This window comes from Arachis ipaensis, chromosome B6 (assembly GCF_059453495.1).
Source record: "Arachis ipaensis isolate K30076 ecotype BB chromosome B6, ASM5945349v1, whole genome shotgun sequence".
In the NCBI taxonomy this organism is placed as follows: Eukaryota; Viridiplantae; Streptophyta; class Magnoliopsida; order Fabales; family Fabaceae; genus Arachis; species Arachis ipaensis.
The window spans coordinates 41,431,013-41,503,101 of NC_142441.1; the positions used below are offsets into that span (position 1 = coordinate 41,431,013).

General features: G+C 38.6%; 1 protein-coding gene and 4 non-coding genes across 5 annotated transcripts; all 5 read left to right on the forward strand.

The window, feature by feature from the left end:
* Positions 1–10,761: 10,761 nt before the first annotated feature.
* On the forward strand, positions 10,762–10,869 carry LOC148555284 (small nucleolar RNA R71). The gene has a single exon (XR_015886643.1). It is a non-coding gene; the product is annotated as a small nucleolar RNA R71 (small nucleolar RNA).
* Positions 10,870–20,095: 9,226 nt separating this feature from the next.
* LOC148555285 (small nucleolar RNA R71) lies at positions 20,096–20,199 on the forward strand. The gene has a single exon (XR_015887137.1). It is a non-coding gene; the product is annotated as a small nucleolar RNA R71 (small nucleolar RNA).
* A 2,385-nt stretch (positions 20,200–22,584) lies between these two features.
* Positions 22,585–22,692, forward strand: LOC148555286 (small nucleolar RNA R71). Its single transcript, XR_015887971.1, has one exon. It is a non-coding gene; the product is annotated as a small nucleolar RNA R71 (small nucleolar RNA).
* Positions 22,693–41,333: 18,641 nt separating this feature from the next.
* Positions 41,334–42,087, forward strand: LOC107648618 (fructose-1,6-bisphosphatase, chloroplastic-like). Its single transcript, XM_088489915.1, has 4 exons — positions 41,334–41,348; positions 41,580–41,712; positions 41,802–41,890; positions 42,028–42,087. The coding sequence occupies exons 1-4, from the start codon at positions 41,334–41,336 to the stop codon at positions 42,085–42,087; spliced, it is 297 nt and encodes a 98-aa protein (XP_088346041.1).
* A 29,205-nt stretch (positions 42,088–71,292) lies between these two features.
* On the forward strand, positions 71,293–71,399 carry LOC148555287 (small nucleolar RNA R71). The gene has a single exon (XR_015888150.1). It is a non-coding gene; the product is annotated as a small nucleolar RNA R71 (small nucleolar RNA).
* Positions 71,400–72,089: the final 690 nt, after the last annotated feature.

Genomic DNA, 72,089 nt, shown 5'->3' on the forward strand with positions numbered 1-72,089 from the left:
ACTCATAGTAAAGTCTAGAAATGTGATTTTTATTTAAAAACTAATAAAAATATACTAAAAACTAACTAAATCATACTAAAAATAATGCCAAAAAGCGTATAAATTATCCGCTCATCACAACACCAAACTTAAATTGTTGCTTGTCCCCAAGCAACTGAAAATCAAATAGGATAAAAGAAGAGAATATACTATAAATTCCAAAATATCAATGAAACTTAGCTCCAATCAGATGAGCGGGACTAGTAGCTTTTTGCCTCTTGAATAGTTTTGGCATCTCACTTTATCCATTGAAGTTTAGAATGATTGGCATCTATAGGAACTTAGAATTTAGATAGTGTTATTGATTCTCCTAGTGCAGTATATTGATTCTTGAACACAGCTACTTTATGAGTCTTGGCCGTGACCCTAAGCACTTTGTTTTCCAGTATTACCACCGGATACATACATGCCATAGACACATAATTGGGTGAACCTTTTCAGATTGTGACTCAGCTTTGCTAAGGTCCCCAATTAGAGGTGTCCAGGGTTCTTAAGCACACTCTTTTTTTTTCGCTTTGGACCTCGACTTTAACCGCTCAGTCTCAAGTTTTCACTTGACACCTTCACGCCACAAGCACATGGTTAGGGACAGCTTGGTTTAGCCACTTAGGCCAGGATTTTATTCCTTTAGGCCCTCCTATCCACTGATGCTCAAAGCCTTGGATCCTTTTTATTACCCTTGCCTTTTGGTTTTAAGGGCTATTGGCTTTTTGCTCTTGCCTTTTGGTTTAAAGAGCTTTTAACTTTTTCTGCTTGCTTTTTCTTTTTCTTTCTCTCTTTTTTGTTTGCCATTTTTCTTTTCTCTTTTTTTTTTCGCAAGCTTTTGTATTCACTGCTTTTTCTTGCTTTAAGAATCAATTTTATGATTTTTCAGATTATCAATAACATTTCTCCTTTTCATCATTCTTTCAAGAGCCAACATATTTAACATTCGTAAATCACAATATCAAAAGGCATATGCACTGTTCAAGCATTCATTCAGAAAACAAAAAGTATTGTCACCACATCAAAATGATTAAACTAATTTCAAGGATGAATTCAAAACCATGTACTTCTTGTTCTTTTGTTTTTAGTACAGTTTTCTTTTAAGAGAGGTGATGGATTCATAGGATATTCATAACTTTAAGGCATAGACACTTAGACACTAACGATCACATAGTAAAGACACAAACATAAACAAACATGATAAGCATAAAAACCGAAAATAGAAAATAAATAGACAAGGAGATTAAGGAATGAGTCCACCTTAGTGAGGGTGGCGTCTTCCTCTTCTTGAAGAACCAATGGTGCTCTTGAGCTCCTCTATATCTCTTCCTTGTCTTTGTTGCTCCTCCCTCATACCTCTTTGATCTTCTCTAATTTCATGGAGGATGATGGAGTGCTCTTGGTGCTCCATCCTTAGTTGTCCCATGTTGGAGCTTAATTCTCCTAGGGAGGTGTTGATTCGCTCCCAATAGTTTTATGGAGGAAAGTGCATCCCCTGAGGCATCTCAGAGATTTCATGGTGAGGAATTTCCTCATGCTCTTGTTGAGGTCCATGATCTCTTGTTTGCTCTATCCTTTTCTTAGTGATGGGCTTATCCTCATCAATGGGGATGTCTCTCTCTATGTCAATTCCAGCCGAATTGCAGAGGTGACAGATGAGGTGAGGAAAGGCTAACCTTGCCAAAGTGGAGGACTTGTCAGCCACCTTGTAGAGTTCTTGAGGTATAATCTCATGAACTTCCACCTCCTCTCCAATCATGATACTATGGATCATGATGGCCCGGTCTATAGTAACTTCAGACCGGTTGCTAGTAGGAATGATTGAGCGTTGAATGAATTCTAACCATCCTCTAGCCACTGGTTTGAGGTCAAGCCTTCTTAGTTGAACAGGCTTGCCTCTTGAGTCAATTTTCCATTGAGCTCCTTCCTCACATATGTCCATGAGGACTTGGTCCAACCTTTAATCAAAGTTGACCCTTCTAGTGTAGGGCGTGCGTTTTCTTCCATCATTGGTAAGTTGAACGCCAGCCTCACATTTTCCGGACTGAAATCTAAGTATTTCCCCCGAACCATGGTGAGCCAATGCTTTGGATTCGGGTTCACACTTTGATCATGGTTCCTAGTGATCCAAGCGTTTGCATAGAACTCCTGAACCATTAGGTTCCCGACTTGTTGAATGGGGTTGGTGAGAACTTCCCAACCTCTTCTTTAGATCTCAAGTCGGATCTCCGGATACTTATTTTTTTTTTAGCTTGAAAGGAACCTCAGGGATCACTTTCTTCTTGGCCACAACTTCATAGAAGTGGTCTTGATGGACCTTTGAGATGATTCTCTCCATCTCCCATGACTCAGAGGTGGAAGCAATTGCCTTCCCTTTCCTCTTTCTAGAGGTTTCTTTGGCCTTGGGTTCCATTAATGGTTATGGAAAAACAAAAAGCAATGCTTTTACCACACCAAACTTAAAATGTTTGCTTGTCCCCGAGCAAAAGAAGAAAGAAAGAAGGAGAAGAAGAAGAGAAATGGAGGAGAGGGAGAGAGGGGTGTATTCGGCCAAGGGGAAGAAGAGAGGGTTGTGTTGTGTGAAAATAAAGAAGGAATGAGGGGTTTATATAGGAGTGGGGGAAGGTTTAGGGTTCGGCCATTAGGGTTAGGTTTGGGAGGGAAAATATTTTGAATTTGAAGGTAGGTGGGGTTTTTGGGGAAGAGAGGATAGATGTGAGTGGTGAAGAGGTGATGGGGAAGAGTGATTGAATTGATTGGTGAAAGGTATTTGGGGAAGAGAGTTATGAAAAGGTGTGAAGAAGAAAAGGTGGGGATCATGTGGGGTCCACAGATCCTGTGGTGATCCTGTGGGATCCACAGATCCAGTGGCGTCAAGGTCTTAACATTCCTGTTCCAATTAGGCGTGTAAAACGCCCTTAGCATGCATGCCTGGCGTTAAACGCTAGCTTGCTGCTTGTTTTTGGCGTTAAACGCCCAAATGTAGCCTGTTTCTGGCGTTTAACGCCACTTCCATGCTCTGTTCTGGCATTAAACGCCAGTCTGGTGCTTGTTTCTGGCGTTTAACGCCAGCTTGATGCTTCTTTCTGGCGTTAAACGCTACTTTGATGCTTCTTACTGGCATTTAAACGCCAGTAAGTTCTTCCTCCAGGGTGAGCTATTTTTAATGCTGCTTTTCATTCTGTTTTTTGATTTTTCAGTAGTTTTTGTGACTCTACATGATTATCAACCTAATAAAACACAAAATAACAAAAAGAAAATAACTTAGATATAATTAAATAACATTGGGTTGTCTCCCAACAAGCACTTCTTTAATGTCAATAGCTTGACCGTGAGCTCTCTGATGCACAGAAAACTTGTCTCGTAACAAATCTCCCTTCGGCAAGTGTACCGAATTTGTCGTCAAGTAAAAACTCACAATAGAGTGAGGTCGAATCCCACAGATATTAACGGATTAAGCAATCAATGGTTAATTGATTATCCTAGTTAGACGATTCAGATTTGGATGATGAGCAACAAGGAAATGTAAATTGACAGAAAAATAAAGAAAGCAATAAAGTGCAGAAAAGTAAAATGGCAAGGAAAGTAAATGTAAGAACTAAAAATAAAATGAACATTGGGATCAAGAGATATTGCAATCCTCCGGATCAAGTTCATTATCATCTCTTCCTCAATCAATGTACTCATTGATCTCCTTGGCAATCTTAATTGATCGAATTACAATTCCTTGTAATTCAATCTCTCAAATCTTGATCAACAACCAATTCCTTGGTCAATTGCTCATGAGAAGAGATGAAGTATGGTCACTGATTATACCACATGCATTTCCCAAATCAAGTGTTGGAAGGATTATAGTCACATATCCACCCACACCCAATTTGGTCCAGCATGAGAAAGCATTTCTAGCTTGATCTCTTCATTCCTCTTTCAAGGTTCAGAAGAGATCCAAGTATGAATAGTTTCTTTTCCAAGATAACTACTCAATTGGATGAAGATCGAAAGCTTTCAAGTAAAATCAAGAGAAAAGATAGAAGAAGAATAATAAGAACTACACTTAATCCATTGAATCACAATAGAGCTCTCTAACCCAATGTAAAGAGTTAGTTGATCATTGCTCTACAAAAATAGAAAAGAAAGAAAGTGCAGAAAGTAAAGATGAAGATAAAAACTGAAAATAAAACTTCAAATTCATAAATGAAAATTACAACTAAAAGAAAGAGAAGGAAAAGTGTGTGAGGGGAGGGAGTCCGAAGACCCCTCTTCAATCCCCCATTCCAGGATTTCCAGCCTCCTCTTTCCGGGCCCCCTTTGGTCCTGAAATCAAGCAACAGAGTGCATCAAAGTTCTAGTCCAAGTCATGGGTAATGCAGCATACAATTTGTCACTAAATTCATGCAAAATCCTCATGAAATAATGTAAAATGCACAATGTATGCTTGAATCAAGGTGTAGGTGAATATCTACCCAAAACTAGCTTATTTCCTAAAGAAATGCATGAAACTACCCTAAAAACAGTAAAGAAAAGGTCAGTGAAACTGGCCAAGATGCCCTGGCATCACAACACCAAACTTAAAGCTTGCTTATCCCTAAGCAAGTACTGGAACAAGAGAATGATGAATGGAATATCCAGAGGAATGAGTCATTCTTATGGAAGTCATGTTACTAATTTTATGGTGGTTTCATGCATAACAACTTAGGTTCATTCCATTACTGGCTTTCAGACTTTTATCATATCCCTAAACACTTACTTTGTTTATATCCCATGAGACTTTTATTCATTGATCCCTTTATTGTCATTTCAGAGCTTATTGGTGTTCTTAGGCTAAGTGCTCTGTAAGGGGGCAACTCTTTAAAATAAGCTTTCAGCCAACACTCCCGAACCAGTTGGTTCAAGGTGCTAGGTGTTGAAGCACCCCTAAGGACTTACTCCCTCAAGTTTCTCCCTCATACATACACACCACAGGCATATAGTTTATTTATTTTCTTTTCTTGAGACCTTGGTGTCCAGCACCTCTTTGGGTTACTAAATGCTCTGTAGAGAGGGTTACTGGTGCACGAAATTGTGACCTCTGGTAATGGCTCCAAAAACTTGGTGCTCTAATCTCAATTCATAATTTGTCACAACTTCGATACAACTAACCAGCAAGTGCACTGGGTCGTCCAAGTAATAAACCTTACGTGAGTAAGGGTCGATCCCACGGAGATTGTTGGTATGAAGCAAGCTATGGTCACCTTGTAAATCTCAGTCAGGCGGATATAAAATAGTTATGGAGTTTTCGAAAATAAATAATAAACTAAGGATAGAAATACTTATGTAAATCATTGGTGAGAATTTCAGATAAGCGCATAGAGATACTTTCGTTCCTCTGAACCTCTGCTTTCCTGCTGTCTTCATCCAATCAGTTTTACTCCTTTCTATGGCTGGCTTTTTGTAAGGATGTCACCGGTGCCAATGGCTACTTTCAATCCTCTCGGGAAAATGGTCCAAAAGCTCTGTCACAGCACGGCTAATCGTCTGGAGGCATCACCCTTGTCGATGGCTACATCCTATTCCTCTCTGTGAAAATAGTCCGATGCGCTGTCACTGCATGGCTAATCATCTTGGAGGTTCTCGATCATACTGGAATAGAATTTACTATCCTTTTGCGTCTGTCACTATGCCCAGCAATCGCGAGTTTGGAGTTCGTCACAGTCATTCAATCCCTGAATCCTACTCGGAATACCACAGACAAGGTTTAGACTTTCCGGATTCTCATGAATGCCACCATCAATCTAGCTTACACCACGAAGATTCTGATTAAGAGATCTAAGAGATACTCATTCAATCAAAGGTAGAACGGAAGTGGTTGTCAGGCACGCGTTCATAAGGAATGAATGATGATTGTCACGTTCATCACATTCAGGTTGAAGTGCGAATGAATATCTTAGAAGCGGAACAAGTTGAATTTAATAGAAAAATAGTAGTACTTTGCATTAATCTTTGAGGAACAGTAGAGCTCCATACCTTAATCTATGGAGTACAGAAACTCTACCGTTGAAAATACATAAGTGAAAGGTCCAGGCATGGCCGAGATGGCCAGCCCCCAAAACGAGATCACAGGATCAAAATACAATCCAGGATGTCAAATACAATAGTAAAAAGTCCTATTTATAATAAACTAGCTACTAGGGTATACAAAAGTAAGTAATTGATGCATAAATCCACTTCCAGGGTCCACTTGGTGTGTGCTTGGGCTGAGCTTGAGTGTTGCACGTGTAGAGGTCCTTCTTGGAGTTGAACGCCAGCTTTTGTGCCATTTTGGGCGTTGAACTCCACTTTGTAACTTGTTTCTGGCGCTGGACGCCAGAATTGGGCAGAGAGCTGGCGTTGAACGCCAGTTTGTGTCGTCTAAACTTGGGCAAAGTATGGACTATTATATATTTCTGGAAAGCCCTGGATGTCTACTTTCCAACGCAATTAGAAGCGAGCCATTTTGAGTTCTGTAGCTCCAGAAAATCCATTTTGAGTGCAGGGAGGTCAGAATCCAACAGCATCAGCAGTCCTTCTTCAACCTCTGAATCTGATTTTTGCTCAAGTCCCTCAATTTCAGCCAGAAAATACCTGAAATCATAGAAAAACACACAAACTCATAGTAAAGTCCAGAAATGTGAATTTAACATAAAAACTAATGAAAACATCCCTAAAAGTAACTAGATTCTACTAAAACATACTAAAAACAATGCCAAAAAGCGTATAAATTATCCGCTCATCACAACACCAAACTTAAATTGTTGCTTGTCCCCAAGCAACTGAAAATCAAATAGGATAAAAAGAAGAGAATATACTATAAATTCCAAACTATCAATGAAACATAGCTCCAATCAAATGAGCGGGACTTGTAGCTTTTTGTCTCTTGAATAGTTTTGGCATCTCACTTTATCCATTGAAGTTCAGAATGATTGGCATCTATAGGAACTCAGAGTTCAGATAGTGTTATTGATTCTCCTAGTTCAGTATGATGATTCTTGAACACAGCTATTTTATGAGTCTTGGCCGTGGCCCTAAGCACTTTGTTTTCCAGCATTACCACCGGAAACATAAATGCCACAGACACATAATTGGGTGAACCTTTTCAGATTCTGACTCAGCTTTGCTAAAGTCCCCAATTAAAGGTGTCCAGGGTTCTTAAGCACACTCTTCTTTTGCTTTGGACCTTGACTTTAACCGCTCAGTCTCAAGTTTTCACTTGACACCTTCACGCCACAAGCACATGGTTAAGGACAGCTTGGTTTAGCCGCTTAGGCCAGGATTTTATTCCTTTAGGCCCTCCTATCCACTGATGCTCAAAGCCTTGGGATCCTTTTTATTGCCCTTGCCTTTTGGTTTTAAGGGTTACTGGCTTTTTGCTCTTGCCTCTTGGTTTTAAGAGCTTTTGGCTTTTTCTGCTTGCTTTTTCTCTCTATTTTTTTTTTTTGCCTTTTTTCTTTCTGCAAGCTTTGTTCTTTGCTGCTTTTTCTTGCTTCAAGAATCATTTTTATGATTTTTCAGATTATCAAATAACATGTCTCCTAGTCATCATTCTTTTAAGAGCCAACATATTTAACATTCTTAAACAACAACTTCAAAAGACATATGCACTGTTCAAGCATACATTTAGAAAACAAGAAGCATTGTCACCACATCAATATAATTAAGCTAAGTTCAAGGATAAATTCGAAACTCATGTACTTCTTGTTCTTTTGAATTAAAACATTTTTCATTTAAGAGAGGTGATGGATTCATAGGACATTCATAACTTTAAGACATAGTTACTAACTACTAATGATCATGTAATGAAGACACAAACATAGATAAGCACTTAACATAGAGAAAACGAAAAACAGAAAGTGAGAACAAGGAATGAGTCCACCTTAGTGATGGTGGCATTTTCTTCTTGAGGAACCAATGATGTCCTTGAGCTCTTCTATGTCTCTTCCTTGTCTTTGTTGCTCCTCCCTCATTGCTTTTTGATCTTCTCTGATTTCATGAAGAATGATGGAGTGCTCTTGATGTTCCACCCTTAGTTGTCCCATGTTGGAACTTAATTCTCCTAGGGAGGTGTTGATTTGCTCCCAATAGTTTTGTGGAGGAAAATGCATTTGAGGCATCTCCGGGATCTCATGGTGATGAGCTTCCTGTGCCTCTTATTTGCTCCATCCTTTTCTTAGTGATGGGCTTTAGAGATGAATCTTTCCATCTCCCATGGCTCAGAGGTGACAGCACTTACCTTCCCTTTCCTCTTTGAGGTTTCTCTGGCCTTAGGTGCCATTAATGGTTATGGAAAAACAAAAAGCTTATGCTTTTACCACACCAAACTTAGAATGTTGCTCGCCCTCGAGCAAAAGAAAAAAGAATAGAAGAAGAAGAAGAAGATATAGAGGAGATGGAGGGATGTGTGTATGGATGTGAGTGGTGAATGGAAAACAGAAGGGATGACCATGAATAGAGAGAGAGAGGGTGAGGTGGGTAGGGATCCTGTGGGATTCACAGATCCTGAGATGATCCTGTGGTGTCCACAGATCTTGAGGTGATCCTGTGGTGTCCACAGATCCGGAGGTGTCAAGGATTTACATCCCTGCACCCATTAGGCATGTAAAATGCCCTTGCACACAACTCTGGGCGTTCAACGCCAGATTGCTGCTTCTTTTGGGCGTTGAACGCCCATTTGTTGCCCATTTCTGGCGTTGAACGCCAGAACCATGCTTGTTCTGGGCGTTCAGCGCCAACTCTTCTCCAGGGTGCAGTTCTGGCGTTCAACGCCCAGATGCTGCCCATTTTGGGCGTTCAGCGCCAGAACCATGCTCTGTTCTGGCGTTGAACGCCAGACAGATGCTTCCTCCAGGGTGTGATTTTTCTTCTGCTGTTTTTATTCTATTTTTTATTTTTCTGTTTATTTTGTGACTCCACATGATTATGAACCTAAGAAAACATGAAAAACAATAAAAATAAAATTAGATAAATAAAAATTGGGTTGCCTCCCAACAAGCGCTTCTTTAATGTCAATAGCTTGACAATGGGCTCTCATGGAGCCTCACAGATGTTCAGAGCATTGTTGAGACTCCCCAACACCAAACTTAGAGTTTAGATATGGGAGTTCAACACCAAACTTAGAGTTTGGTTGTGGCCTCCCAACACCAAACTTAGAGTTTGACTGTGGGGCTCTAGTTGACTCTGTTTTGAGAGAAGCTTACTGTGCTTCCTCTCCATGTTTACAGAAGGATGACCTTGAGTTGCAAACACAAGGGAGTCCTCATTCAATTGAAGGACTAATTCACCTCTGTCAACATCAATCACAGCTCTTGCTGTGGCTAGGAAGGGTCTTCCAAGGATGATGGATTCATCCTTATTCTTCCCAGTATCCAGGACTATAAAATCAGCAGGGATGTAAAGGCCTTCAACCTTTACTAACACGTCCTCTACTTGTCCATAAGCCTATTTTCTTGAATTGTCTGCCATCTCTAATGAGATTTTCGCAGCTTGCACCCCATAGATTCCCAGTTTCTCTATTACAGAGAGGGGCATGAGGTTTATTCCTGAACCAAGGTCACACAGAGCCTTTTCAAAGATCATGGTGTTTATGGTACAAGGTATGAGAAACTTTCCAGGATCCTCTTTTTTCTGAGGCAATCTCAGTAAATCCAATGCGTTTAGTTCATTGGTGAACAGGGGAGGTTCATCTCCCCAAGTCTTTTTACCAAATAAGTTGGCATTCAGCTTCATGATTGCACCGAGGAACTTGGCAACTTGCTCTTCACTGACATCCTCATTCTCTTCAGAAGAGGAATACTCATCAGAGCTCATGAATGGCATAAGGAGGTTCAATGGAATCTCTGTGGTCTCTAGATGAGCCTCAGGGTCCTTTGGTTCCTCAATGAGAAACTCCTTATTGATCACTGGACGTCCCAGGAGGTCTTCCTCACTGGGATTCACGTTCTCCTCTCCTTCTTTGGGTTCGGCCATGGTGATCAATTCAATGGCCTTGCACTCTCCTTTTGGGTTTTCTTCTGTATTGCTTGGGAGAGTACTGGGAGGGATTTCAGTGATCTTCTTACTCAGCTGGCCCACTTGTGCCTCCAAATTTCTAATGGAGGACCTTGTTTCATTCATGAAACTCACAGTGGCCTTAGATAGATCAGAGACTAAGTTTGCTAAGCTAGATGGATTCTGCTCAGAATTCTCTGTCTGTTGCTGAGTGGATGACGGAAAAGGTTTACTATTGTTAAACCTGTATCTTCCACCATTATTAAAGCCTTATTGAGGCTTTTGATCCTTCCATGAGAGATTTGGATGATTTCTCCATGATGGATTATAGGTGTTTCCATAAGGTTCACCTATGTAATTTACCTCTGCTATTGCAGGGTTCTCAGGATCATAAGCTTCTTCTTTAGAAGATGCCTCTTGAGTACTGTTGGATGCAGCTTGCATTCCTTTCAGACTCTGAGAAATCATATTGACTTGCTGAGTCAATATTTTATTCTGAGCCAATATGGCATTCAGAGTATCAATTTCAAGAACTCCCTTCTTCATAGGCGTCCCATTGCTCACAGGATTCCTCTCAGAAGTGTACATGAACTGGTTATTAGCAACCATGTCAATGAGTTCTTGAGCTTCTGCAGGCATTTTCTTTAGGTGAATGGATCCACCTGCAGAAGTATCCAATGAAATTTTAGCTAATTCCGACAGACCATCATAGAATATATCCAGGATGATCCATTCTGAAAGCATGTCAGAAGGACACTTTTTGGTCAGTCCTTTGTATCTCTCCCAAGCTTCATAGAGGGATTCACCTTCTTTCTGTCTGAAGGTCTGAACATCTACTCTAAGCTTACTCAGCTTTTGAGGAGGAAAGAACTTGGCTAAGAAAGCCTTGACCAGCTTATCCCAAGAGTTCAGGCTATCCTTAGGTTGAGAGTCCAACCATACTCTAGCTCTGTCTCTTACAGCAAAAGGGAAAAGCATGAGCCTGTAGACTTCAGGATCTACTCCATTAGTCTTAACAGTATCACATATCTGCAAGAATTCAGTTAAGAACTGAAAAGGATCTTCAGATGGAAGTCCATGAAACTTGCAGTTCTGCTGCATCAGAGAAACTAATTGAGGTTTCAGCTCAAAATTGTTTACTCCAATGGCAGGAATGAAGATGCTTCTTCCATGTAAATTGGAATTAGGTGTTGTAAAGTCACCAAGCATTCTCCTTGCATTATCCTTATTTTTGGCTGCCATCTCCTCTTCTTGTTCGAAAATTTCTGAAAGGTTGTCTCTGGAATGTTGTATTTTAGCTTCTCTTAGTTTCCTTTTCAGAGTCCTTTTAGGTTCTGGATCTGCTTCAACAAGAATGTTCTTGTCCTTGCTCCTGCTCATATGAAAAAGGAGGGAACAGAAAAAATAATAATAATAGGGATCCTTTTTACCACAGTATAGAGGTTCCCAGTGTGAGTAGAAGAAAGAATAAAAAAAAATATCTGAACTCAGAAAGAGAGAGGGGGTTCGGATTTTTGGTGAGTGAGGGAGAGATGTTAGTAGATGAATAAATAAATAAAATAAGATGAGGGAGAAGGAGAATTTTCGAAAATAATTTTTGAAAAAGAGTTAGTGATTTTTGAAAATAGTTTTTGAAAAAGGTTAGTAATTTTCGAAAATTTAAAAAAAAAATTTAAAATAATTAGTTAATTAAAAAGATTTTTTTTTTTGAAAAAGGGGGAGATATTTTCGAAAATTAGAGAGAGAAAATTAGTTAGGTAGTTTTGAAAAAGATAAGAAACAAACAAAAAGTTAGTTAGTTAGTTGAAACAAATTTTGAAAATCAATTTTGAAAAGATAAGAAGATAAGAGGTTAGAAAAGATATTTTTAAAATCAAATTTTTTTTTGAAAAAAAGATAAGATATGAAGATATTTTTGAAAAGATATGATTGAAATTAGTTTTGAAAAAGATTTGATTTTTAAAATCACAATTAATGACTTGATTCACAAGAAATCACAAGATATGATTCTAGAACTTAAAGTTTGAATCTTTCTTAACAAGCAAGTAACAAACTTGAAAATTTTTGAATCAAAACATTAATTGATGATATGATTTTCAAAAATTATGTGATAAAGATAAGAAAAAGATTTTTGAAAAATATTTTTATAATTTTCGAAAATAACTAAAAAAATGAAAAAGGTTTGATTTTTGAAAAAGATTTTGAAAAAGATAAGATTTTTAAATTGAAAATTTGATTTGACTCATAAGAAACAACTGAATTTTAAAAATTTTGAAAAAGTCAATTCAAATTTTCGAATTTGATGAGAAGGAAAAGGGAAAGATATTTTTTTATTTTTGAAATTTTTTTATGATGAGAGAGAAAAACATGAAAAAGATGCAATGCATGAAAATTTTAGATCAAAACTATGAATGTATGCAAGAATGCTATGAATGTCAAGATGAACACCAAGAACACCGTGAATATCATGATGAACATCAAGAACATATTTTTGAAAAATTTTATATGCAAAGAAAACATGCAAGACATCAAACTTAGAAATCTTTCATGTTTAGACTCTAATAAACGAAAAATGCACATGTAAAACAAGAAAAGACACAAAACAAGAAAACATCAAGATCAAACAAGAAGACTGACCAAGAACAACTTGAAGATCATGAAGAACACTATGAATGCATGAATTTTCGAAAAATGCAAGATGAATATGCAATTGACACCAAACTTAAAATATGACTCAAGACTCAAACAAGAAACACAAAAATATTTTTGATTTTTATGATTTTCTAATTTTTTTGTATTTTCTTTTAATTTTTTCGAAAATCATTTTGAAAAAGAAAAATAAGGATTCCAAAATTTTTAATATGAATTCCAGGAATCTTATGCTCTTTAGTCTAAAGCTCCAATCAAAGGGTTAGGCATGGCTTAATAGCCAGCCAAGCTTTAGTATGTAACTCAGACATGACACGCCTGACATTCCCTACAGGCATGGCTTTACAGCCAGCTAGGCTTCAACATGCTTCATGAAACACTAGGATTCATTCTTAAAAATTCTGAAGAAAAATATATTTTTGAAAATATTTTTTTTTTTCGAAAACAAAGGAGAAATTTTTGAAAGATTTTTTTGAAAAATTTTTGAAAACTTTTTTGAAAAGAAAACGAAAAGAAAGTTACCCAATCTGAGCAACAAGATGAACCGTCAGTTGTCCAAACTCGAACAATCCCCGGCAACAGCGCCAAAAACTTGGTGCACGAAATTGTGATCTCTGGTAATGGCTCCAAAAACTTGGTGCTCTAATCTCAATTCATAATTTGTCACAACTTCGATACAACTAACCAGCAAGTGCACTGGGTGGTCCAAGTAATAAGCCTTACGTAAGTAAGGGTCGATCCCATGGAGATTGTTGGTATGAAGCAAGCTATGGTCACCTTGTAAATCTCAGTCAGGCGGATATAAAATAGTTATGGAGTTTTCGAAAATAAATAATAAACTAAGGATAGAAATACTTATGTAAATCATTGGTAAGAATTTCAGATAAGCGCATAGAGATGCTTTCGTTCCTCTGAACCTCTGCTTTCCTGCTGTCTTCATCCAATCAGTTTTACTCCTTTCTATGGCTGGCTTTTTGTAAGGATGTCACCGGTGCCAATGGCTACTTTCAATCCTCTCGGGAAAATGGTCCAAATGCTCTGTCACAGCACGGCTAATCGTCTGGAGGCATCACCCTTGTCGATGGCTACATCCTATTCCTCTCTGTGAAAATGGTCCGATGTGCTGTCACTGCATGGCTAATCATCTTGGAGGTTCTCGATCATACTGGAATAGAATTTACTATCCTTTTGCGTCTGTCACTACGCCCAGCAATCGCGAGTTTGGAGTTCGTCACAGTCATTCAATCCCTGAATCCTACTCGGAATACCACAGACAAGGTTTAGACTTTCCAGATTCTCATGAATGCCGCCATTAATCTAGCTTACACCACGAAGATTCTGATTAAGAGATCTAAGAGATACTCATTCAATCAAAGGTAGAACGTAAGTGGTTGTCAGGCACGCGTTCATAAGGAATGATGATGATTGTCACGTTCATCACATTCAGATTGAAGTGCGAATGAATATCTTAGTAGCGGAACAAGTTGAATTGAATAGAAAAACAGTAGTACTTTGCATTAATCTTTGAGGAACAGCAGAGCTCCACACCTTAATCTATGGAGTGCAGAAACTCTATCGTTGAAAATACATAAGTGAAAGGTCCAGGCATGGCCGAGATGGCCAGCCCCCAAAACGAGATCACAGGATCAAAATACAATCCAGGATGTCAAATACAATAGTAAAAAGTCCTATTTATAATAAACTAGCTACTAGGGTTTACAGAAGTAAGTAATTGATGCATAAATCCACTTCCGGGACCCACTTGGTGTGTGCTTGGGCTGAGCTTGAGTGTTGCACGTGTAGAGGTCCTTCTTGGAGTTGAACGCCAGCTTTTGTGCCATTTTGGGCGTTGAACTCCACTTTGCAACTTGTTTCTGGTGCTGGACGCCAGAATTGGGCAGAGAGCTGACGTTGAACGCCAGTTTGCATCGTCTAAACTTGGGCAAAATATGAACTATTATATATTGCTGGAAAGCCCTGGATGTCTACTTTCCAACGCAATTAGAAGCGAGCCATTTTGAGTTCTGTAGCTCCAGAAAATCCATTTTGAGTGCAGGGAGGTCAGAATCCAACAGCATCAGCAGTCCTTCTTCAACCTCTGAATCTGATTTTTGCTCAAGTCCCTCAATTTCAGCCAGAAAATACCTGAAATCACAGAAAAATACACAAACTCATAGTAAAGTCCAGAAATGTGAATTTAACATAAAAACTAATGAAAACATCCCTAAAAGTAACTAGATTCTACTAAAAACATATTAAAAACAATGCCAAAAAGCGTATAAATTATCTGCTCATCAGTTACTCTTGATAGTGGATTTTCAGCTGATAATCCTGGGTTAGTTAACCCAAGTTACCAAGTGATGAAGCACCCCTGAGAGCTTATTCATCCAAGTAGATCCCTCACACAGGAGCACCACAGACACTTGTCTCAAGGTCCAAACCATTGGTGCCTAGCCTTATTGCTTACTCTTTTTCTTTTGTTTTTCACTTCCATTGTTCTTTCCCTTTTCTCTTATTAGGATCTTGTTATTAACTTAGTCTCATGGGTATATTTAAAGTCAAGTATTCAGGATAGATAGTTGTCCTCCTAGCCTTGTGGTTGAACCAACTTAGCTAACTTATGACTACCCCAAAGATTCATGAATGTACTTCCACATTATGAACTCTACTCTGGTCTTTTAAAAACATAAACATTCTCTTCTTCATTTGATTTAAAATGGACAAGCTTACAAGTAAATAAGGGAAAGATGCAGTAACATAAAGACCAGCACACAGAGACCTCTTCAACACATAAGATAAAAAAACAGAATTCAAGAAGGTTTAAACTAACATGGAAGCAAGTTCTATTTTATACAAGATCTTCCTTATTTAAAGCATAGAAGAAAAATGGACCAAAGAAGGAACTCCACCACCTTTTACTCTTGTGGAGGTCCATGCTCTCCTTTTTTATTGCTTTCTTTGTGTCCTCTTGCATTCCTTCTCATCCGTGCCAATTTTGCTTGCTTCCAATCCTCAAGTGCCTTTCTTACTGATTCATGACTCTCTTCCACCCTTTGTCTTTCCTCTCGTACTAATTCATCCTTCATTTCTTCATACCGGGCTATTCCTGGATGCAATATTGGCAGTTGTCCTACTAAGTAGCCGAGCCTGGCTTGAGTGTTTATGTGATGTCCTGTCTCGCTCATGTAAACTCCTTCTGCGAATGCCCTTTGCTCGTCCAATAATTCTGCCCCTTGATGTGCTTGGATGTTGATTAGCTTCTGGATGGATTCTTGTTGCTCATTTTGCCTTTGTTCTACCTTGTTGAATGTATCTCCCCATTGTTGTCCTTGACTCAGTTGTTGTTCCATCATTTGCTTTTGCCACTCACCTTGTTGAGTCATCCATCTTGAGAGTGACTCCTCTTGCTACCCCATCATCTGTAGTTGAAGTTCTCTCTGTGCTCCTTGGCTCTCCAAGTATTGTTGAGATAGTCCACTAATGGCCTCCTGCAATTGATGCATATTCAAGGTGGTTGGTGTTTGCCCTTCTATGGCTTGTCCTTCTACTACTTGAGGGGTTGTCCTCTTCCTTTGCTTCCGTTGAGGTAGGGGAGATGCAGTGGCATTCATCCTTCGTACAGTTATTGGAATGCCTTCCTTTATCCACACGGGGTCCTCATCTTCAAAAACCACCCCAGCTTTCTTGCAAATTCGGTAAATAGTGCTGGGGTAACCTATCGTTCCTCTTGAGTCGCTTTTCTCCGCCATCTTTCTAATGCCTTCAGCTATGAGTTCATGGACCTTGATTTCTCCTCCCTTCAGTATACAGTGCACAATTGTGGCTCTCTTGACATTCACCTCCGAGTTGTTTGCAGCTGGGAGAATAGACCTTCTCACTAGCTCAAACCACCCCTTGGCTTCAGGAGTGAGCTCTGTTCTCTTGATGAACTTTAGTTTATTTCCCGCACCCCTTTCCCAGTTAGCTCCTGGTACACAGATATCTTGTAGAATCTGGTCATAATTGGGGTTGTCCAATCTTGAGTGATAGCTTTCTTCTTCAAACTGTATAGACCGTAGCTTCAATGCCCTCATGACACTCATGGGACCAAAGTCCACCATCTTTCCTCTCACAAAGCTTGTATAGGACTCATCCTTCTTATCATATCAAACCGCATTTGCATAAAATTCTCTTATGAGGTTTGCATTTACCTTAATGACTGGGTCAGTGAGGAGCTCCCATCTTCTCCTTTCTATCTTCTCTGTAATTTCGAGACACTCAGTCTTTTTAACTTGAAATCCCAGCTCATAAATGATTTCCTTATTAACCATCCACCCGTATTGCAATGCATGATGCAAGCTTCTAAATCTCTTTTCATCATAAGGGTGTTCTTCCATTGGTTCCTTTCCCTTCCTTCTTTTAGAACCCGAAGACGCCATGAATGATAGTTAATATGTGAAGGTGGTAAGGTTGTGGAGACTTTTGGTTGTTTAGGGTTTTATGGCAATGAAGAGAGTGAGGGGAGGAATGTTTATAATCGGATAGAGGGTGTTTTGTACTGAAATGAGGAGTGGTGAAGGGTGTGTGATGACAATGAAGGGTGGTACGGACAAGGGTCGTTTATATAGAGAAGTTGTGAGAGAATGGAGGGTGTAGATTGATGAAGTGGTCACTTGATGGACGGTTGGGGTTATGCATGGCTAGAAGACAAGGATCATCACTTTATGATGGGGATTGCTCGGTCTTCTAGGGGTCCCATTTTTTCAATGTTGCATGGCAACATTTTTCGATGTATTCCCTTTTTAGAACAAGTGTGTAGCCCCTCCTTTTGTGGTGTCTGATCCTTCTTTGTTTGGTTGTCCAATCTATCCCTTTTAATGCTCCTTTTCTTTTCCTATAAGGACAAACTAAGAAAAGTAAGAAAGGATATTAAAATGACCATATGAACTTTACGGCTAATATTAATAAAAGGGAAGAAAAGATTTGATTGTTTATTTATGAATTCTAACTAACTAACTAACTATTGGTGGGTCCTTATATGCATTTTGGTGGCACCATGGGGTGACACCAAACTTAGTTTGAAGCAATGTGATGAAAAGTTTTGTTCAATGCTCCCAAGATTAGCATGCATCTTGGTTTGCTTTGAACACCAAACTTGTTCTTCACTATATACTGCATGATAAAGATTTCACCAAGTGTTTGTCAAGTTTGGGTTGAAATTCATAAACATTGATTTATTCATTATTTTAAAAACATATAAAACATGGGTTGCCTCCCATGAAGTGCTTCTTTACCGTCATTAGCTTGACGTTTTTCCCTCATCAGGGTGGTTGGTAGTGCTTAAAGTCCTCCCCTCTTGCTATGGACTTATATCCATTGGTTGGATCAATGATCTCCACATGTTCCAGGGAAAGAACTCTATTGATAGTGAAGACTTTAGGTAATTGAGATGGTACAGTAGGGAGATTAGGGGGAATATCTGGGAAGTAAGCTGAGACAACTCTATCCCCTGGAGAGAAGTCTTCCGTAGGGATCTTCTTGTTCCTCCACCTCCTTGGTACCTTCTTCTTTGTTTCTTTTGAGGTTGCCTTCCCCTTGGTGACCTCTTTTTCTGCAGGGGTTGTGATGCTGTCTTTACCTGCCTCTAGAGGTTTAGGTTCCTCCAATTTTTTCTTGAGCTGTGGCAATTGCTGTGTTCCTTGTTTATCAATTAAGGGAATCTCAGAATGATCTGGCTGTGCTTCAGTGCTTGTCTCCTCCTTCAGTGTCTCATTATCATTTGTGCTTCATTCCTTGTCCTCTTGATCTGTTTCTTGTGAGAGTTTGAAAACATTGAAGCTGAGTCGTTCATCATGGATTCTCAATATTAGCTCCCCTTTCTCTACATCGATAAGTGCTCTGGCCGTAGCTAGGAATGGTCTTCCCAATATGATTGGATGAGAGTGACTCTCTTCCATGTCCAGGATGACAAAGTCTGTTGGGAGAAAGTATTTTCCAACCTTTAGCAACACATTTTCCACCACTCCTATTGCTTGTTTTTGAGTTTTGTCAGCCAATCTGATGATTACATCTGTGGGCATTATCTCATTGATCTACAGCCTCTTTGCCAGGGATAAAGGCAGTAAGTTGATGCTGGCCCCCAAATCACATAGTGCTCTATCGAACATAGTTTCACCTATGGCACAAGGGATGTGAAAACTCGCTGGGTCTCTTCTTTTTGTAGGCAACTCAGGTTGAATAAGGGCACTACATTCCTTGTTTATCACTATAGTCTGGCCTCCTTTGAGTGAGCTTTTCCTGGGCAGAAGTTCTTTCATATACTTGATGAATGCAAGCATTTGCTGAATTGCCTTGATGAATGGTATGTTTACATGCAAAGATGCAAACAAGTCTAGGAACCTTGAGTAATTCTCTTTCCCACAGCACCATTGAGCAGTTGAGGAAAGGGTGCATAGAGCTTCAGCAGCTCTTGTTGTGAGATTTCTGGTTCTTGGTGGTCTTTATCCTCCTCCTTTGTTGAGTTGTCTTCAGGATGTTCGAGAAGTTTGCCTTGCTTGTCTTCAGTCTCTTGATCACTTGTAGTGACCATTTTGCAATCTTCCCATCTTACTTTCTTTGCTTCAGCTTTGGGATTTTTCTCCGTGTCACTTGGGAAGCTATCAGTAGGTTTGGGGATCTTCTCAGCTAAATATCCCACTTGGAATTCCAGCTTCCTAATGGTCTCTCCCTGGTTCTTAATATGGCTCGCACCTCCTCTTTGAACACCTTATTTTCTTGAATCTCTTGGCATATTCCTTCAAGTAAGGCTTCAATCTTAGAGAGCTTGTCATCAATTGACGAGTGATTTGGAGCAGATGTGCTGTTTTGGCTTTGATAAGCGTGTGGAGAAGTATTGTTGTGGGGGTGTTGAGATGTCCTCTGTGTGAACTGCTGGTGAGCTGCATTGTTGTTGGAGTTGTAACATCTCTGGTCTTGGTTTTGATCTTGCTCACTTCCCCACCCAAAGTTTGGGTGGTTTCTCCATCCAGGGTTGTAGGTCTTGGAGTATGGATCATAGTTTTTCCTTGGTGAATTCCCAATGTAGTTGGCTTGCTCCTGACTACCCTCTGCTTCTTCATTCACTCCTTCTTGGGTTGTTGATGAAGTTGAGATTGCTGCTACTTGGTTCCTCTCCATCTTCTTGGTGAGGTCAGCCAGCTGCTGGATAATGAGCTTGTTTTGGGCCAACAGAGCATCTACATTGTTTAGCTCCATTACTCCTCTTGTGTTCCCTCTTTCGGAAGCATAGAAGTAGTCGTTCTCTGCTATTGTTTCAATAACATCTATGGCTTCCTCAATAGTCTTCTTCTTGTTCAAAGATCCCCCGGATGAATGGTCTACGGCCTTCTTTGACTCATAAGAGAGCCCTTCATAGAAAATGTGCAGCTGCACCCATTCGTTGAACATGTCAGGTGGACACCTCCTTGTTAAGTCCTTAAACCTCTCCCATGCTTCATATAGAGTCTCGCCATCTTGTTGCCTGAAAGTTTGGACTTCAGCTCTCAGCCTATTGATTCGTTGAGGAGGGTAAAATCTTGCTAAGAATTTGTTTACCACGTCTTCCCAAGTTGTCAAACTTTCCCTTGGGAAAGATTTCAGCCACTTGGCTGCTTTGTCCCTAAGTGAGAATGGAAATAAGAGCAGTCTATAGGTGTCAGGATGAACACCATTAGACTTTACTGTGTCACATATCCTCAGGAAGGTGGTTAAATGTTGATTGGGGTCTTCTTGAACACCTCCTCCAAACGAGCAATTGTTCTGAACAAGGGTGATGAGCTGTGGTTTGAGTTCAAAGTTGTTGGCATGGATTGTTGGCTTTTGGATGCTACTTTCACAATTGCCTAGGTTTGGATTGATGTAAGAGCCCAAAACCTTTCTATCCTCCCCAGCATGATTTGCTCTACCTCTTCCCCCATGGTTGTGATCTTCTTCTTCATGATAGTTTTCCATGTTGTCTTCCATGTTTGGTTCAAAGAATTTCTCTTCTTCCTCAGCACCAATCACTTTTTTTCCTCTTGCCTCCCTCCTTAATCTAAGGAAGGTCCTCTCAGGTTCAGAATCGAAGGAAGTTGAAGTCCCAATTCTTCTCCCTGTCATACAACCATCAAGTGCAAGCAAGAAAAGCTAGGTGCAGAAAGTATTTGTGTCATAATTACTGTTAGTTGTGGGTGATGCAATATATCAAACAGTTAGTGGGTTAGCAAAGAGAATTGAAAATAACAAAGAAAAACAAAAGAGTAGAGGGGGAAGGGAAGAAGTTTAACTAAAACAAAAAGTAAATCACTCAAACAGAAAATGAAATTCACAAAATAAAAATGCTCAATCTAGTGATCTTCCAATTTAATCATTGTTGATGCACAATCAATCCCCGGCAACGGTGCCATAAACTTGATGCACGGAAAACTTGTCTCGCAACAAATCTCCCTTCGGCAAGTGTACCGAATTTGTCGTCAAGTAAAAACTCACAATAGAGTGAGGTCGAATCCCACAGAGATTAACGGATTAAGAAATCAATGGTTAATTGATTATCCTAGTTAGACGATTCAGATTTGGATGATGAGCAACAAGGAAATGTAAATTCACAGAAAAATAAAGAAAGCAATAAAGTGCAGAAAAGTAAAATGGAAAGTAAATGTAAGAACTAAAAATAAAATGAACATTGAGATCAAGAGATATTGCAATCCTCCGGATCAAGTTCATTCTCATCTCTTCCTCAATCAATGCACTCATTGATCTCCTTGGCAATCTTAATTGATCGAATTACAATTCCTTGTAATTCAATCTCTCAAATCTTGATCAACAGCCAATTCCTTGGTCAATTGCTCATGAGAAGAGATGAAGTATGGTCACTGATTATACCACATGCATTTCCCAAATCAAGTGTTGGAAGGATTATAGTCACATATTCATCCACACCCAATTTGGTCCAGCATGAGAAAGCATTTCTAGCTTGATCTCTTCATTCCTCTTTCAAGGTTCAGAAGAGATCCAAGTATGAATAGTTTCTTTTCCAAGATAACTACTCAATTGGATGAAGATCGAAAGCTTTCAATTAAAATCAAGAGAAAAGATAGAAGAAGAATAATAAGAACTATACTTAATCCATTGAATCATAATAGAGCTCTCTAACCCAATGTAAAGAGTTAGTTGATCATTGCTCTACAAAAATAGAAAAGAAAGAAAGTGCAGAAAAGTAAAGATGAAGATAAAAACTGAAAATAAAACTTCAAATTCATAAATGAAAATTACAACTAAAAGAAAGAGAAGGAAAAGTGTGTGAGGGGAGGGAGTCCGAAGACCCCTCTTCAATCCCCCATTCCAGGATTTCCAGCCTCCTCTTTCCGGGCCCCCTTTGGTCCTGAAATCAAGCAACAGAGTGCATCAAAGTTCTAGTCCAAGTCATGGGTAATGCAGCATACAATTTGTCACTAAATTCATGCAAAATCCTCATGAAATAATGTAAAATGCACAATGTATGCTTGAATCAAGGTGTAGGTGAATATCTACCCAAAACTAGCTTATTTCCTAAAGAAATGCATGAAACAACCCTAAAAACAGTAAAGAAAATGCCTCTTGAGTACTGTTGGATGCAGCTTGCATTCCATTTAGACTCTGAGAAATCATATTGACTTGCTGAGTCAATATTTTGTTCTGAGCCAATATGGCATTCAGAGTATCAATTTCAAGAACTCCCTTCCTCTGAGGCGTCCCATTACTCACAGGATTCCTTTCAGAAGTATACATGAACTAGTTATTTGCAACCATGTCAATGAGTTCTTGAGCTTCTGCAGGCATTTTCTTTAGGTGAATAGATCCACCTGTAGAATGGTCTAATGACATCTTTGATAATTCAGACAGACCATCATAGAATATATCCAGGATGGTCCATTCTGAAAGCATGTCAGAAGGAAAATTTTTGGTCAGTTTCTTGTATCTCTCCCAAGCTTCATAGAGGGATTCACCTTCTTTCTATTTGAAGGTTTGAACATCCACTCTAAGCTTGCTAAGCTTTTGAGGAGGAAAGAACTTGTCTAAAAAAGTCGTGACCAGCTTATCCCAAGAGTTCAGACTATCTTTAGGTTGAGAGTCCAACCATACTCTAGCTCTATCTCTTACAGCAAACGGGAAAAGCATAAGCCTGTATACCTCGGGATCAACCCCATTGGTCTTAACAGTATCACAGATCTGCAAGAATTCAGTTAAGAACTGAAAAGGATCTTCTGATGGAAGTCCATGGAACTTGCAGTTCTGTTGCATCAGAGAAACTGATTGAGGCTTTAGCTCAAAATTTTTTGCTCCAATGGCAGGGATTGAGATGTTTCTTCCATGTAAATTGGAATTTGGTGTAGTAAAGTCACCAAGAATCTTCCTTGCATTGTTATTATTTTCGGCCATGTCTCCTTCTTTTTCGAAAATTTCTGTCAGATTTTCTCCAGAGAGTTGTGCTTTAGCTTCCCTTAGCTTCCTCTTCAGAGTCCTTTCAGGTTCAGGATCAACATCAACAAGAATGTTCTTATCCTTGTTCCTGCTCATATGAAAAAGAAGAAAACAGAAAAGAAGAGGAATCCTCTATGTCACAGTATAGAGATTCCTTTATGTGAGTAGAAGACGAAAAGAATAGAAGAAGAGAAATTTGAACACCAAGAGGAAGAGAGGGTTCGAATTTTGAGATAAAGAGAAGTGTTAGTAAATAAATAAATAATTAGATGGAGGTGAAAGAGAAGAATTTACGAAAATAATTGAAAAGAAAAAAAAATATTTTTGTTTTTAATTTAAAATTAAAGTTATAATTCGAAAAATTTTTAAAAAAAAGGAAAATTGAAATTAAATTAAAATTTAATTCAATTAGTTAATTAAAAAGGAATTTTGAAAAAGAGGAAGGTGATTTTCGAAAATTAGAGAGAGAATTAGTTAGGTAGTTTTGAAAAAGATATGATTGAAACAAAAAGATAGGATTGATTTGAAGAAGATTTGAAAACCAATTTAAAAAGATAAGAAGTTAGAAAAGAAGTTAGAAAAGATTTTGAAATTGATTTTGAAAAAGATGTGATTGAAAGATATTTTGAAAAAGATTTGAAAAAGAAATTTAAAAAGATTTGATTTTTGAAATTAAAGTTGATTACTTGACTAACAAGAAACTAAAAAGATATGATTCTAGAGTTTAAAGATTGAACCTTTCTTACTAGGCAAGTAACAAACTAAAAATTTTTTGAATCAATCACATTAATTGTTAGTAAAGATTTTGAAATTGTGAAATGAAATTAAGAAAAAGATTTTGAAAATCAATTTTAAAAGTTTTCGAAAATCATAAAAGAAAAATGAAAAAGATTTGATTTTTGAAAAAGTTTTGAAAAGATAGGATTTTTTTTTTGAAATTGAAATCTTGACTTGACTAACAAGAAACAACTAATTTTAAAAAATTTTGGAAAAGTCAATCCAAAGATTTCGAAATTTATGAGAAGAAAAAGGGAAAGATATTTTTTTTATTTTTGAATTTTTAATGAAGAAAGAGAAAAACAACAAAAAGACTCAAAACATGAAAATTATGAATCAAAATAAATGATGCATGCAAGAACACTATGAATGTCAAGATGAACACCAAGAACACTTTGAAGATCATGATGAACATCAAGAACTTATTTTTGAAAAATTTTCAAGAAAAGAAAACATGCAAGACACCAAACTTAGAAATTTTTTATTTTTAGACACTATGAATGCAAGAATGCATATGAAAAATAACAAAAGACACAAAACAAGAAAATATGAAGATCAAACAAGGAGACTTACCAAGAACAACTTGAAGATCATGAAGAATGCAATGCATGAATTTTCGAAAAAAAATGCACAAATTTTAAAAACATGCAATTGATACCAAACTTAAAAATTGACACTAGACTCAAACAAGAAACATCAAATTATTTTTTTGGTTCTTTTTTTCAAAAATTATTTGAAAAAAGAAAAATAAGGATTTCAAAATTTTTAATAAGAATTCCAGGAATCGTGTACTGTTAGTCTAAAGCTCCGGTCCAGAATTTAGACATGGCTTACTAGCCAGCCAAGCTTTCAGTGAAAGCTCCGGTCCAAAATACTAGACATGGCCAATGGCCAGCCAAGCTTTAACAGATACAAATCAGGCATCGAACAGCTGATACTTCGTTCAACTTGCTTCTATGCTGATGAGTAGAAGCCTCGGTCCAAAAGAATTAGACATGGCTTTACAGCTAGCCAGGTTTCAACATGTTTCATGAAACTCTAGAATTCATTCTTAAAAATTCTGAAGCCATAGAATAATTTATTTTTTTGAAAATTTTTTCGAAAAAATAAAAAGAATGAAAACAAAAACTTAAAATTAAAATAAAATTACCTAATCTGAGCAACAAGATGAACCGTCAGTTGTCCAAACTCGAACAATCCCCGGCAACGGCGCCAAAAACTTGGTGCACAAAATTGTGATCTCAATGGCGCCAACAACTTGGTACGCACAATCGTAATCTTGCTTCTTTGTCACAACTTCGCACAACTAACCAGCAAGTGCACTGGGTCGTCCAAGTAATAAACCTTACGTGAATAAGGGTCGATCCCACGGAGATTGTCGGCTTGAAGCAAGCTATGGTCACCTTGTAAATCTCAGTCAAGGCGGATTCAAATAGTTATGGTGAATTGATAATTAAAATATAAATAAACATAAAATACGGATAGAGGTACTTATGTAATTCATTGGTGAGAATTTCAGATAAGCGAATGGAGATGCTTTTGTCCCTTCTGATCCTCTACTTTCCTACTGTCTTCATCCAATTCTTCATACTCCTTTCCATGGCAAGCTTATGTTGGGTTTCACCGTTGTCAATGGCTACATCCCATCCTCTCAGTGAAAATGGTCCAAAATGCGCTGTCACCGCACAGCTAATCATCTGTCGGTTCTCGATCATACTGGAATAAGATTCAGTAATCCTTTTGCGTCTATCACTACGCACAGCACTCGCGAGTTTGAAGCTCGTCACAGCCATCCCTTCCCAGATCCTACTCGGAATACCACAGACAAGGTTTAAAATTTCCGGATCTCAAGAATGACCGCCAATAATTCTAGCCTATACCACAAAGACTCTGATCTCATGGAATGGAAGGCTCGGTTGTCAGGCGAGGCAACCATGCGTCATGAATCAGGAGGCTAAGAGATACACATTCAAACTTGTTTGCATGTAGAACAAAAGTGTTTGTCAGGCACGCGTTCATAAGTAAGAATGATGATAAGCGTCACATAATCATCACATTCATCATGTTCTTGTGTGTGAATGGATATCTTAGAGAAGAAATAGGCTTGAATTGAATAGAAAAACAATAATACTTTGCATTAATTCATGAGGAACAGCAGAGCTCCACACCTTAATCTATGGTGTGTAGAAACTCTACCGTTGAAAATACATAAGAACAAGGTCTAGACATGGCCAAATGGCCAGCCTCCCAAAGAGGGTTCAATCATCAAAACATGATCATAAGATCTCTCCCAAGATGAAAATACAATAGTAAAAAGTTCTATTTATACTAAACTAGTTACTAGGGTTATAGAAATAAGTAAATGATGCAGAAATCCACTTCCGGAGCCCACTTGGTGTGTGCTTGGGCTGAGCATTGAGCTTTCATGTGTAGAGACTTCTTTTGGAGTTAAACACCAGGTTGTAACCTGTTTCTGGCGTTTAACTATGCTTTGCAACCTGTTTCTGGCGTTTAACTCCATAATAGAGCAGAGAACTGGCATTGAACGCCAGTTTGCATCGTCTAAACTCGATCAAAGTATGAGCTATTATATATTTCTGGAAAGCCCTAGATGTCTACTTTCCAACGCAATTAAGAACATGCTATTTGGAGCTTTGTAGCTCCAGAAAATTCACTTTGAGTGCAGGGAGGTCAGAATCCAACAGCATCTGCAGTCCTTCTTCAGCCTCTGAATCTGATTTTTGCTCAAGTCCCTCAATTTCAGCCAGAAATTACCTGAAATCACAGAAAAACACACAAAATCATAGTAAAGTCCAGAAATGTGATTTTTATTTAAACACTAATAAAAATATACTAAAAACTAACTAAATCTTACTAAAAACATACTAAAAACAATGCCAAAAAGCGTATAAATTATCCGCTTATCAGATACCAAGAGGTTTAAATCTCAGTTTCATGAATCAAGGTATCATAGGCTCATGGAATCAAAGCACGTCATTTTGGAGATGGGCTTTAGACTAAGGGGTGGAGAGTATCCTATCATGAGAAGAATTACCAAGGAAAGGAGGTGGGAACTTTGTGTGAACCTTTAACAGACATCAGTGCAGTCATGATAAGAGAATTCTACGTAAATACTGTGAAGACAAGCCAGGACAGCCCTCCTTATAAGAGATATGTCAGGGGTGTTGAGGTATATTTTAGTCCACCATCAGTCATGAGGGCCCTACAGTTGAGAGTGATAACCTATGGAAAGCTTAGCTTTGAGGAAAGATTACAGGGTGAGAATGACCCTGACGAGATATTACATGGGTTATGCTTTGAAGACAGAGACTAGGAAAGGGACTCAGAGGGAGCTCCAAGCCATTTGAAAAGAATAGATCTCATACCAGAGGCCAAAGGGTGGTACGAGATAGTGAGGAAGTCTATACTGCCTACTGCAAACACCTCAGAAGTCACAATCCAGCGAGCTATCCTGACATATTGCATCTTAAAGGGAGGAGAAATCAACCTCTCACAGCTCATAGCAGGCAGCATTCAGGAGATGGCCGAGAGCACAAGCAAATCAAGTAGGCTTGGTCACCTAAGCACTATTCTGAGGCTGTGCAACAGGGCTGGGGTGCTCTTTGAAGATGAAGATACAGAGAAGGTAAAAGGAGGCAGGGGAATCACAAGGAGAAGCATGAAAGGTGCTACTGATGATGACAATCAAGAGGAAAGAAGATCCCAAGGAAGAAGAAGACCACAAGAAGAGGGAGAGCAAGCTTCTGGTGCACTGGATTTGAGTCAAATGTAGAGAACCATTGAAGAAATGTCTCAACAATTCGCAAAAGCACAGGAGCAATATCAAGAACAATATTTGAGGCAACAAGAGCAGTATCTGAAGGATCGAGAGCAACAAGAGAACTGGCAGCGCCAAAAAATGGAACAATAAGAGAAATGGCAGCAACAAATGATGGCTCAACAACAAGAATTTTAAACAAAGATTCTTGATGGGCAAAGGGAACAATCAGCAGATTTTTGAGAATCATATGATAGATTGTCTTTGCGACAAGCCAAGTATGGGGAATACACTCAGAATCTGTATCAGTGGAAGAACATATATCATACCATTGGGGAGCATAGACACATGGATAGAATGGAGTATGATATAGAAACCCAATCAAAGTTGGATTATGTAGTCCACAGCATGCCAGCATTGAAACCACAGATCAAGTCATTTGAGCAATGCCAAGAGTTAGTAGACCATCAGAGAGTAAGAACCAAGAAGCATGTAGCACACATGCGGCATGGGTTGGAGGAGGCTGGACTCTCAGGTCTGATAGACCCTATTTGAGATCGAAGGTGCCCTGTTGAAGAACCTCAAGATGCAACCAAGAAGAGGAAGAAGAAAGGAGAATCAAGCAGGAGCAATGAGCACGACAATTAGGAGGTGATGGAGTTTCTTTCATGTTTTTCAATTAAATAGGGATGATACATACCTGAAACATGATATGCCTCCAAATGCTTAATGTTTTGCACATTCATATTCTAAGTAGTTTTCTTACAAGTGATCTGTATTGTGCTTGTTATCAATCATTTGCTTAAATTCTGTTTTGTTCTCTTCTGCATAAATAAAAGAAAAATGTTTGAAACAAGAAAGTAATTGTTCAATGTTGTAGAAATTAGAATGAGAATTCAGTGGTGGTACTTGTTTGATTTAATGATTATCTCAATAATAAAAGCTGCATAATAAAATGTTTCTTGAAGTATGAATTAGGTTGCTATTATAAAGCCTTTTTATTAATGAATACCCCTTGAGAAGGAAGCAAAATAAGAAAGAAAAAGAAAAAGAAAAGCCAAGAATTGGCAGAGAAACAAACAATAAGGCTAGACACCAATAGCTTGGACCTTAGGACATATGCCTGTGGTGTTTTTGTACTAAGATATGCTTGGACAATTAGGTTCTGAGGAGTATTTTAAAACTTGGCCACTTGGATTAACTAATCTGGGATTGCCAACCGAAAGTCCATTATCAAGAGCAACCTAGTTACAAAATATTTAGTAATCCAAAGAGATTCTGGGCATAATGTTCCTAGGAAGAAATTGTGAGCCAAGTGTCTATGGTGAAGAAGTGTTGAGCAAAAACTAAGCCAAAAGGCTGCTGCAACACTTGTCCACCAAGCTTTCATTAATAAATAAGCTTTCTAAGCAAAAGAAAGAAAGAAAAAGCTAACAGGGATCAATCAAAAAGCAAGGAAGCATAACAACAACTCTAGTGAACCTTTAAGGAAACATTTCATATCAGATAGCTAAGAATAATTGAGCTACATTTGTCTGCATAAAACCCTATGAACCAAGTTCAATTATCTGCTAAATAAGGACATGTATGCTTCTCTGTTTGATTTCATTTCTTCTTATGTTGAGTGCTTGCTTGGAGACAAGCAAGATTTAAGTTTGCTGTTGTGATGACAAGTCATCTTATGCTAGCTTTTCAAGCATTTTTCACTTGTTTCATTAGATTTTATGCACTTTCTTGCATTATAAGTAAGTGATTTGGAGTGGATTTGCATGGTTATGTCAATTCAATCAACCATCAATTATTTGCCACAAAATCATGAGGTTTAAGCTAGAATTAGTTGGTTTTTGAATGATTTAGAAATCTTGTGAATTTGGTGATGCTTTGATTGGTTGTTTTGATTACTTGTAGGTGAAGAAATAATAAAAAAAAGGAAAAAGGAATCTTAAAGCATGCTTTGGACCTTAGGCCATGCTTTGAAAAGCGTGACCCAAGACATTAAAGCATTGCACATCAAAAGGGGCAAGGGCCAGCGCTTGAATAATGAGCGCAGCGCTCTCTAATTGAGCGCTAGAGGAAGAAGCACCAAAGCAAAGGTAAAGGCGCTACGTTAAGTTTCCAAACGAAGCGCTACAAGGATGCCAAATTAACAAGCCCAGTGCTCAATTGGAGAAAGCGCTACGTTAACTTTTTTCACTTTATCGTGGCCCATCAAAAATAAAAGCAAGGCGCGATATCAAGAAGTAAAGCCAGCCAAGTTCGAAATGGGAACCAAGAGAAGTGCACACAAGGCATAGAAAGGGTGCTACGTTAATTCAGTTAACTAAGCGCTACTTTACTACACGAAATTTGGCACAAAGGGGACAGCCAGGGATCAAAAGTGGGAGCCTCAATCCAAAGCATGTAGCGCTACGTTGAAGCTCTTAACCGAGCACTAGCAAATGAAGCCAGCAAGATTCGAAGAGGGAGCCTCACTCCAAGGCAAGGGGCGCTACGTTCAATTCACTAACTGAGCGCTACAACCAAAGGCTTGGCACGAGCCTGGGACAAGGCAAGAGAGCGCTACGTTTCCTTTCTTAACCGAGCGCTCCACTGGAAGGTGGCCCTTGGTCTAATTTCAATTAAAAAGCCATCTTGGATTCACTTCTTTACCAATTTGAAAAGCCCACTCCAAATTCTAAAAATCAAAAAAAGAAAGTGTATAAATAGGAGTTAGTTTGATTTGTAAAAGGGGTTTCTTCTAATTTTTAGCTGATTTTTCATTTTCTTTAACTTTAGTTTTCATTGAGAGCTCTGAAACTGAGATTGGATCTGAGTCTTGCTCTCTAGTTTTCTATTTACTTTCTTCTGCAACCTCTACTTTCTGTTTTGAATTTTGGGATTGAGATTGAAGAAATTCTATTTCAATTCTTAATCTGAAATTCATCTTTGCTCTTCTGTTGCATAATTCTGAGAATTGAGGAATTGAATTTGAGTTTCATTTGCTGTTTCATTTACATTTCTTCTGCAATTTCTTTTCTGTTGGATCAAGGGGGTAATTGAGATCTAGATCTACTTTCTAATCTCATTGCTCCTCTTCAATCCTCAATTTCTCTTTTAGATTTCATAATTGAGCTAAGTTTTCTATCTGTTTTGCTTCTTCAAGCAATTTTCCATTTCTGCTTAGATCTTCTGCAACTCATTTCATCTTCTACTTCTCTGAATGATTACATTTTGCATTTTCTTGTTAAATTCTGAATGCCAGCTTCCAAATCCCTTTAATCTTCAAGCAATTTAAGTTTCTCAGTAATTTAGATTCAGTCATTTATTTTTCTTGCACTTTAAGCTTCAGCCTTTTACATTTCTTGCAATCTAAGTTTCAGTCATTTACATTACTTGCACTTTAAGTTTCAGCTCAATTTACATTTTCTGCACTTTAGATTCTGTCAATTTCCCCTCTCCCTTTTATTTTCATGCAATTTAGCTTCTGTTGATTACAATTCACTCAAATCATCAACTGTTTGCTTAACTAAATTCATCACCTAACTAAAATTGCTCAATCCATCAATCCATGTGGGATCGACCTCACTCATATGACTAATTACTACTTGATGCGACCCGGTACACTTGCCGGTGAGTTTTGGTGTGGAATCTGATTTCCACACATCATTACGTGTCACTTACGCGTATGCGTCCCTTGCAGCGTTCACAAAACAAATGTAGCGTTCATGCAATGAACGCTCCTCCCATGCGTACGCATCATTCGCGCGTACGCGTGGGTTGCAAAATGTCAAATCCACGCTGCGCTCAATTCACGCATTCGCACGCCTTCTAACAAAAATCACATCCACGCGTATGTGTCAAGCATGCGTACGCGTCGATAGCAAATCTTCGAATCCAAACTTCGCACTTTGTCTCAGGCGTTCTCTGATAACGAACGTAGCGTTCTCACTGAGTGAACGCTGATCACATCCACACGTACGCGTCATGCACGCGTACGCGTGGGTCTTCAAGATTTGTATTTCGCGCCAAGAGTTTCTCCTTGTTTAAATCATGGGCCACGCTTTTAAAAGCGTGGCCTAAGGCTCCAAAGCGTGCTCAAACTTCAAAAGTATGTCCAAAATTCTTCCTTTGAGCTTATTTTGTGCTTTCTGCTTCTTTTCCTTCATCTTTTCACCTATCATCAACCAAACAAATACATCAAAGCCTTGGCATAATTATCAAATCTTGTATCATTCATATTATCAACTAAATCTTGTAAGAAATCTAATGAAAATGCATAAAATTACCAATGTTTGATTGAATTAAGACAAGCATGAAATTATCACTCAAACACTTACTTATTGCCTAAAAATGCATGAACACCAAATAAAAACTAATAAAAAAGGCTTGTGAAACTAGCCTAAGATGACTTGTCATCAACCTCTAGGAGCAAAACTCTTCCCTCGGTTCTGTGGGAATGATCCCCTTTGGCTTCCCCTCTCTGTAGCTTCCTTCTTCACATATTCCTCGGTAACTCTGCTCTTATTTACCAACTCAGAGAAAGTCCTGATCTCCATAGGCCCTACTGAGCTGTAGATGTCGCTTCGGAGCCCTCCTTCATACTTGATGCATTTTCACTCTTCGAAGTCTCCTGGAGCTCCTTGACACATGCGGGAGAACCTGAACAGCTCCTCAAACTTATCTGTATACTCAGATACAGACATAGTACCCTGCTTCAGCTGCAGTAGCTCCAGTTCCTTGGCTGTCATTACAGAATTCGGAAAGTACTTCTTGTAGAATTCTACCTGGAAGGCATCCCAGGTGATAGGATCATCACCCTACTGCAGGAGACATCGGGTTCCCTGCCACCAATGTGATGCTTCTCCGGTGAGCAAGTAAGTATCAAACTCGATGCATTGTTCCTCAGGTACCAACTACGCTTGTAGTGCTCGCTCCATAGCTTGAAACCAAGTGTCGGCTTCAGTCAGATTGGTGGTTCCCTTGAACTTTGGCGGATCAACCTTTAGGAAGGTCGCCAACGTCATCTGACCTTGAGTCCCATTTTCGCCATTTCTCCCATTATGATTGTTGTTCATCTGCTACCCGAGTACCTTAGCAGTGGCCTACATAGCAGCAGCCATGTTCTGCAATGCAGCCATGAAGTTCACAGGGTCATTCGGGTTGGTTTTCGACCCTTGAGTACTGATAAACCCCAATTGCGTGGTTTATCTTGTGCTTATTTTGGGGGATTTTATCACCTTTTCCCACATTTATTTAATGAAATAGCATGGTTTTGTAATTCTCCCTTGATTTGTGCTTAAATGTGAAAACATGCTTTTTAGGCAAAAAAATTGGTGATTTTAATTCACTTTAATTCCATTCGATGCCTTGATGTGTTTGTTGAGTAATTTCATAAGGCAAGTATCGGATGGAAGAAATGAGAAGAAAAGCATGCAAAGTGGGAGAACTCATGAAGAAATGAAGGAACCGTAAAGCTGTCAAGTCTGACCTCTTCGCACTCAATCGACCATAACTTGAGCTACAGAGGTCCAAATGAGGCGGTTTCATTTGCGTTGGAAAGCTAACATCCGGGGCTTCGAAATGATATAAATTTTGCTATATGTTGCTTCGCGTTCAGGGGCGCACACTCGCACTTTGCGCGCGCGCGCCGATGCTGTCCGTGGCCCACTTTAATGAAATCGCCCCCAGCGATTTTGCAGCTCACTTTGGGCCCAACCCAACTCATTTCTGATGCTATTCAAGCCAAGGATTGAAGGAGAGTCAACACACTTAGTCATAGTCTAGTTTCATTATGCTTTAGCTTAGTTTCTAGAGAGAGAAGCTCTCACTTCTCTCTAGAATTTAGGGTAGTTTAGGTTTAATTTTCTTAAATCCAATTTTCAATTCTTGTTTTGATTTAGTCTTCCCTTTTAATTTCTTGTTACTACATCTTTGTTCTTCTAGTTTTACTTGTCATTTCTTATTTTGCTCTCTTTAATGTTGATGAACAATTGTTGGATCTTAATTTTCGTTAATGCAATTTTATGTTTCCATGTTCTTTTATGTTGATCTTGCTTTATATTATTGATTAATTGCTATTGATAGTTATGGGTTTCCTTTAATGTTTGCATTTTATGATGTTTACTTTTCTTGTACACTAAGTGTTTGATAAAATGTTTTCTCTAGTTTTTGAGTAGTTTTCTTTGCTCTTGGCCTAGGCTAAGGGAATTGAGTGACCTTGAGTCATTTGGGTCTCATTGAATTGGTGATTTGAGAACCCTGTGTGATCAATTTGAAGCTCATTGACGCTAACCCACTACTAAGCTAATTAGTAGATAGGTTAGGACTTATGGGTGGATGTGATCAAGCCTATTTAACGTACTTCAAGCCTAGGAGTAGATATTACATACTTAAGGCTTTGGAAGTAGATTTAATGGGTTGGCCTCTCATAATTATCAATATTTGGTATGTAGACAAGGATGGTGATCTCAATTACCTATGTCTAGCCAATAGTTCTTACTATTTCTTTTATTAGTTCTTGTTGTTTTACTTTCTTATCATTTATATATTCTTGTCAAATATCAAATCAACCCCCCCTTTGCATTTTCATAGCCAATAATTAAACACTTCATTGCAACTCTTCGTGAGACGACCCGGAGTCTTAATACTTCGGTTAATTCTCATTGGGGTTTGTACATGTGACAAAACCATAAATTTAATTTGATATGAGAGTTGTTTGTTGGTTTGGAGCTATGCTTACAACGAAATTCTTATTTCTACAAGAGAAATTTCTTACCGACAACGATTCCAACTTATCAAATTAATGGCGCCGTTGCCGGGGAGTTGCAATGGTGTTATGTTTTTGGCTATTGTACATATGTGAATAGTGTGAATAGCTTGATTTTTGGATTACTTGCTTTTTTTTACTAGTTTTAGGATTTGGTTTTCTTTGTTTCTTATTTGATTTTATTTTTCCTTTTCTCTTGCTATCATGAATTCTCACCTTGGCTATGAGTTTGGTTCTAATTGTGTTGTAGAAAATGTGAACTTCAATGATGACACTCATTATGGATGGAACCAACAAAGATGGGAGGAGCCTCAAGGAATTAATCACTCCTATTGGCAACAACCTCCGGATACTTATAGGTATAATTACCATTCTAATACATGTCAATTCAATGGCTATGGTGACTCCTTTTGTGATAATCAAGCACCACCACCATATGCTTATGATTCTTATCCTCAACATGAACCTCAACCCTACTCACAAGCCCCTTTTCACCAAACACCTCCATATGACCCCAACCCATATCCACCATACCAACCGCCTTATGATCCATATGAACCATATGAAGAACCACCCCAATTCCACCACCAATACCCTCAAGAACCACCACCTCACTACCTTTACCAAGATGAATCACCTCCCATGTATGATAACTTTCAACCACATAATAAATTTCCCTTTCCACCACAACCCTCCAAGGAAGAACACCCACATCCATCCATCCAAGAGTCAATGGATCGTCTCAAGGAAGAAATGGATCAGCTTCAAGCAATAATCCGTCAAAAGGAGCAAGAGGAAGTCCAAAGGAGGAATTATGAAGCTATTGAGGCTAACCTTGCCAAAATTAAAGCCAACTTAGACTCATGGGACTCATGCAACAAGCAAAGCATCTCCACAGATGAGTGTGAGAAATCAACCGAAGAAAGGAGCATGAAGGAGATTTTAGAATCTCAACATGAGGACAAGGAGATGGGGTATGTCTTACAACAAGTGGAGGAGGGAGAGATTGTTAAAGAAGAAGAAGAAGTGGTTGAAGAGTTAGAGGAAGTTGAACAAGAGGTGGATTCCAAGTTTGAGAACACTTCCACACCAAGTAACATTGTTGAGGAATTTGTGGAAGTTGTTGAACCCTCTTCCATTGAGCTTGAAGGCGATGTTAAGGAGGGTGCGCAACCTCCTAAGCATATAATGAATGATGAAGAATTGGAAGAAGGTGAGCAAGCAACAAATCTTCCTCTTAAAGATGAGCCCACACCAACACATGATCCTTTGGTATTTAAAAAATCTTCTCCTCTTGAAATTGAGGTGGATGTTGAGACAAGTTCTACATTACCTCCAAGTTGTGATATGAAAAATGGAGGAGAGCTAGAAGAGGTTGGTGAGGAAGTAATTGGACATGAAGAGCCTTGTCAATAGGTGAACATGGAAGAAGCTTGCCAAGAGGTGGAGGTATTCAAAGAAGAGCACAAGGGAATGGAACTTACAGGACCATTGGAGACGTCCCTTCCTAAGTTACCATCCAACACAACATTCAAGTGGGTAAAACTCTTATCCCTAAGCTTTAATTTCTCACTTGAATATGGTTTGCTTGAGACGGATGGGCAACTTAGAGCTCTTTGTGGGGTTAAGAACAAAAGAAAATTGAGTAGTGGGTGGAAATGTCAATCAAGGTTCTTTATGGTTGGAAATTCAAAGTTCAAGTGCAATGATTGGTATAATTCTCAACTAAAAGGGTCTAGGAAGATGCTTTGGTGTTCACTTGAGAATTCGGATCACTTTCCACCCAATTGGAATTGTGATGATCAACTTGAAGATGGGTGTAGAAACAAGATTTGGGATCCAGGAATAGATGAAAATCAATTTTGGAAGCCCTTAGCTTGTGTGCAACTTCATCAAAGCTTGGTGCTATTAGTTTTGAATTTTGGAGCACAATGGAAAACCAAGCATTGGTGGAGGTTCCAAGATGAATTCAAGCACAAGCCACCATAACAAGGAGCTTCCCAAATGTCCAACTTAAGGACTTAAACTAAAAGTGCTAGGTGGGAGACACCCCACCATGGTAAACTCTTTCCACTCTCTTTTAGATTTGGTTAATAAGTGATTTGAGTTACCATTGTTAGGTAGTTTTCTTCTTTGCAAACTTTTGTTTTAATATTTTGGTTGTTGGTTTGTTTCATTAGATTTGTGTCTTAAGTTTGTAGCTTAATTGTTGAGTTTATTCAGTAGTTTAGCATGTTGAACAAGGCTTTTATGGTGTTTGGATAGCTGTTTGGAGGTTTGGAATGCTTGGATTGGTGCAAGAACATGAAAAAATTTTGAAAAACAGAGCACCATCCACGCGTACGTGCACTGCGCGCGTACGCGCGCCTCAAGCATTTTCGATCATCCACGCGGACGCGCCATGTACGCGTACGCGTGGATGCAAAGATTTCACCTCCAAGCCAAATTTCAGAGAGCTGTGCCTAACTTGCGCCTACTTTGTGCGCGAGGCACAAACCAACTCGCGCGTGCGCGCACGCACGCCATGCGTGTGCGCGCCGATAGCGCCATTTGCACTCCTGGTACATTTTCCAGAGAGTTGTGCCACTTTTGTGCCTATTCTGTGCCTACCACCCGCGCGTGCGCGCACTTTGCGCGTCCGCGCCGGTAAAAAAAAAAGGAGTTTTTTATTTTAATAATGGTGTTGAATTTTCTTATTCAATTGTTGAGAATTTCTTGGTTTATCTTGGTGCTTCTTGACTTGTTTGATATTGATGGGTAATGAAACTTTTGAATCAATGCTTAATCTTGTATGACTCTTGTATCCTTTGTGCATTGATATGAGCTTACATGTTTTTTTTTTCATTACCCATTCTTTCTAGTTGAACTTGATGCTTTTGAGTGCTCTTCATGCTTTGACTTTACTCTTGCATCAAGTGTTAGTCAATATGCCTTAGCTTACATTGTCTTCTCACTCACATGTTGTAGCTACCATGTAGTGAGGACCCTATTCTTATTTGGCATTAGCCCCTGCCTATATTATATTTGCTTTAATATCGTTGATATAGGCTTAATTCTCTTTCTTTTTCTCTCCTTTGAGGTTGGCCACCAAAAGAGGGAAAGGATAAGCTTCAAATGGGGCAACAAACAAGTCCATCTGCACAACCTTTTGAAGGATCTCATCAATTGCAGCAACCCACCCACCTTGTTCTTCTTTGCATGCACCGAGGACGGTGCAAATTTCTAAGTGTGGGGAGGTCGTCCGACCGATTTCCATGGGTAAAAATTTCTTTCCTTCAACACCAATTTCTTTGTTAGTTAGTTGTTGCATTGCATGATAGGTTGCATGTTAGTTATAATTTGTATATATTCTGTCATTTCTTTTTATGTTAGGACTACTTGGTTAGGGTGATGATTTCTTTTCCAAGAAAAAATTATTTTAGGGCACCCTACCAATTTGAAAAAAAAAAATTTTGTGACAAACTTTCTTGAAAGAATTTATTTTGGAACATGGTTTTTGAGCTAAGAACACAAGCTTGTGAGATTTGAGCCTAACTGCGTGGTTACATTTTATAACCACTTATTCTTCCTTCTTGTGTGTAGTATTCTCTTTCTATGATTGTAATCTTTGATTTGTTTGATTCTCTATGTCCATTATTTTGTGTATTCATGCATTTATATGATTGAGGCCATTGTTTCATTAGCTCACTTACCCAAATAGCCCTACCTCTTCATTGTTAGCCAATTTGAGCCTACGATTAACCCACTTTGTTCTTAATTTTAGCACATTACAAGCCTTAAAGCGAAAAACAATAAATGTCCTTTATTTGGATCTTTGATTAGCTTAGGCTAGTGTGTGTGTATCATTCAAGTATGGAAAAACTTGGGACATTGGTTGAGAAAAAGGGTAGTTTTGTATTTTGTTGTAAATATTAGGAATTGGGTAGATACTCATGTATTGATAAAATATATAGACCTTATGCATTGATGTTCATGTATATAGTTTGAAAAAAAAAAGAAGAAAAAAAATTATAGAAAGAAAAGAAAAAGAAAAGAAAAGAAATAAAAAGGGGACAAAATGCCCCGAAGCAAAGTGAAGCTCAATAAAGATCAATGCATATGAGTTGTAATCAAAAAGAAAATGCATGAGTATGTGAAAAAGTGAAAAATGGGTAGTTAGGATAGTCTAAATTGTATAGGTTGCTATACAGGTTAGGTGGGAAGTTTAAGGTAATCAAAGATTCAAATTTCAAGTCCACTTGACCAAATATGCATCCTTACCTTAACCCTAGCGCCATTACAACCTATGAAAAGTCCTCATGATAATTGTGTGCATGCATGAAATCAATGTTGATTATTAGATGAAAAACAAATCTTGGAAAGCATGATTAGGAGAGCATTGAGAGAGTCGACCCTATACACTTGAGCGATTAGAGTGCAAACACTTTCGGTGAGGGTTCGATGCTCAACTCCATGATTCCCGGCTTTCATGAGCGTTCTTCTTGCAAGTCTACTTGAACTTCATTTTTATACTTGAATTGGTAGGATTCATGAGTCATCATACGACCTTAGCCCTACCCGTTTATACATGCTCTTGGAGGATTGATTTATTTTTAACCAAGTAGGTAGAATCATTTTGCATTTAGTTGCATTCATATAGTTTAGGTTGCATATAGTTTATTTACATTGAATAAATGTTGATACCCTTTGTTCTCTCTTGATTTTAGCATGAGGACATGCTTAGTTTAAGTGTGGGGAGATTTGATAAACCCCGATTGCGTGGTTTATCTTGTGCTTATTTTGGGGGATTTTATCACCTTTTCCCACATTTATTCAATGAAATAGCATGGTTTTGTAATTCTCCCTTGATTTGTGCTTAAATGTGAAAACATGCTTTTTAGGCAAAAAAATTGGTGATTTTAATTCACTTTAATTCCATTCGATGCCTTGATGTGTTTGTTGAGTAATTTCAGGTTCATAAGGCAAGTATCGGATGGAAGAAATGAGGAGAAAATCATGCAAAGTGGGAGAACTCATGAAGAAATGAAGGAACCGTAAAGCTGTCAAGTCCGACCTCTTCGCACTCAATCGACCATAACTTGAGCTACAGAGGTCCAAATGAGGCGTTTCCAGTTGCGTTGGAAAGCTAACATCCGGGGCTTCGAAATGATATAAATTTTGCTATATGTTGCTTCGCGTTCAGGGGCGCACACTCGCACTTTGCGCGCGCGCGCCGATGCTGTCCGTGGCCCACACTACAAAAAAAAACTGATTAAAACGTCATTAATATTAAGGCAGTTTTTTGAAAACGCCACAATATTCATGGATTAAGGCAGTTTATGTCACTGCCATAATATATTTGTAAATCAAGGATATTTTAAGTGATTTTGGCAGTACTAATCGCTGTAGAAGAAAGCCCAACCTAAACCTAATTGCAAGTAGAAGAGTAGAGCGTGAGCAACGAGCTTCTCCTCCAGTGGCTTCTTCTCCTCCATTGATGCGAGCTTCTCCTCTATTCTTGTGAGCTTCTCTGCCATTGATGCGAGCTTCTCCTCCATCGAGCTTCGGCGTTCTATCTTGTGCGAGCTTCTTACCCTAACTCGTATTTTCCGTGTCCGTTCTCCCTTCTAGGTTTTTATACAAAACTCTTATCCTCTTCTTCTTCATCTTCTTTTGATTCATGATTTGTTACTTCCTCTCTTTTTATTACTATTCTTTCGATTCCTTGTTTTATGTGTGTGAGAGTTGCGTTGGTGTGGCAGAATTCGAAATCTTCATCACTGCTGCTCTGCGAGCTTCTCCTCCATCAATGATTCTTCTCCTCCATCGATGTCATGTCCATCAATGCTTCTCCTCTGATGGTACATTTGCTTCCGTGGATGCGATTTGCGAGGTATTCTATTAGTTTCTGTTCTTCGAGCTTCTCATCTCCTCATCTACCTTATTTCGTTTGATTTTAGGTTTTGATTGTTCTATGCCAACTGCTACTTATTTTATTTAATTCCAGGTTTTGATTTTCTTCCTTGTTCAATTTATTTTTAGGTCAAAAATTGGGGATTGTTAGAAGAAATTGAGTAAGGTCTTCACTGAATTTCTTCATAATTATAGGATTGATTAGAATCATGTGAATACTTGTTTTCTCCTGGTATTACGTGCACTGTGAACTGCATAGATGTTCTTCTTCATGTTTTCTATTGGCAAAAAAGCTTTTAAGGAATTTACTTGAGTTGTTATACTTTTTTTTAAAATTTGAAAGCTTTTAAGAAATTCCTCAATGTTTTCATCCAATCAGGCAACCACTGTCTTCGATAAAAGAATATCTCAAGACATTGCAATTCAGGAGGCGCTTCCATTGCATTAAGTACACCTTAATCGTGGTTAATCTCTGACTCTACAGAAGAAAAGCACAGTTCCAAATTTTAACTACTTAGGTACATGAAGCAAAATATGCATTTGAATGAAGCTGTAAAATTTTCCATTTTGTCTTTTTTTTTCCTGCCTCTTCCTTCAACCCCAAGGCCTTCTAATGCCTTTACATGCTTCATAAATTGCACAACTTAATTGGTTCTTTTACATATATGAGTTAGGACATGACAGCTATAATAATTGGTTTAATTCCAGCTTGCACCTGTCTCAACAATTGTGTTCTGCACACCCGACAGGAAAACATTGGATGTAATAGTTAGCATTGAATACCATCGCTCCTCTCACTCTCTCTGTAACATTACAGATAGATCTTAGTACTCTTATCTGTTGTATTTTTTATCATCCTGTTATTAATGTGATCAAATTCCATTTTTGTTTTAAATCAATCAACTCTTATGACTGATATATGATTTTTTTAAATCAATAGGATGGTATCCTTTTTGCCATAAATATGTTGAATCAACAGCCGCTTCCATTTAGGCAAAGCTCAAGAGATGATTTATGGATGGTGTTTGGGTAAGAGATTTTTTCTTCTCTCATTTATTTATTTTTTAACTGATGTATGTGTAAGATATATTGGAGTCAATATTCAGTTACGGTGCAGATGAAACAAATGAATAAATTTTTAACTTGGAACAACAGTAATTCTTAATCTATATATTTTCTTTTATAAAACATTGATTAATTATAGCTTTTAGCATTATAAAGAGTTAAGAGTGATCTGAACCTTCCGGATGTATCCACTAGGTGTTTATGTGTGTTCTGACAAAGGGATCGAGTGTGAGTGGGGACACACCCCCAAACCATTTGGATTATCGTTGCAAATTATTGTTATTATTTTGGCAGATTCCTGATTTTGCATGCTCGCCAAATCCAGAGAGTGAGTATATTATCCTATTCAAAGCTTCTCTTTCAATTATTCTTTGATATTGTACTTGATTTAGATATTTGGGATCTATATGCTGAAAGATGAGCACGAACCAACCTTAGAAGACGTTCTGCAACCTGGCAAGAACATGTTGGCAGCTGGTTATTGTATGTACAGTAGCTCTTGCACGGTATGCTATCATCAAATTTCCTTCACACATGTGGTGTTATGTTAAGTAGTTTAGTTTGTGTTATTAGCTTCTTTGAGATGAGTTAAATTTTGATTGTATGGATTGATTATTTTAATGTTTTGTTGCTGATTATGCAGCTTGTTTTGCTGCTGATCATTGGTCCGGGCATGGGCACTTCGTGCCATGGCAGGAATTAGCCTTCATGTAATTGCACCTCTTGTTCTTGTTGCGGTGGAAAAATGTGTTTAATCAGGTCAGGTTCTGAAAGTGGACTAAGGATTTTGCAATGTGAGAGGCATGTTATTTTACTCATAATGTGTTGTTTCATAGCAGGATATAACTAATCAAGTGCTGCTTATATGAGGGGCCGCAGTAGAATGATCAAACAGATGCGGTTGAGAAAATCTGCTGTTAGTGTATTTGGATATGTAAGTTGGTCGCTTAATCTTAGTTGTTATAGAAGCGTTCTGTGGATTTCAGAGTATGCTAAGCTTTACTTTTAACCATCATGTCTACTCACCAGCATATATCTCCATTGTCCAGGTTCACGAGGTTAAGGATAACATGAAAGATAGGGTAAGAATTATACATTACTGGTTAATTTTAGTATTGATTTATCAGCAATTGTGTGCCTAGTAAGTGATGATTAGCAAGTAGTGTTCTCTCTTGTCATTGTAGTTTTAAACATGACGTTGTTTTATAATTCACTCTGCTTAGGAAGCCCAAACTTATGGTGATCCTGAACTTCTGGATGATTCTGAATTTTTTCAGCAATAACTGAAAGAATTTTTTGAGACAGTTGATCTTAATTCATCTGGTAAAACACTTTGTGGCTGAAAATCTTCACATATAGCTCTTTTTTCGGCCAGTGTTTTTAATTTCCTCATCAGTAATATTATCCGCCTTGAGGTTTCTATCACTCCCAGATCCCAAATTCTCTGAAGGCCCATGCATTTGATGTAAGTACCTAACAAGGTTGGTTGTTCAAATTATGAATAATTGACCCTGCCTATTTACTTGATAGGATAGGTGAGTTCCATTCCTCCACTCTTTGTGCTGATGACACAAGATCCTCTATGTCTTCAATGATATAAACGAACTTTTACCTTCACCTTGTCACACAACTCAAATTTCACTTTCAGTATCCTTTGTTAGGAGTTGTTTCTAACTTGGTGTTATAATCTGATGTTTCTTGAAAGAATTGAATATAATAAAATTTGAAAAAGTGTCATTTTGTTTAAAGTCCTTTGGAAGGATGCTTAATTTATCAGTTCAAACATTCAACTGATTTACATCCTTACAAAATCTTAGGATTGAGTATTTCCCATGCGTACCAGTTTGAGGGTTAGAAATAGTAGTCATAAGATTAGATGAATAATGTATCCCTAGTTAATAAATAACATCCACAGTGGCAGTAACATTAAAAATATTTTATATAGTTTCTTTATTTATGTTTGACTGTATAGAAATACTACTCCTCTGAAGTTCTAGTACTCAAACAATTCAGGAAACATTTTTCCTCCATATTCTTTAAAACCTCTCCTTTCTCTTTTGTGTGGGTTTGCAAATTTTGTTTTCTTATTTTTCATTTTATATTGATTATTTCTGTGTTTATGATGCTTGTCTTAACTATTATGTCCATAATTTTGTAGGCCGTGAAGAAGAGTGATACTATTTTTATTGGTCAATACCTGTTTACAAGAAATGAAACAACTTCTGTGCGGCGAGGTAATGTTGCCTTTCATGGATAAAGTTTATTGCAGAATTTGTTCTTTATTCAATTAGCTCCTTTTACTAAGTTGAGAGAAAATAAATTGATTAACGGGTTGTAGTGATTAGTATTGATATCCAAGACAAACTGAATAACATATATTTCCCAGAAAAGAAACTCGGGTGTAGAATTAATTGTGGGTGGGAGGTTGTTTGTTCTACCATGGCTATATATAATTATATATGATGCTTTAAATGCTTCATGTTATTGTTTTTCATTTTTTTTTTAAATGAATAAGCGTTACTTTGGTTCTTATACCAAAATATGATTATAAATAAGAAAGATTTCAATACCTATAATAAAGAAAAAAACTTGTAGAAAGAGCTAATCAATTAAAAAGTTTAAAATTTTTTTGAAATTAGTAAAAATGCATGTATTTAAACGTTAGATAAAAGATGAACTTCCAGAAAGTAATTATACTCTAGAAAATAGCTTGAAATGTTGGATATTATGATTGGATTGGCCAAACTGTATTACCAAATTCCTGGATTTTATTTGGAGCGGTGAATTTGGCTACGGTAGGTTAGCATTTTTACCTTTTGTTTTTATCTAGGTCAAAATTATTGGAATATTTTATCTATTTTAGGTAGGTGTCTAATTAATAGATTTTTTTTTTTATAAAAATTTAAATTTTGATGGGCTTATCTATATTGGGGGTGGGGATATATGCATAATCATATTGCCCCTGCAGATCAAATCCTTTGATTTCTTTCACTGGCCACTATGTCATATACATGGATATATAAACAAGATTACTGTTTGGTTGTTCTTAATTCTCATTTTTTGTTTAAATTTATTTTGTGATGTTCAAGTTAATGGTTTATTTATTTATTTTTTTTATTTTTTTTTAAATTATATTTTTGTTGTAGGAATTGGATCAAGAGAGTAAGATTCCATCGCCAAAAGAGTTAAAAAGTAGATCTTTTGAAGCGAATAATAGAGCAGTGTGATTTTTTTTTATGATAGAGACTTGATGTATTAAGAGTTATATATTAAGACTTTCAATACTATATTTGTATAGGAGTTATTATTTTTTATTTCCAATACTAAAAAATTATATATTATGTTTAATATTTTATTTATGAGTTATGTAATATTTTGTTGATGAGTTATGATTTCTTGTTATTGTAAAATTTTAAATAAAAAAATTATTTGTTTAATACGGTAAAAATGACCTTTTTAAACGACAAAAAATGTCATTTTTAACCAATAAAAATGGCACTGTCATGGTAAAAACGGCATTTCAAAAATGTAATTTTAACTAACCAAAAGTCACTATGTCAGGGTAAAAACGGCGGTTCAAAATGCCGTTTTAACCAACCAAAACGCTACTTTGTCAGGGTAATAATGGCGGTTCAAACTGCCGTTTTAACCAATAAAAACGCCACTCTATCAGGGTAATAATGGCGGTTCAAACCGCCGTTTTAACCCATTCAAAAACGCCGTTTTAACCAATCAGAACACCACTCTGTCAGGGTAATAATGGCGGTTCAAACCGCCGTTTTAACCTATCCAAAAACCGCCGTTTTAACCCAGGAAATAACGGCGGTTTTAACCGCCGTTTTAACCTATTCAAAAACCGCCGTTTTATCACAGGAAATTGCGGCGATTTTCAGAAAACCGCCGTAATAACCAGAATGGCGCCCAGAATTACGTCACTTCCAAAAACCGCCGTTCTTGGTAATAACGGCGGTTCAAACCGCCGTAAATACCCAAAAAAACCGCCGTTTTAACCAGAATTTTTTGTAGTGCCACTTTAATGAAATCGCCCCCAGCGATTTTGCAGCTCACTTTGGGCCCAACCCAACTCATTTCTGATGCTATTCAAGCCAAGGATTGAAGGAGAGTCAACACACTTAGTCATAGTCTAGTTTCATTATGCTTTAGCTTAGTTTCTAGAGAGAGAAGCTCTCACTTCTCTCTAGAATTTAGGGTAGTTTAGGTTTAATTTTCTTAAATCCAATTTTCAATTCTTGTTTTGATTTAGTCTTCCCTTTTAATTTCTTGTTACTACATCTTTGTTCTTCTAGTTTTACTTGTCATTTCTTATTTTGCTCTCTTTAATGTTGATGAACAATTGTTGGATCTTAATTTTCGTTAATGCAATTTTATGTTTTCATGTTCTTTTATGTTGATCTTGCTTTATATTATTGATTACTTGCTATTGATAGTTATGGGTTTCCTTTAATTTTTGCATTTTATGATGTTTACTTTTCTTGTACACTAAGTGTTTGATAAAATGTTTCCTCTAGTTTTTGAGTAGTTTTCTTTGCTCTTGGCCTAGGCTAAGGGAATTGAGTGACCTTGAGTCATTTGGGTCTCATTGAATTGGTGATTTGAGAACCCTGTGTGATCAATTTGAAGCTCATTGATGCTAACCCACTACTAAGCTAATTAGTAGATAGGTTAGGACTTATGGGTGGATGTGATCAAGCCTATTTGACGTACTTCAAGCCTAGGAGTAGATATTACGTACTTAAGGCTTTGGAAGTAGACTTAATGGGTTGGCCTCTCATAATTATCAATATTTGGTATGTAGACAAGGATGGTGATCTCAATTACCTATGTCTAGCCAAGAGTTCTTACTATTTCTTTTATTAGTTCTTGTTGTTTTACTTTCTTATCATTTATATTTTCTTGTCAAATATCAAATCAACCCCCCCTTTGCATTTTCATAGCCAATAATTAAACACTTCATTGCAACTCTTTGTGAGACGACCCGGAGTCTTAATACTTCGGTTAATTCTCATTGGGGTTTGTACATGTGACAAAATCAAAAATTTAATTTGATGTGAGAGTTGTTTGTTGGTTTGGAGCTATGCTTACAACGAAATTCTTATTTCTACAAGAGAAATTTCTTACCGACAACGATTCCAGCTTATCAAGTACCGGCACGTCCTCTCCCACGGCCTCGACTGCATCCATGAGGCGCCATCTGGTTCCTATACACACCAAACAATCGATATCAAGTTGATCAGTCTCAATATCGGAAGTCTAGTGCTTCAAAGTCCCAAATGCATGCTCATGAACGTCTATGCCAGTTATATCAGTCAGATATCCTAATGGCAGATAAACACAAACATAGAGAATGCACAGAAGCATAGTCAGTCCGTCCCTCAGGCTCTACAAGAACAAACTGCTCTGATACCATAATGTAACACCCTACCACGTAGAGTCTTATTCTTAAGTCATAAGACAGAGGTGACAAGGTATTACGACCTCTATAAACAAAATTTAGTACATATAGTATTGCAAGAACGTTTATAACTAGGAGCCTTTGAAGAAAAAGGGGTATATCAAAACCGTTTAAATCAAAACACGCAACACTCTTATCGATAACGTAAATGAACAGATAGAGAATAAGCTAAAGCGAAAAGATATACAAAAGATTGCCAAAATACAGATATCAAGACTCAGAACTCGGTTTGCGAAGATAACCGGTCCGAGCATATAAGTATATATATATATATATATATATATATATATATATATATATATATATATATATATATAAGAATTGCCTAAAAGAACCCAAAAGACAAAATACAAAACCTGTTTCTCCAAAATAACCTCTAAGAGGAGTTAATACAAAATACATATACAGTGGAGAATATAAGTATCTAAAAAGGTATATAAGATCAAAATAAAATCCCAAAAGCTAAGGATCTCTGCCAAAAGGAAGTCTCCAGCATGCCTCAGCGAGGAGCCTCACGTCCTACATCTAAAAACCAAAAAAATCTGCATGGGTGAGAACCGCAGGTTCTCAGCATGGTAACAGTGCCCAAATATCTAACATGTAATGTACTGGGAAAGCCAAAGGCAATCCTAGAACCTCCAGATTATAATCAAAGCGTATAAATACAACTAAACCATAAGAAATGAAAACAGGCGACTAACTTAAGGATCTTCAGGCTAACTAGATATCCGCTTTCCAAATCCTGCAAACCTCCCCCGCCAACAGTAATTGAAATGCAAGCACAAGTATATGAAATAAAGAAATGCACAAGTAGGAAGCAAGTAAGACAATTAGGCAATTATCAAGTAATGATGCAAGCAATTAGGCATTCCAAACAAATCACATATAATGCATATGATGCATGCCTGTCCTAGTGGCTGATGAGTCTCATCTGTCGGTTATAAAGCCAACCCGACAAGTCCTGGTAGCTAACCATTGGACTGTCTCTCTATCGTGAATCCCCAACTCGAGTTATACTCAACATAAATCATAATTTCATATATATCCAACACCCTCACTGGTGTATATTTACGGGGGCGATCTCATCCGGAACTTTCACAGTGTCTAGCCACACTTACGACATAGGGTCAGCAGAGAATCAAGTCTCCACCTGGAGCACGTGGTGGCTAGCCACTGCTTTCACCTAGGGAAACTCGTATCTCAGATAGGTGGAGTGCAACCATCAAAATAATCAACAATTCAGCATATATGCATATAAATCACAGCCGTAAATTAACATTCATCTCAGCCACCCGGCTTACAAATCATGATCCGTAATCATCCATAATCATCATTACACACAGCCATTCATCTCACATCATATATAGCACTCCACCATCCTCCTCAACACCTCATATTATCATCATTCATCATACTCATCATAACATCCCCTTTCTTCCTCCACAAGTTACCCTCTTCCCTAGCTTACTCTCATTCACTAGGCATTTTACATCAATTTAAGATTTAGGGGATGAAATTGGGTTTTATAAGTGTGAAATAATATCTCGGAAGGTTACAAGCTTGTTACGAATGTGAAAGACTTAAAAACAATAGCTTTAAAAAGGAACTGGGTCGCGTGCGTACGCACAGGGGTGTGTGTGCGCAGGCCCAGAAGCATTTTTAAAAGTGTGCGTACGCACAGGAAGCAAAATCTCCAAGGTTGAGTGCGCGCACAAGGTGTGCTAGCGCCACCAACAGCATGCCATTCCCAACGTGTGCGTGCACACAGATCTGTGCGTACGCGCAGCTTGCAAGACTTCCTTGGCCATGCACACGCACAGAGCATGCTAGCGCTCCCAGCAGTAGCCCCATTCCTGTGTGTGCATACGCACAAGGCTGTGCATGCGCACAGGCTCAAAATTCCGCGGGGTGTGCACGCACACAGGGCTGTGTGTGCGTACACAAACCAGAAATCACAAATTCTGCAGAATCTTCAGAATTCATATTTTTGAACCAAACTTCCAACGATAATATCTCCTTCCATAAAAATCAGATTTCCATAAAATTTAAACCATTTTAAAGCTTATGAAATTATCTTTCCTTTGATATAAAAATCATCAAATTCCAAAAACGATAGCTCAAGATATGATCCGTTGAAGTTCATCAAAATTCCATTTTTACCAAAACTCATAAACTCCCCATTTTTAAAACATACACTTACCAATCCATACCAAATCAACCCAAAACTCAACCATTCCAATCATCAATCATTTCCAAACCTCTTTCAATCATCAACCCACCAATTCCACCATATTTAGCCAATTCTCAATTTAACAAGTCTCATATCATAATCAACATTTCACACCTCAATCTCCAACAATTATTCAATTTATCAATCACCTCATATACAAATATACACATACCAATATTATCCTTCTATCATGCTCATCAATAAGAGCCTCAACCCATATCATCAATCAAACATATAGTTCATATCACATACAACATTACATGCTTTACCAACCATTACAACCACTCACAATCATTTCCACCATCATTCATACATTTTTAACTCAATCCAAATTATCCAACAAACACATCAACAATTCCAAAGCCCTATCCTAGGGTCACTAGCCTATGTTTTCACAACAACATTACATTTTAGATACAGAAAACTGAAACCATACCTTGGCCGATTCCCGTTCCACCCGAAACACTTCTAATTTCAACCTTCAAGGTCCCCAAAGATTCACCAACAGATTTCCAAGTACAAAGCTCCTTTCTAAGCTTTCCAAAACCACCAATTAAGCTCCAATACTCACATACACAAGGCCTAAGCCACAATATCACACCAAAACACAATAACTAAATATCCAATACCTTAAACTCAACATTCTCACTAGGGTTTTAGATCTTTTACCTCATCCAAGGATCAAAGAATCAAGAACAAGCCTTCGCTTCAAGTTAATTTGAGCCTACAACATCCAAACTCAAAAATCTCAACACTTTACCCACCAAAATTAAAAAATGAGGCCTGAGGATTCGAGGAAGAAAATGTGGCTTACCTCAAGAATAATTGTGTTGGTTTTGTAGAGCTCGACACCGCGGTTGTGTGGCCACAAATGGTGCGTCAATCGGAACTCCAGATCAAAAGTTGTCAACATTGGAAGATGGAACAAGGGTTTGGAAATCGGAGCTCCCAATCTTGGGCCGATTTCTTTAAAATTAGAGTCAAAATTTTCATTTTAAATTTCTCTATCACATTAAACTATAAAAACCTCATTTTTCACTTTCCAGAATATATTTTAATTTGTGGGTTAATTAGCCACTAATTAACTAGGTTTCATACACTGAATTACCGTTTGATGCAATTGAACTCTCAAAACATCATTTTCTGTTTGTCTAACTAAGTAAATCACGCAATCATTATTGTTTAGTCCATCAATTCTTGTGAGATCGACTCTCATTCACTTGAGGTACTACTTGGTACTACCCGGTGCACATGCCGGTTAGTTTGTGGTTATAAATTCCGCATCATCAGGCAAATAGAAAAGAGAGTTATTGTTGTTGTAGGTGCATAAAACAAAATAATAAAGAGAGCAGTACAAAATTAGTGTGGAAACAATAATGAGAAATCAGTTAAGGTTTTGGAGATGCTTATCTTTCCAGATTAGTACTTCTTACTGACTATATCAACAATGAATGATTCATTCTATGGCAAACCCGTAAGTGATTAACGCCAGGGTCAGTGGTCAATTAATCTCGTCTAATCCACATCAAATGCCAGGGTCAATGGTCATTTAATCTGGACGAGGATAAAGCTCATGCAATTCAATCTCTCTTGATCTTACTTAAAGTGCCACAGACAAGGTCAGATCTTTCGGATCAGAGAATGGAGCCCAGTATTCTAGCCTTAGCACCATAGAAACCTTAATTACCCAAAACTGACAGGATTTCATGTCACATATCCTAATCAGCCCCAGGTAACCCTCGGTTTAGGAGATATATTCTCAAGTTGTAGTTTAATACTATCCGATCAGGGACTCATAAGAACTCATTTAGATGAAGAATGACAATACATAATAGAATGGAATCAAACATATGTTAAAATGGAATAAGTAATAATATTAATTCATGGGAACAAGCAGAGCTCCCAACCTTAACCTAGGAGGTTTAGTTTCTCATACTTTACAGAGAAAAACAAAGAAGATCTGTCTGATGGTGTATCTTCTATAACCTAAGTGACCTCCTCTTTAAATAGTAAATACTAACCCTAAAAGATATTAATTTTAAATAAAAAAGTACAAAGATATGACTGGATAAGCCAAGGAGTGTTAAAATCCACTTTGGGCCTACTTTGGTTGTGTGCTTCGGTCAAGGCTTGGCATTCAACTTAGAGAATGGGAGTTGAACGCCCATTACGGGGTGAACTCGTAGCCCTCTGCTCCCTAGCTTGCGTTGAATGCTAGTTTTCGGCGTTCAACGCTGGAGGCTGGTCCTTCTTGGGCATTGAACTCTAGATGTGGACGTTCAACGCTAGTTTTGGGCATGATTCTGGGAGAAAAGGATAGACTATCATATATTTCTGGAAAGCTCTGGAAGTTAGCTTTTCAACGCCATTGAGACTTCACTAATTGGACCTCTATAGCTCAAGATATGCTCTTTAGAATGCACGGAGGTCAGGATTGACAATATCTGCTATCCTTTCTTCGTCCCTGATCAAGATTCTGCCAAACTTGCCCAAAATTCACCCAAAATCATAGAAAAAATACAAAAACTCAAAGTAGCATCCAAAAGATAAATTTTGCACTAAAACATAGTAAAAATTAATAAAATCTAACTAAAAACAACATGAAAACAACTAGAAAAAAGGGTATAAGATATCCACTTATCACAACAACAAACTTAAATTGTTGCTTGTCCTTAAGCAACCAAAAAAAAGATAGGACTAATTGGAAGAGAAAAATACATCAGGTTTTATAGTTGTCAATGAAGCTCAGTTCCAATTACTGAATGGGGCTATTAGCTCTTTATTTCTGAATAGCTTTGGCATCTCACTTTCCTTTGAAGCTCGGAAATATTGGCATCCTTTAGAACTAAAACCCGAATGATATTATTGATTCTCCTCTTTTTGTTTTTCTTGGTTCTTGAACCTAGCTTCTTTTTGGTGCTTTGCACCTTTGAGCCTAGCCGTGCCTCTAAGCATTTTGTTTTCAAGTATTATCACCAGATACATAAATGCCACAAGCACTTAACTGGGGGAACCCTTTAGATTTGAATTTAGCTTTGCTTAAATTCTCAGACAGTGATGCTCAGAGTTCTTAAACGTACTCTTTATTGCTTTAGATCATAACTTTAAATGCTTATTCTTAAGATTTTCTTGACACCTTCACACCACAAGCATATAGTTAGGGATAGCAACTCATTTGAGCTTTTTAGGCCAATTTTGACCCTCCTAACCATTGATGCTCAAAGCCTTGGATCCTTTTTCTTTTGATTTTTCTTTTTCTTTTTATTTTATTTTTTTCTTTTGCTGTTTTTTTTGTTTCAAGAATCAATCCTTTTGATATTTCAGAGAATTAATAATAATTATCTAAATTCACTGTTCTTCAAGAGCCAATATGCTTAACTTCAATATCAATTATGCACAGTTAATTCATACATTCAGAAAATAAAGATAAAGCCACCACATCAAAGTAATTGGAATAAATCGTGATATAACTTGAAACCTTGTACATCTTTACTATTCCTTTTTCAATAAATTTTTATTTTAAGCTTGTTGAGGGATACATGAGATGTCTTATAACAAAACAAAGAAAAGAAAATAATACTAGAAAAGAACAAAATACTAAATGTGATCATACACTAGAATAGAAGATAGATAATAAGATAAAGCACAAAGAAAACAGAAATAAAACAAACGAAAGGAGGATGAAACTAAACCACCTTAGTGACGGCGGCTACTGCTCCCTCCAGGGAATCCTCTGGAGCATTTGAGCTCCTCAATGTCACGCCCCTATCTCAGCTGCCCATCCATCATGCTCCTCTAATCCTCCATTATTTGATGGAGAATGGATGATTGATCTTGATGCTCTATCCTCAGCTGATCCATAGATGAAGTCAACTCTCCTAGAGATGTAGTCAATTGGTCACAATAATCTCGGGGAAGGAAGTACATTCCTTAAGGCATCTCCAGGATCTCTGGTGGAGGCGGCTGAATAGGCTCATGCTGTGGTCCATTTGCAAGCTCTCTCACATACTCCATCCTCCTTTTTGTGATGGGTTTGTCCATCTCAATGAGGGTATCTCCTCCTATGCGAACTCCAGCTGAAATGCATAGGCGATAAATGAGGTGAGAGAATGCTAGCCTTACTTGGGTGGAGGCCTTCTGAGCTACCTTGTAGATCTATTGATGAATCACCTCGTGCACCTCCACCTTATTCCCGAGCATGATGTAATAAATCATCACCACCCTCTCTATTGTAACCTCAGATCGGTTACTTGTGGAGATGATGGAGCGTTGGATAAGCTCCAACCATCCTCTAGCCATAGGCTTGAGGTCAAGCCTACCTAGTTGGTAGGGCTTGCCTTGTGCGTCCCTCCTCCATTGAGCTCTTTTCACACAGATATCCGCAAGAACTTGCTCCAGCCTTTGGTCAGAGTTAACCCTTCGAGTGTAAGAATGCCAATCTCACACTTTCGGGGGCTAAAATCTAGGATTTGTTCTCTGACCATGGTGCGCCAGTTTTTGGGCTCCAGGTTCACACTAGTGTCGTGCTTCTTGGTGACCCAGGCATTGGCAAAGAATTCTTGCACCATTGACTTTCTAACTACTGAAATGAGATTGGCCAGAATTTTCAATCTCTTCTCTAGATTTCTTGTTGGATCTCCGGATACTCATCTTCCTTGAGCCTAAAGGGGACCTCGAGAATCACCTTTTTATGCCTCACCACGTCATAGAAGTGGTCTTGATGTACTTTGGTGAGGAATCTCTATGTTTCCCAAGGTTCAAAGGTAGAAGCGGGGGCTTTTCCTTTTCTCTTCCTTGAGGATTCTCCAGTTTTTGGTGCCATGGGGATTAGGAGCAAAAAGCAGAACTTTTCCAATACCAAACTTAAGAGTTTGCTCATCCCCGAGCAAATAGTAGAAGAAATTTATGAAGGCTTCGGCCTTGTGGGGATGAAGAGTGAAAAAAGAGAAGTTTATGAAGGCTATGGTGAAAGAGGGGAAGAGTATGGAATGCGTATGTTTGAAGGATAGAATGAGGGGTTATTTATAGTGGGTGGAGAAGGTTGTGGTTCGGTCATATGAAAGGGAAAGATGGGGGAGAAAGTTTGAATTTGAAGTGGGTGGGGTTGGTGGGAAAAGAAGGTGATGGGATTTATGAGTGTGTATTAGGAAGGGGGAAAGTACGGTGTGAGAATCAAGGGTGAAAAACTAGGAGAGAGAAGGAAGGAAGTGAATGATAGGAGGGGTAGGTGGGGATTGGGTCGGACCCACTGGCTTAGGAAGCTTCAAATTCGAATAGGCCTGCCCCCTTCTGGGCGTTCAACACCAGTTTTGGGCGCTGAACGCTGGGGAGGGATACTTTGTTTTTTAAGTTGGTGGAGCGTTCAATGCCAGGTTTGGGCGTTGAACACCCAATGGGGACCAAGAAAATAGTCCAGGGCCACTCCTGTATGGGCGTTGAACGCCCAGCTCTCCTTCCCGTTCTGGCGCTGGGTGCCAAACGCCAATAAAAGGTACCTCCAGGGTCTTCAGTTTTCATTCCTAAGCGTTTTTCCTTCTGTTCTAGGTGCTACACATGATCACAAACATTAAAAAAGCAACGGAAAACTATGGAAATTAGTAAAAAATAAAATAATATATAATCAAACTAAAATGAATGAAAAGAAGGAAAATAAAAATACTACACATATGATTGGGTTGCCTCCCAACAAGCGCTTTTTTATCGTCATTATCTTGACGGCCAGCTCCTTTACGGAGGTTGATAGGGGCCCAGATCTTCATTTCTCGTGGTGAACTTTCTTCCTGTGCTCTCATGGATTAATTCAACATGCTCCAGAGATAGGATCTTGTTCACAATATGTGGAATGACTGAACTTCTAGTGAAGACAACTCACATGCCACGTGAGAAGTCTTCAGTTGGAATCTTCTTGTTCCTCAAGCCCTTGGGTACCTCCTTCTTGGTGCCTCCTTCCTCAGTAGCTGGTGATAGATGTCCAGTACCAAACTTAGGTTTGATGTCTGGGGGCTCCGTAAGACTCTGCACTGAGAGAGAGGGCCGAAATAGCTCCCATAACCTCAGAAATAGCTCGCCTTTTTTCACATCAATTAAGGCCTTCGCAGTAGCTAAGAAGGGCCTTCCAGGGATGATGGAATTATCTTTTTCCTCTCCAATATCAAGTATCACGAAGTCCGCAATGAGGTAAAGGTCTTCAACCTTTACACGGACATTTTCCACCATGTCATATGCCCATTTTAGGGACTTATCTGCCATCTCCAGTGAGATTCTAGTGGGTTGTATCTCTTGGATCCCCAGCTTCCTCATTACAGAGAGAGGCATAAGATTAATGCTTGAGCCAAGGTCACACAATACCTTCTCAAAGGTGATGGTCCCTATAGTGCAGGGAATAAGGAAGCTTCTAGGATCTGGTAGCTTCTGAGGTAGCTTGTTTTGGACCAGGTCGCTTCATTCCTTGGTCAGTACCACAGTCTCATCCCCCTTCAGGGCCTTCCTTTCAGAGATAGCACTTTTTAAAGAGGCCATATAAGGGGGTTTCTTCTCCAACACCATTGCAAAAAAGATGTTAACTTGCAACTTCCCGAGAATTGCCAAAAACTGAGCAAGTTGCTCATCCTCAGGCTCCTCTTGCACGACCAAAGAGGGTTATTCTTTAGGTTCTTCCATCTTTATAGGGACGTGCATGGTGACACTCCCGGTCTCCTCCTGAGCCTTGATCTCCTTCAGTTCCTTAATAGTAGGATCCTCCTTAGATCCGGCATAAGCTTTCATAGTGACGGCCTTGCACCCTTCCTTTGAATTCACCTCAGTGTTACTTGGAAGAGTGTTGGAGGGAGTCTCGGGTATCCTCTTGCTCAGCTGACCGATCTGCATCTCCAGGTTCCGAACGGATGGCCTAGTTTGTACCATGAAACTATGAGTGGTCTTGGAGAGGTTAGATACTATGTTAGCTAGGTCAGAGAGGCTCTATGTGGGAGTCTCCATCTGCTGCTGAGAGGGTTAGAATGGTCTATTATTGAACTGGTTTTGGTTCATTTCACCATGATTGTTGTTGAAGCCTTATTGAAGCCTCTACTAATCTCTCCACCCGAAGTTGGGGTGATTCCTCCATCCCTAATTGAAGGTATTCAAATAGGGATTGTTATTGGAGTTTCTGGAGGAGTTTTCCATGTAGTTTACCTCCTCTATGGTGGTCCATACAGTGTCACCAGCGTCTCCCTCAAAGGCTACCTCTTGAGAGTTGGCAGCTGAGCTCTATACTCCACTCAAGTGCTGGGAGATCATGTTGATTTGCTGGAACATGAGCTTGTTCTGAGCCAAGATGGCATCCAATGTGTCCACCTCTATGACTCCTCTCTTCTGAGCAGCCTCAGTGTTCACGAGGTTCCTCTCAGAAGTGTACATATACTGGTTGTTGGCAACCATGTCTATAAGTTCCTGCGACTCCTCAGGTGTCTTCTTCATGTGGAGTGAGCCACCAGCAGAGTGATCCAATAACATTTTGGACATCTCATAGAGGCCATCATAGAAGATCTCTAACATTGTCCACTCTGAGATCATGTCTGGAGGGCATCTCCTAATCAGCTGTTTGTACCTCTCCCAAGCTTCATAGAGGGACTTTTCCTCTTTTTGTCTGAAATTCTGGACTTCCAACCTAAGCTTACTCAGCTTCTGAGGTGGAAAGAACTTGGTCAGAAATTCGTTGACCACTGGAATCTGATTTATGTTTGTCTTGGAGAATTTTACTTTTAACCAAGTAGGTAGAAGTATTTTTGCATGCAGTTGCATTCATATAGATAGGTTGCATTTCATAAGACCAATTGCAACATCAATGAATAAGAAATAATAGAAGAAGCAATAAATATAAAATACCTCAAATTGCATTAAATAGAAAATCAAATCTAACATGAGAATTCATAAACTAAATTGGCAACATAAAGTAATCAACAAAGGAAATAAATAAACTAGAATGCTATAACAAATAAGATTAGAAGAGAAACTAAATTGAAATAGAGTAGAAATCTAAATTTAAAAATAGCTAAACCTAAGAATCCTAAAATCTAGAGAGAGGAGAGAGCCTCTCTCTCTAGAAAACTACATCTAAAACCTAAAATTATGTGAATGAAAGTTGTATGAATGAATGAATTGATTCTCCCACTCTGCAGCCTCTAATCTGTGTTTTTTGGGCTTAGAACTGGGTCAAAAAGGAGCCCATAAATTGCCTCCAGCGTCTTCTGCAATTTCTTCACGTGGTGCATGTCACGCGTACGCGTCAGTCACGCATACATGTCGATGGTCCTCTTTGTGTGTCACGTGTACACGTCGCTTAACTACATGGCAACTATGTCAAATTGCATATTATTTTGAAGCCCCAGATGTTAGCTTTCCAACGCAGCTGAAACTGCCTCATTTGAATCTCTGTAGCTCAAGTTATGGTCGATTTAGTACGAAGAGGTCAGGGTTGACAGCTTAACAATTTCTTCAATTTCTTGTATTCCTTCTACTTTTGCATGCTTCCTTTCCATCCTCTAAGTCATTCCTGCCATATAAACCCTGAAATCACTTAACAAACATATCACGGCATCGAATGGTAATAAGAGAGGGTTAAAATTAGCAAATTTAAGGCCAAAGAAGCATGTTTTCAATCAAAGCACAGAATTAGGAAGAAAAATGTAAAACATGCGAATTCTATGAATAAGTGTGATAATAATGGATAAAATACACTCAATTAAGCACAAGATAAACCCTAAAAATGGAGTTTATCAACCACCTTCTCCCATGTGTCCAAGCTCTCCTTAGGTTGAGAATCCAGCCACAACCTTGCTCTGTCCCTTACATCAAAGGGGAAGAGCATGAGCTTGTAGACCTCTGGGTTTACTCTATTAGTCTTAATAGTTTTACAGATCTATAGGAAATTAGATATGAATTTGTTGGTGTCCTCCTGCGGGAGTCCATGAATCTGGCAATTCTGTTGTACTAGAGTGACCAGTTAAGGCTTTAGCTCAAAGTTGTTTGCACCAATGGCAGGAATGGAGATGCTGCACCCATAGAAGTCAGATGTGGGTACAGTATAAGAGCCAAGGACCTTTCTTGCATCTCCTTCAGTGTTTGGATTGGCTGCAATGGTTGTATCTGCAGCTTCTTGCTCTAGAGAGTCTGTGAGATTCTTTACGGCTCTGCTAGCTTGAGCTTTTGCAAGTGCCTCCTTAAGGTCCTCTCAGGTTCAGGATCAGGATCAAGAAGGGCTCCTTTATCCTTGTTCCTATTCATAAACAAGAAGAAACAAAACAAGAAAGAAAGATAGAAGTCTCTATGTCAGAGTATAGAGGACTCCCTATAAGAAAGTATAATGAAAATATCAGCAAAGATAGAACAAATAAAAAGAATTGGGAATAAAGAAAGGAGATTTTTTTAATTTTTGGAATTAAAAGAAAAAGAAAGAAGTAAAAGGTTTTTTTTCGAAAAGAAAGAATTAAGAAAAGATGAGACAGACAATTAACTAAAAAGATTTGAAATTAAAGATAAAAGATTTGATTTTAAAAATTTTTTGAAAATTAAAGGGAGAAAGTCAAAGAGAGATTTTGAAATTCAAATTTAAAAGAAAGAAAAACTAGCAAAATACTAAATTTTTAAATTTTGAATTTAAAATGAAGATAAGATAACAAAATTTTGAAAATTAAAGAAAAAGATAAGATAAAGATTTAAAGATAAAGAAGATAAACAAGGAAATTAAATTAAAATAGAAAAGATTATTAACGGGACACCAAACTTAAAATTTGAAATCAAATAGAAAATTTTTCGAAAATATGTTTTTTTTTAGAATCTAAAAAGAAAAGAAAAATACTAGAAAGACACCAAACCTAAAATTTAAAATTAAATCAAAATAAAATTTGAGAGAGAAACACTAAAAGACATCAAATTTAAAAATTTTGAAATCAAACAAGGGAAAACACTAGAAAATTCGAATAAAAGGAAAGAAAGAAAAGCTAAAATAAGATAGAAATCGAAGGTTCAAGAAAGAAAACAAGATCAATTTTTGAAAATCAAGAAATAATTAAATGAAAATGGATAAAAATACCTAATCTAAGCAATAAGACAACTGGTAGTTTGTCAATCTCGAATAATCCCCGGCAACGGCGCCAAAAACTTGGTGCACGAAATTGAACTCGCACAACTTCACCGGCAAGTGCGCTGGGTTGTCCAAGTAATACCTCAAGTGAGTGAGGGTTGATCCCACGAGAATTGCTGGGTTGAGCAAGCAATAGCTATCTTGCAGAACTTAGTCAGGCAAATAGAAAAGAGAGTTATTGTTGTTGTAGGCGCCTAAAACACACTAATAAAGAGAGTAGTACGAAATTGGTGTCGAAACAATAATGAGAAATCAGTTAAGGCTTTGGTGATGCTTATCTTTCCGAATTAGTACTTCTTACTGACTATATTAACAATGAATAATTCATTCTATGGCAAACCTGTAAGTGATTAACGCTAGCGTCAGTGGTCAATTAATCTCCTCTAATCCACATCAAACGCCAGGGTCAGTGGTCATTTAATCTGGACGAGGATGAAGCTCATGCAATTCAATCTCTCTTGATCCTACTTAAAGTGCCACAGACAAGGTCAGATCTTTTGAATCGGAGAATGAAGCTCGATATTCTAGCCTTAGTGCCACAAAAACCTCAATTATCCAAAACTAATAAGATTTCATGTCACATATCCCAATCAGCCCCAAGTAACCCTCAGTTTAGGAGATGTATTCTCAAGTTGTAGTTCAATACTATCCGGTCATGGACTCATAAGAACTCATATAGAATAAGGGGTCATACTTTCATTCCACCCCAAATTCATTTAGATGAAGAATGACAATACATAATAGAATGGAATCAAACATATATTAAAATGGAATAAGTAATAATATTAATCCATGGGAATAAGTAGAGCTCCTAACCTTAACCTAGGAGGTTTAGTTTCTCATACTTTATAGGGAAAAACAAAGAAGATCTATCTGATGGTGTATCTTCTATAATCTAAGTGATCTCCTCTTTAAATAGTAAATACTAACCATAAAAGATATTAATTTTAAATAAAAAAGTACAAAGATATAACTGGATAAGCCAAGATTGCTAAAATCCACTTTGGGCCCACTTTGGTTGTGTGCTTTGGTCAAGGCTTGGCGTTCAACTTGGAGAATAAGCATTGAACACCCATTAGGGGGGTGAACTTGCAGCCCTCTGCTCCCTAGCTGGCGTTGAACGCCAATTTTGGGCGTTCAACGCTGGAGGCTGGTTCTTCTTGGGTGTTCAACGCTGGAGGCTGGATAAAAAGTATAGGCTATCATATATTGTTGAAAAGCTCTAGAAGTTAGCTTTCCAAGGCCATTGAGACTGCACCAATGAGACCTCTGTAGCTCAAGTTTTGCTCTTTGGAATGCACGGAGGTTAGGATTGACAACATCTACTATCCTTTCTTCGTCCCTGATCAAGATTCTGCCAAACTTGTCCGAAATTCACCTAAAATCATAGGAAAAACACAAAAACTCAAAGTAGCATCCAAAAGATGAATTTTGCACTAAAACATAGTAAAAATTAAAAAAAATATAACTAAAAACAACATGAAAACAACTAGAAAAAGGGTATAAGATATCCACTTATCAGTGGACAACGCCACTGCATCTTACCTTGCTTCTCAACTCTTACCCAGAGCAAGTGGACAATGCCACTACATCTTATCCGGTCACATATATCTCAATTATAATCAGTCATCATAATCTCAATTCATTCTTATTTAATTGCAATTCATTATTACTTTATCATCCTTATCAATCTCCTCTTATTCAACATTACCCACACCTCATTAGTTCAGTTATCACTTCCCAAAATCTTTCCCAATATCCCCTCAATTTATTTAACACATTCACCCTTGTTCTAAGACTTAAAAGCTCACTAATGGACCTTAAACTAGTATCAAAGAAGATTGAAAAGCTAGTGAGTACGTTAAAAAATCAAAAATACCATTTTTCCAAAATAGGATGGTCTTGTGTACGCATGCCACCACATGCATACGCACGAATGTGACTGACATGACAGAAATTAGCTAATTAAGAATTGTTATAAGATATGCGTTGCAAGTATAGTTCTTAACCAACCAGAAATCCGCTTATCAATTTAAAAAGGGTTGTCACGAAAATTAAAATTAAAATACTGGGAGTATGAATCCCAGGTCGTCTCCCAACGAGTTGCAGAAAGAGTTTGAGTTGAATAAACAGGAAATTAAATTGGAGAAATTAAGTAATTTAAATAAAAGCCTTGACTGGGAGTAGATTAGTTGGAAGCCATATTCTTGTTGCAATACTCTCAAGATTAATTGATAATTGAAGGTTGTTCTGTTTAGTTATCCCTTACTAGGTAAGGAAAAGTCAAACAAGTTAGAATGCTGTTTCTATTCACGAGTCCCAATCCGCTTACTTGGAAGGACTGGCGTTAGTGACTAGAGAGCAATCCAACAATAAACCCAATTACAATTTCTCCTTTGAGCATTCCAACTCAAGGGTTCCTTTCAATCAACTCTCCATCAAGTTAGGGAACTACTCGCTCATTGTGAACGTGGAATTCATAACATAGAAAAGAGAATTAAAGAAAGACATGATAAATAAAACTCGAAGGAATCAATTAAAAATAAAAGTAACTCTTGTATTAATAAATTCTAAAATAATCCAATAGTAAAATTGAGTAAATTAAAGGACATGGAAGAGTAAAGCCAAGTAAAGAAAACGAACTAGAATGACGAAGTCTTGATGTGGTAATAACTCTTCTCAATATCCCAATGCAAAGAGCAATAGAAATAAAAATTCTAAGAACTATGAATGTGTAGAGAGAAAACCTAGAGGAGGAGTAAAACTAGATCTAAAAACTAAAAATTGTGTAGAATGAATGTTGTTTTCGTTTCTGCATGTCCTCTGGCTCTAGTCTGCTTTTCCGGGCCAAAAACTGGGTCAAAACAGGGCCCAAAAATGCCCCCAGCGAATTCTGTAGATTATGCAGATCGCGCACGTCACGCGATTGCGTCATTCATGCGGACGCGTCATTTGGCGTTTTGCTTTGCCACACGGGCGCGTCGTCCACGCCTCCGCGTCACTTGTGCTATTCCAATCCGCGCGGTCGTGTGAGCCATGCGGCCGCGTCACTGCGATTTCCTCTCTTTTGCGCGGTCGCGTGAGCCATGCGGCCGCGTCACTTCTCGCTGGTCATCTCCTCAATTTCTTGTGTTCTTTCCATTTTTTGCAAGCTTCCTTTCCAATCTCCAATTCATTCATTCCCTATAAAGCCTGAAACACTTAACACACAGATCACGGCATCGAATGGAATAAAGGAGAATTAAAATACGTAATTAAAAGTCTCTAGAAAGCAAGTTTTTAATCATGTAATAATTTTAGGAAGGAAATATAAATGCATGCTAATCATACGAATAAGTGGGTAAAAATCATGATAAAACCACACAATTAAACACATTATAAACCATAAAAATAGTGGTTTATCAACCTCCCCACACTTAAACATTAGCATGTCCTCATGCTTAGTTGAAGGAGATAAAACAAATGAGTAGGAACATGTAAAAACTCATGCAATGCAATGCAACCTATATATGTAAATGCAACTATATGATTCTTGTCCACTTGATCAATAGTAAATAAGCTCTTCAAAACAATTACAAATCAAATTCCACTAATTCAATTCTCATGCAGTAAGAACAGATGAAAATGCAAGAAGATAGCTCATGAAAGCAGGGAACATAGAATTTTAAGCATTGAACCCTCACTGATGATGTATGTACGCTCTAATCTCTCTAGTGTATAGGGCAATCACTCTATCCTTCTCTAATCATGCTCTCTAATTTTCGTTCTTCTCCTAACCAATCAACAACATTTAATATACTAATGCAAACATCATGAGGTCTTTTCAAGGTTGTAATGGGGCCAAGGTAATGGTAAGGATACACATATGGCTAAGTAAGCTTATAAACTGAATCTTTAATTAACCCAAGCTTTAATATAACCTATATATATATTCTATATAACTTTAGAATTCATACCCAGCTATCCAGAAATTCCTTTCACATTCCATACTCATGTATCAACTTTTTATCTTAATTTTATCATACATGCATTGATCTTTGAATTCTTAACTTTACATTGGGGTAATTTTGTCCCCTTATTTATTTATTGAATTTTTTTTCATAAGCATAAAAATAAACATAGCTTATCAATGCACATAGATTTTCAAATTTTTTATAGTTTCACATGAGTAGGTCTCCAAATTTCCATTATATTATCATGACACATTCCCTTATTATCTTTTGTTCTCACAATTTTCCATACTTAATTGACACACACAATTCTATCTTAAGCTAACCAAAGATTCAGTTTGGGGTATACAATTGTTTTTCCGCTTAAGGCTAGTAATGTGGTAAAATATAGAACAAATGGGATATAAAGGCTCAAAGTGGCTAACAAATGTAATTGAAAGGGTATGCTTAATTTGGATAAGTGAGCTAGACAAATAATGGCCTCAATCATATGTACGCATATAAATATAATAAATATTGGACATATAGGATGAAACAAAATATAGATCACAATCATAGAGAAGTAAACACACAAGAATAAAATAATTATGGTTAAATAATGTAACCATGCATAAAGGCTCAAATCTCACAGGATGTGTGTTCTTTAGCTTAAAAATCATGTTCCAAATACAGCTTCAAGCAAATTTAACATAAAAAGTTTTAATTAAAATTAGTGAAATTTTGTTCCAAAAATAGAGTCTTAGAAGAAACTTATTGTCTTTTCAATCAAGTAGAACATGCATGCAACTAATATATTACTATGCAATTTATCCTATTCTATAAAAGAAAAACTAACTAAATATCCTAATTTATTGGTGTTTAGGGAAGAGAAATTACCTCCGGAAGTCAGGTACTAACTGACCTCGCCACACTTAAGGCTTTGCACCGTCTTCGGTGCCATCTGTCAGGAACAGGGGTGGGCTGGTAGCAGTATCTCCACAGTCGGGACCATCATGGCTCCCTATGCTGGTAAAGGAAGTAGAGTCCGGGGTGTCTGAGTCCTTGAATTTTCCCATAATTAGCTCCTTGAGGTATGTGAATCGGTGCTTGTTACAGTGCTCTCTCATCTTAGCTTTGTGTTCCTGCCAATCCAACCTTTCGAGTATCTGATGGAGCAGTTGGTCTGTTGTAGGTGCTTGTGGTACGGAAGGAGGAATGTCCTGAGACGATTCAGTGGGCTGGCTTGTAGTGGCGGCTGAGGGTCTGATATATTTCCCATTAGGGACATATTGATCATCCCGTGGAAGTATGGCTTTGGTGTCCCCAGCTCTGAAGGAGACTCCGGCTGCTAAGACAAGATCTGAGACCAAGGCGGGGAAAGGTAAGTTGCCCACGATTTGTACGTGTCCCATGGCACTCCGGATGTGTCTTGGTAGGTTCAGAAGCTGGTCTGTAAGGATGCACCATAGTAGAACGGCCATGTCCGCAGTGAAGGAAGACTCGTGAGTGCTCGGAAAGACGTAATGGGACATGATCTGTGCCCATACGCAAGCCTCCAAGGTAAGTGCTGAAGCCGATATTCCCTTAGGGCGGGTACGATGGTATCCGTAGATCCAACGGCTGCCAGGTAGTGTGATAACTCTGAGAACGGTGTCCCAGTCAAATTGGTACATCTGGCGCTTGAGTGCGGCTTCTTGAAAGGCGTCCAATCCTTCTGGAACAGGGGAAAGACCTAAAGCTTTTTGAATGGCCTTTTCTGTAATGGGGACTTACTTCTGACGGACAAAAACAGACTGCAGGGTTGGCAGTGGAAGTTGGAATAGAACTCGACTACCCAAGAAAGATTGACCTGCCTCGGCTGTCTCTGTAGGAAATCCCATTGTCTTCGTTCAATTTGCGGCTCAACAAAAGTAGCAATATTGGGCGAGAGGATAAGAAGGTACTCGTTGTTGTAGCTCCGTTCTGCCAGGATAGGGAACATCTGCTCACAGTAGCGATTGGGAAACCGCGCAGTGTCCTTTGCTGGGAAAGCTCTCTCCTTTTCATCAACCTTTATAATCCTCTTAATCCTTTTTGTTGAGGGCTTGACTGCAGTTGAAGAAGGCTCTGCCACTAGCGCTCTTTTTGTTTCTCTCCTTACTGTTGATTTGGGAGTAGCTTTCTCTTTGCCCTTCTTGGTGGCCATTCTGAAAAAGAGAAGAGAAAGTAAATTAAATTCAAAGAGATAGAGCAAGGAAGAGAACGGAAAAGGGTGGTTATGAATGCACAGTAAAAGGTAAATGATGTTAACACATGGTTATGACTACATGTGAAAAGTCATCAATGGAAAATAGTTAGTGCATATGATGACAAGTGAATGCAAGGTGTTTATTGGCATGCTGGCAAAGGCATGAGTAGCATAGATCAAGCATCACTCGTAACAAACCATCACGTTTGTATTGACAATTAATTTCAATGAATACAATAGTAAAGGGAATTTGTGAAAAGCAAGCATTGAATAGTAGAGTGACGTAGAAAAGTGCATAATGCCATATGGGCTTTTTCACAAACACATAGCATGCATGAGAATTAGGGTATAGAAAGTATTAAATTGAACATGCAAGCAATCCTTTAAAAAGTAATATATATAATTGCCAAACAAATTTAGAACAATCCACAAGCATATAATGAGAAATAATTATTCAAATTAATGTCTAACACCAAGTAAAAAGGGAAAAGAAAGAAAAAAGAAAATATGGATAATGAAAGTAAAAAAGAAAAGAAAAGAAGATAACATATAAAAATAAGAAGAATAATAGAAAAATAAGGAGGGAAGAAGAAAAGAAAAACCTTGTTAATGGGGGTGAGAGAGAGAGAGAGTGAGAGTGTAAAAAGTGAGAAAGAAGGAAGAAGGAAGAAGGGAGGAGGAAGAAATAAGGAGGGAAAAGAGAAAATAGGATTTGGGGAGAAGAAGATAAGATAAGTGATAAATCAGGGAAGCTGTGCGGCGCAAGCGACGCGGCCACGTGGGGCACGCGGTCGCGCGAATTGTGCGTAAATTGATTGACGCGGTCGCGTCGGTCACGCGGTTGCGTGACCCATTTTATGCCACTGGCCGCGAGGGCAGCCTCGCACTCGCACAACTCTCTGTTTGAAAGTTTATTTTTACCAAATCTGGGGTGACGCGATCGCGTGGGGCATGCGATCACGTGAGTGGCCATGAGAAGGATATGACGCGGTCGCGTCGGTCACGCGGCCACGTGGGAAGGATTGTGCGTTCAGCACCAATCCAGCACCACTCTAGCACAACTTTCGGTCGTGCACCCTTTTGATGTCGAATTCCAGGGCACGCGGCCGCGTGAGTGACGCGGTCGCAAGGGAGGCCAATGTTCCCACTCGACGCGGACGCGTCGGCGACGCGGTCGTGTGGGGCAATTTGTGCCATTGGCACGCCTCCAGCCACGCTCCTGCGTGACTCTCTGTTCGTTTATTATTTTCTCCCATCTCCTTGCGACGCGGACGCGTCAATGATGCGGTCGCGTCGCGTGAAAAATATATATATATATATATATATATATATATATATATATATATATATATATATATATAATTTGAAAGTAAAAGAATGTAAATGCAGATGCACGAAATGTACTAATAAAGAGAAGAGTTATTGAGTAGGAAAATTAAAAATAAAGAAAAGAACGATCATACCATGGTGGGTTGTCTCCCACCTAGCACTTTGCTTTAACGTCCGTAAGTTGGATGCTCCACTAGCTCAGGCTTCGGCTTTGTGGGGATCTTCCAAAAGGAAGATCTCGAGCTCCTTGTTCTTCTGCATCCTCTCTCCATGGTATAGCTTCAAACAATGTCCATTAACTTTGATAAGTTCAGAGCTTGAAGGATGGCTTAGGTGATAAACTCCGTATGGTTCGGCCTTCTCTACTCTGTATAGACCTTCCCATCTTGATCTCAACTTGCCTGGCATGAGCCTCAGTCGAGATTTGTAAAGGAGGACTAAGTCCCCAGGTTGGAACTCTTTTCTCTTGGTGTGCTGATCATGTACAGCCTTCATCTTCTCCTTGTATAGTCTTGAGTTCTCATAAGCTTCTAGGCGAAGGCTTTCCAATTCTTGCAGTTGCAATTTCCTTTCAGCTCCGGCTTCCTCAATTCCCATGTTACACTCCTTTACTACCCAAAAGGCTTTGTGCTCTACTTCAACAGGGATATGACAAGCTTTTCTATAAACTAAGCGGAAAGGACTCATCCCAATGGGTGTTTTGTATGCGGTTCTGTACGCCCAAAGTGCATCTTGTAGCCTGGTGCTCCAATCTCTTCTATGAGGTTTGACTATCTTCTGCAAGATACGCTTTATCTCTCTGTTTGACACCTCGGCTTGGCCATTAGTCTGAGGATGGTATGCTGTTACAACCTTATGAATGATCCCATGCTTCTTCATTAATCCTGTTAGTCTCCTGTTATAAAAATGGGTGCCTTGATCGCTCATGATTGCTCGTGGTGATCCAAAGCGACAAATAATGTGGTTTCTCACAAAGGAAACAACAGTGTTAGCATCATCAATACGGATAGGAATTTCTTCCACCCATTTGGAAATGTAATCCACAGCTAACAATATATAAAAGTAACCATTAGAATTTGGAAATGGACCCATGAAGTAAATGCCCCAAACATCAAAAATTTCACAGAAAAGCATAATTTGTTGAGGCATCTCATCCCTCTTGGATATATTACCAAATTTTTGGCATGGAAAACAAGATTTACAAAATTCAGCAACGTCTCTAAAAAGAGTAGGCCACCAGAATCCACAGTCTAAAATTTTTCTAGCTGTTCTTTGAGGGCCAAAATGTCCTCCACTCTCAGATGAGTGATAGGCCTCTAAGATGAACTAAAATTCTGATTGAGGCACACACTGTCTAATTACCTGGTCAGCGCCACATGTCCATAAATATGGGTCATCCCATATATAATATTTTGACTCGCTTTTCATCTTGTCTCTTTGATGCTTAGAAAAGTTTGGAGGAAAGGTGCGGCTAACTAGATAATTAGCTACAGGTGTATACCAAGGGACTATCTCAGATACTGCTTGCAGGTTATCAAATGGGAAATTATCAGCTATAGGAGTGGGGTCATCTGTAATGTTCTCAAGGCGACTCAAGTGGTCCGCCACTAAATTCTGGTTACCACTCCTATCCTTAATTTCTAAATCAAATTCTTGTAATAGCAGTATCCAACGTATAAGCCTTGATTTGGACTCCTTTTTAGCTAATAGATACTTTAGAGTTGCGTGGTCTGAGTACACTACTACCTTCGTACCAAGTAAATAGGCTCGAAATTTATCCAGAGCAAAAACAATAGCAAGAAGCTCTTTCTCAGTAGTAGTGTAATTGGACTGTGCGGCATCTAGAGTTTTAGACGCATAAGCAATAACAAAAGGATACTTACCTTCACGCTGAGCCAAAGCTGCTCCTACTGCATGGTTGGAGGCATCGCACATTATTTCAAATGGCTGGCTCCAGTTTGGTCCTCTCACAATTGGAGCTTGAGTCAGGGCGGTCTTCAGCTTATCAAACGCTTGTTTGCAATCCTTACTGAACTCGAACTCAATATCCTTCTGTAGTAGCCTGGATAAGGGAAGTGCTACCTTACTGAAGTCTTTAATAAATCTCCTGTAAAAGCCTACATGGCCAAGGAACGAACGGACTGACAGGCGATCCAGCATTTGATCAATGAATGGAAGAGGATAGTGATCCTTACGGGTTGCTTGGTTGAGGCGTCTGTAGTCAATGCAGAACCTCCAAGCATTCTATACTCTGGTTGCTATGAGCTCTCCATGCTCATTCTTCACTGTAGTGACTTCAGACTTCTTTGACACCACTTGTACTGGGCTCATCCATTCACTGTCTGAGATGGGATAGATGATATCTGCCTCTAGTAGTCTGGTCACTTCCTTCTTGACAACCTCTAAGATAGTGGGGTTCAATCTTCTCTGGGGTTGACGGACAGGTCTTGCTCCCTCTTCTAAAAATATTCTGTGCTCACATACTTGAGAGTTGATGCCTACTATATCCGCCAAACTCCACCCAATTGCCTTCTTGTGCCTCCTCAGCACACTGAGTAACTGTTCTTCTTGTTGAGAAGTGAGTTCCCTTGCAATGATAACTGGACACTTTTGCTTGTCCTCAAGGTAAGCATATTTGAGGTGTGGAGGAAGGGGTTTCAACTCTAACTTCTGCTCATGGTTAGGCTCTGGATTGTCTGAAGCTGGTGAAAATGGCGAAGTGCCATCATTGTCATTCAAGAGTGTCCCCATACTCAGACCTTGTCCTGTGTGCTTCTCCTCTAACTCCTCCTGGTGAACTTCAGCTACGGTTTCATCAATGATGTCACACTGGAAGATAGAATGATCTTCTAGAGGGTACTTCAGAACTTCATTCAGATTGAAGCTTACTACTCGGCCATCTATTTCAAAAGAGTATGTTCTTGAAAAAGCATCCAATTTGAACTTTGATGTCTTCAGGAATGGTCTTCCAAGTAGGATTGATGATGGCTTCTCTGAGTCATTTTGGAGCATCTCCAGAATATAAAAATCAGTGGGGAATGTGAGTCCCTTAATGCCCACTAATACATCTTCAGCAACTCCAACCACTGTAATAATACTTTTATCTGCTACCACAAAACGAGCTGCCGACCTTTTTAAGGGAGGGAGCCTCAAAATATCATATATATACAAAGGCATTATACTCACACATGCTCCTAAATCACACATGCAGTCAGAAATTATCACACCACCAATAGTACAATTAACCATACAAGGACCTGGGTCACTACACTTTTCAGGTAAACCTCCCATTAAAGCAGATATGAAACTACCTAAAGGAATAGTTTCTAATTCATTAATTTTGTCTTTATGTATACATAAATCTTTTAGAAACTTTGCATATTTAGGTACCTGTTGAATAACATCAAATAGAGGAACAGTTACCTCAACCTTTTTGAATATCTCTACCATTTTTGGATCAGGTTCCAGCTGCTTCCTGGGCTTCCTTGCAAGTTGTGGAAATGGAATAGGAGTGGTGTCTTCTGCAGTGTCTGTGCCTTTTGATGCTTCCTCCTGTGGTTGAACTTCTTCTTTTTCAGCTATGTCCTGTATGTTTTCTTCCTCTTCAACATCTTCTATTTCCACTACCTCTTCAGCTGAGGTGTGTTCTGGTGGGCTTGGCTCCTCCTGGTTCCTCTCCTGCAGTGTGGTTCCGGACCTTAGGGTGATGGCATTAATGCCACCCTTGGAATTGGATAGTGGTTGAGAGGGAATTCCACTAGAGCTCAAAGGCTGGTTATTGGAGTTATTCATTGATCCAATCTGTGAGACAAAAGCTTGCAAAGTAGCGTTCAGACCATTTAGAGTGGCATTAATGTTATTTTCCATGGTCTGTTGTCTCCGATCAATAGATTGTAATAAGTCATCATTAGTAGATAAAGAAGGATAGGTAATTTGAGAGGTATGCTGTTGGGTATTCTGTGGTCCTTGGGATTGCCTCAGGTGAGGTGCTCTGTAAGGCTGGTACTGGTTCTTTTGCCTGTTGTTGTTATTATTCCACCTCTGATTTCCCTGATTGTCTCTGCCTCCTCTGTTGTTGTTGTCCCTCCAATTCAGGTTGGAATTGTCCTGCCATCCATGGTTGTAATTGCCACCTTGATTGTACCCTTGGTTGGGGCGGTCATAGAAGTTATGAGTGGCTGCCACGGTGTTGTCTTCCTGCTGGAGCTACGGACATTCATCAGTATAGTGGCTATAATCAGCACAGATTCTGCAAACTCTCTGTGGGACTAACTGTTGGTTTTGCTGTGGTGGAGAAGGTTGAGCTTGCTGAACTTGTTGTTGATTCAATTGCATCTGCTTCAGCAAGTTGGTCATTTCACAGATACTCTGAGTTAGAGCAGCAGTCTCTCTGCTAGAGGATACTTCTGCAACGGCTTTTGAACGGCCTTATTTCTGCCTATGATTCTGAGTAGATTCAGCTAAGTCGCTGATCAATTGCCATGCCTCATCAGTGGTCTTGTACCTTTTCATAGACCCATTGCTAGCACTTTCCAATGTGGTCTTATCTTGGGGCCTCATGCCCTGTGCGACGTAACCGAGTAACACTATCTTGTCAATTATATGGTGGGGGCAAGCTTCCAGAAGATTATTGAAACGCTCCCAGTATTCATAGAGAGTCTCGGATTCATCCTGAACAATCATGGAAATGTCTTTCCTCAGTTTATCAGTAACTTCAGCTGGAAAGAACTTTTTTAAAAATTCTCTTCTAAGTGTATCCCAGTTGGATATAGTTGCTGCGGGTTGAGTGTAGTACCACTCTCTCGTCTTTCCCTCAAGAGAGAATGGAAAGGATTTTAGCAAAATAGAAGTTTCATCCGCACCATCACGCCTGACAGTAGAATAGGCTGCTTGAAAATCTCTCAGGTGCTTGATAGGCTCTTGAGCAGGTAAGCCATGAAACTTGGGCATCAGATTGAGCAGTGCAGTCTTTATTTCAAAGTCTGTAGCCACCGCTAGGTGATGCACTTGAAACGGTTGCATTGTAAAATCAAGGGCTCCAACCTCCTGGATAGTAACTCTCCTAGGTGCTGCCATGTCACCTATACGTAAATCAACCGAATCAGTAGAACGGGGGCTGGTTTCTTCCTCAAATGACGTTTCAAATCCGCCCTCAGAGAGGACTAACCGATGCCGAGCTTGCCTTATTCGTGAAATAGTTCTATCAACCTCAGGATCGAATACTGGCAAGCTTGGATCAGGAAGTAAACGCGTCATCTAGCGAAAGAAACAAGCAGCTCATAGTAGCAAAATAAAATAAAATGCAAATAAATAAAATTCCAATTAATAACTTTAGCACTCTATTGCAACTCCCCAGCAACGGCGCCAAAAATTAACGTGACAGAAATTGGCTAA

What these genes read in the sequence shown, in the direction of transcription:
- LOC107648618 (XM_088489915.1), top strand. An exon ending in ATGCTCGCCAAATCCAGAGA is followed by an intron (nt 41,713 to 41,801) that starts GTGAGTATATTA and finishes ATATGCTGAAAG; the next exon opens with ATGAGCACGAACCAACCTTA. An exon ending in TGTACAGTAGCTCTTGCACG is followed by an intron (nt 41,891 to 42,027) that starts GTATGCTATCAT and finishes CTGATTATGCAG; the next exon opens with CTTGTTTTGCTGCTGATCAT.